Source organism: Microtus oregoni, unplaced genomic scaffold (genome assembly GCF_018167655.1).
Source record: "Microtus oregoni isolate MIOR12 unplaced genomic scaffold, Mior012 000050F_ref0000143, whole genome shotgun sequence".
Lineage (NCBI taxonomy): Eukaryota > Metazoa > Chordata > Mammalia > Rodentia > Cricetidae > Microtus > Microtus oregoni.
In genome coordinates this window covers 1,395,032-1,467,120 of record NW_024543256.1, presented here as the reverse complement: position 1 = coordinate 1,467,120, position 72,089 = coordinate 1,395,032, and the positions used below count along the sequence as shown (strand labels likewise).

Genomic DNA, 72,089 nt, shown 5'->3' with positions numbered 1-72,089 from the left:
GTGATAGAAGTCCAACTCAAAAGCACTGAAAATACATTTAACAAAATCATAGAAGAAAACTTTCCCAACCTAAAAAAAAGATATGCATTGAAGATACAAGAAGCGTACAGAACACCAAATAGACTGGATCAAAAAAAAAGTCCTCTCACCACATAATAATCAAAACACTGAGCATACAGAATAAAGAAAGAATATTAAGAGTTGCAAAGGAAAAAAAAGGCCAAGTAACAAATAAAGGTAGACCTATCATAATTACACCTGATTTCTCAATCGAAACAATGAAAGCCAGAAGTCAAGTGTTATGTAGACATTAAGAGACCATGGATGTCAGCCCAGACTATTAAACCCAGCAAAACTTTCAATCACAATAGACGGACAAAACAAGATATTCCACAACAGAACCAGATTTAACCAATACCTAGCCACAAACCCAACCCTACACAAAGTACTAGAAGGAAAACTCCAACCCAAGGAAGTTAGCTACATCCACAAAAACACAAATTATTTGATAGATGATCTCACAGCAGCAAATCCCAAAGAAGGGAAAAAAAACACACAATAACATCAATAATGAAAACTAAAATCACAGGAGATAACAATCACTGATCATTAATAGCCTTTAATATAAATGGACTCAACTCAACTATAAAAAGACACAGGCTAACAGACTGAACACAAAAACAGAATCCATCCTTCTTCTGCATACAAGAAACAAACCTCAACCTCAAAGACAGACATCGCCTCATAGTAAAGAGTTGGGAAAGAAAATTTCCAATCAACTGGACCTAAGAAACATGTGGGTGTGGCTATCCTAATATCTAACAAAATAGACTTCAAGCTAAAATCAATAAAAAAAGGGCATTTCATATTAATCACAGGAAAAATTCATCAAGAGGAAATCTCAATACTGAACATGTATGCCCCAAATATAAAGGCACCCTCATATGTAAAAGAAACACTTCTAAAGCTTAAATCATACATTAAACTCCATACTAATAGTGGGAGACTTCAACACTCCATTCTCACCACTGGACAGGTCTGCCAGACAGAAACCTAACAAAAGAAATAAAGGAACTAACAGATGTTATGACTCAAATGGACTTAACAAACACCTATAGAACACTCCATCCAATCATAAACGAACATACCTTCTTCTCAGCACCTCATGGAACCTTTTTAAAAATTGACCACATACTAGGTAACAAAGCAAACCTCAAAAGATACAAAAAAATAACCTGGAATAACCCCATGTATCTTATCAGATCACCATGGCTTAAAATTAGAATTCAACAGTAAAAATAATTTCAGAAAACCCAAAAACACATGGAAATTAAAACATGCTCACTTGAATCATCAATGGGTCAAGGAATAAATAAAGGAAGAAAATAAAGACTTCCTAAATTTCAATGAAAATCACAACATAAAATACCCAAATTTATGGGACACAATAAAAGCAGTGTTAAGAGGAAAGTTCATTGCACCAAATGCCTACATAAAGAAGCTGGAAAAATTTCACATTAGTGAGTTAACAGAACACCTGAAAACTCTAAAAACAAAAAGAAGCAAACTCACCAAGGAGGAGTAGATGGTTAGGAAATAATCAAATTGAGAGCTGAAATCAACAAAACAGAAACAAAGAAAATACAAAGAATCAATGAGACAAAGAGTTGGTTCTTTGAGAAAAATCAACAAAATAGACAAACCTTTATCCAAACTAACCAAAAGGCAGAGAGAGAATATACAAATTAACAAAATCAGAATGAAAAGGGGGACATAACAACAGACACAGAGAAAACCCAGAGAATCATCAGGTCATACTTTGAAAACCTGTACTCCACAAAATTGAAAACCTTAAAGGAAATGGACAATTTTCTGGATAAATACCACTTAAGAAAATTAAATAAAGACCAGATAAGCAAATTATATAGACCTATATAAAGAAATAGAAACAGTCTAAAGACTGGCTAAAGAAATAGAAACAGTCATCAAAAGTCTCCCAACCAAAAAAAAGCTCAGGACCAGATGGTTCCAGTGAAGAATTCTAAAAGATTTTCAAATAAAAACTAATACCAATACTCCTCAAATTGTTCCACACAATAGAAACAGAAGGAACATTGCCAAACTCTTTTTATGAGGCTACAATTACCCTGATACCCAAACCACATAAAGACATTACTAAGAAAAAGAATTACAGACCAATCTCACTCATGAACATTGATGCAAAAATACTAAATAAAATACTGCCAAATCGAATCCAAGAACACATCAGAACCATCATCCACCAAGATTAAGTAAGTTTCATCCTAGAGATGCAGGGATAGCCATCAAGGTAATCCACCATAGAAACAAACTGAAAAAAAATGATCATTTCATTAGATGTTGAAAAAGCCTTAGACAAAATATAATATCCCTTCATGATAAAGGTCTTGGAAAAAGCAGGGATACAAGGAACATACCTAAACATAATAAAGGCAATATACAGCAAGCCAACAGCCAACATCAAACTAAATGGAGAGAAACTCAAAGTGATCCCACTGAAATCAGGAACAAGACAAGGTTGTCCACTCTCTCCATATCTATTCAATATAGTACTTGAGATTCTAGCTAGTGCAATAAGACAACAAAAGGAAATCAAGGGGATACAAATCAGAAAAGCAGAAGTCAAACTCTCAATATCGGATGATGATATGATAGTTTACATAAGTGACCCCAAAAATTCTACCAAAGAACTTCTACAACTCATAAACACTTCCAGTAATGTAGCAGGATACAATATTAACTCAAAAAAAAAATCAGTAGCCCTCCTGTACTCAGATGATAAATGGGCTGAGAAAGAAATCAGAGAAACATCACCCTTCAATAGCCACAAATAATATAAAATACCTTGGAGTAACTCTAACCAAACAAGTAGAAGACCTGTATGGCAATAACTTTAGATCTTTGAAGAAAGAAATTGAAGAAGACACCAGAAAATGGAAAATTCTCTCATGCACTTGGGTAGGTATAAATAACATAGTAAAAATGGCAATCTTACCAAAAGCAATCTACAGATTCAATGCAATGGCCATCAAAATCCCAGCAAAATTCTTAAAATTCTTCACAGACCTCAAGAGAACAATACTCAACTTCATATGAAACAGCAAAAGACCCAGGATAGCCAAAACAATCCTGTACAATAAAGAAACTTCTGGAGGCATCACAATGCCTGACTTCAAAATCTACTTCAGGGCTATAATACTGAAAACAGCCTGGTACTGGCATAAAAACAGACAGGAGGACCAATAGGACCAAATCCAATAACTGAATATCAATCCACACACCTATGAACACCTGATTTTTAACAAAGAAGCAAAAAATATAAAATGGAAAAAAGAAAGCACATTCAACAAATGGTGCTGGCATAACTAGATATCAACATGTAGAAGAATGAAAATAGACCCATATCTATCACCATGCACAAAACTCAAGTCCAAATGGATCAAAAAACTCAACATAAAACCAAGCACACTGAACCTCATAGAAGAGAAAGTGGGAAGAACCCTTCAATGCATGGGCACAGGAGACCACTTCCTAAATATGACCTCAGCAGCACAAACACTGAAAGAAACAATAAATGGGACCTCCTAAAACTGAGAAGTCTCTGTAAAGCAAAGGACATGGTCAACAAGAAAAAACAACAGCCTACAGAATAGGAAAAGATCTTTACCAACCCAACATCAGACAGAGGTCCGGTCTTCAAAATATACAAAGAACTCAAGAAATTGGTCATCAAAAGAACATGTAATCCAATAAAAAAAAAAAACTTGGAGTAAAGACCTAAACAGAGAACTCTCAACAGAGGAATCTAAAATGGCTGAAAGACACTTAAGTGGTCAACATCCTTAGCCATCAGAGAAATGCAAATCAAAACAACTCTGAGATTCCATCTTACACCTGTAAGAATAGCCGAGGTCAAAAATACTGATGACAACTCACACTGGAGAGGATGTGGGGTAATGGGAACACTCTTCCATTGCTCATGGGAGTGCAAACTGGTACAGCCACTTTGGAAATCAGTATGGTGATTTCTCAAAAAATTAGGAAACAACCTACCTCAAGACCCAGCAATACCACTTTTGGGTATATAACCAAAGGATGCTCAACCGTGCCACAAAGACATGTGCTCAACTATGTTCATAGCAGCATTGTTTATCATAGCCAGAACCTGGAAACAACCTAAATGATCCTCAACTGAAGAATGGATAAAGAAAATGTGGTACATTTACACAATGGAGTACTACACAGCAAAAATAATAATAATAACAACAACATCTTGAAATTTGCAGGCAAATGGATGGATCTATAAAACATATTGAGTGAGGTAACCCAGACCCAGAAAGACAAATATAATATGTACTCACCCATAAGTGGCTTTTAGACATAAAGCAAAGAAAAACCAGCCTACAATTCACAGCCCCAGAGAACCTAGACAACAAAAAGAGGATCCTAAGAGAAACACTATCCTGAGTGAGGTAAGCCAGACACAAAAAGAGGAGCATGGGATGTACTCACTCATATTTGGTTTCTAGCCATAAACAAAGGACATTGAGCCTATAGTTAGTGATCCTAGAGAAGCTAAATAAGGAGAACCCAAAGAAAAACATATAGGCATCCTCCTGAATATTAACCTTTATCAGGCGATGAAAGGAGACAGAGACAGAGACCCACATTGGAGCACCGGACTGAAATCTCAAGGTCCAAATCAGGAGCAGAAGGAGAGAGAGCAAGGAACTCAGGACCGCAAGGGGTGCACCCACACACTGAGACAATGGGGATGTTCTACTGGGAACTCACCAAGGCCACCTGGCCTGGGTCTGAAAAAGCCTGGGATAAAACCAGACTCGTTGAACATAGCGGACAATGAGGACTACTGAGAACTCAAGAACAATGGCAATGGGTTTTTGATCCTACTGCACGTACTGGCTTTGTAGGAGCCTAGGCAGTTTGGATGCTCACCTTACTAGAACTGGATGGAGGTGGGGGTTCCTTGGACTTTCCACAGGGCAGGGAACCCTGATTGCTCTTCGGGCTGAGGAGGGAGGGGGACTTGATTGGGGGAGGGGGAGGGAAATGGAAGGTGGTGGCGGGGAAGAGACAGAAATCTTTAATAAATAAATAAATTTAAAAAAAATTTAAAAAAAAGAGAAACATACATGGATCTAATCTACAAGGAAAGTAGAAAAAGACAAGATCTCCTGAGTAAATTAGGAACATAGGGATCATGTGGAAGGGTAGAAGGGGAGTGGGAGGAAGGGAAAGGAGGAAAGAAAAATATATAGCTCAATAAAAACAATTTTAAAAAGATTTATGTTGGGGCTGGAGAGATGGCTCAGAGGTTAAGAGCACTGACTGCTCTACCGGAGGTCCTGAGTTCAATTCCCAGCAACCACATGGTGGCTCTCAACCATCTGTAATGAGGTCTGGTGCCCTCTTCTGGCCTGCAGGCATGGAGGCTGAACACTGTGTACATAATAAATATTTAAAAAAAAGATTTATGTTGCATTTATTAATGGAGGAGGTGGGAGGGTATACATGGAAATCAGAGTCCTCCTTCTTCCATGTGTCCTGAGGGTTAAACTCGGGTAGTCAGGTTTGGCAGCAAGCACCTTTACTCACTGAGCCATCTAACTGGACCTCTTTTCTTTGGCCATAAGTCTGCATTATAGAAACTTCTGTTTGTGAGCATCTCATCACATTGTGAGGTTAGTTTTATGGGATTAGCTGCTGCTGCTGTTTAATTTCGGCTTTCTCCGTGCAGTGACTGCTTTGCAGTGCTTGCTAGGGTAGACACACAGCCCTTCACTCCAGCTGCCAACAACCCCTGAATATGGGGTAAGTCATTATTTCTAGGTCTGATAGATATGTGTCTACCATGGCTCTGCCAGACTAACAAATCAAATTTCATCCTCAGTCCAGATCCTGGGACACCTGACACCAATGGAATCTTAAAAAAGCTGTCATGCTTAGAGGTCTCTGCTTCCTCACTGCCAAGTATCTACCAAACTTGCCCACCTAATTCTGTTCGTCTGATGAAGCAGCAGTGTCCACCTGTTGGTCAGCCCACCAGTCCATGCTGGTTAGAGGCAGCTGCTAGTCTTCAGTTAGTTCCAACCCTAGGACTATGAAGAAAGGACATGGTGTGATCATTCTATTTCATGAGACAAATCAATCATACATTCCCCACCTCCAGTTCTGCCTTTATAGTTAGTGGAACACCACCAAGAATCCATCAATATGTCACTTGTCAAACAGCTTCAAATGCAAATATTCAACTCTTTCTGTATCTTCATCTGCATTGTCACAAAAGTTTCTGGGATACTGCACAGAACTTAGATAACATTTTAAATGTCAGTTTTATTGTGGTCTAATCCATATACAACATGTAACTCATCTGAAGTGTACAATTTTAATGGTTTGCAGTATATTCAGAGGTGCATGAGAATCACAGTGACCAATTTCAGAACATCCCCACCCCACCCCACCCCCAAAGAACTATGCACCTACAAACTATCACTCTCTCTATACCCCACTCATCTCCAGGAATTCACCAATTGACTTTTTGTTTGTGTTGAGAGAATCTTGCTATGTAGCCTAGCCTAGCCTGGAACTCATTAGCATCCTGCTTCAACTTCAAGTGCATGCTCTACCAGACAGGTCTAACTGACTTTCTTACCAGCACTCAAAACCTAATGGAAAATCTAGACTTGGGTCTAAACTAAAATTGATTTGTAGTTTTACAGATAAGAAAGCAAAGGCTCAGGGATTTCATTAATGTTCAGACTGGGATTTGTCCATATGACCTCAGAATCGGTTTCCTTTATACATTATGCACATGGTCCACCCTCCCAAATTCTGTTTTTCTTATCTGAAACCAAGTCTCGCTTTGTAGCCCAAGCTGGCCTCAAACTCCTGGTACTCTCCCTGTCACTTCCTCTCAAGTGCCAGAATTGTGTGTACCACTACGTCCAGATACCCATTCAAATTCTGAACAAAATGAAAAATGCTAGTCAGGCATAGTGGAACATATTTGTAATCCTAGCACTGGAGAGGCTGAGGCAAAAGAATGGCTGCAAGTTCAAGACCAATCTGAATTACATAATAAATCCCAAGTTAGGCAGGGCTACAGAATGGGACTATCAGAGAGAAGAGTAGGGAGATACAGAGAAAAGCTGGTAAACTGAGACTGTAGCTCAGTGGTGGTGTGCATGCTTAGCATGTGCAAGAGGCCAAGTTCCATCCTCAGCACCAAAATAAAAAGCTATAGCTACAGTTACTATAGTTATAAAATAAGATTTCTGTACTATCATTCCTAGTACATTAATGTAATAACTTCTATAAATCACCAATTGTGGTGATAGGTGATGTCTCTGAAAATATTAGCAGGGGAATCCTGATGTCATGTCAGATAAGTTCAGCTATCAGTAAACACAGAGTATCCCTGTGATGAGCTCCTGTATAGTGTTACTAAATTGAATTGACAAGGCTTCTGTCTCCCTCTAGTGGGAGGGAAGAAACAACAGAATACAAAAGGTCAGTTTTGTTGATGTGAGCAATGTGATTAAGTTGAAGGTAATGTGATTTAGGATGAAGACTTCAGATGAAAGAACTTTTGTTTACACTTACATCTGAATAACAAAAAAAATCAACTGTACAGATTAGAGGACAGAGCCTTCTCAGCAAAGGAGACAACAGAGGCAAAAACCTTAAAACACAGAAGTACTAGTGGGTTTGAGGAAAAGAAAAAAGGTCAGTGTGGAAGGGCTGGGCCTTTAGGGAAGATGATATGAAGTTAGAGCAACACAAGGCTGAGGATGGAGTTTAGATCTGAAGAAACAGAAAATCAGTGAAGGACATTAAGCAAAATGGAAACAGATTTACCAGATCACGCTGGTTGCCAATAAGCAATAGATAAATGAAAAGCCTGCAGTTTCAACGTGAAACCACCCTAACAAATCAAGGCAAGATGAAGGGACCCAGGACATCTCACACTGAGCCTGGCTGGATCAGAACTGAACACTGAACTGTTTCTCTCTCACAACTCTGGCATCCCTTTCCTTAGTCTTCCCAGTGGTAGACAGATGGCCCAGGTACCCAGGTGTGAAAAACCAAAGCCCAGTAGTCATTAGATGCCTCTTCCTCTGTCCTCCATATCCATGATGTTGACCACAGCTCCAAACCTAAAACACTCATGATGTTCTGACCATCTCTGCAGATTGGCTCTTTCTATCACTGTCACTTATAATATTTTGTCTGTGCTCTAACAAAGTTTGCCTGGAGATCAAAGGATGGTGCTAGCCACCTAGTTAACCACAGAGGCCAGGCAGTGGTGGCACACACCTTTGATCCCAGCACTTGGGAGGTCTAAGCAAGAAGATCAGGAGTTCAAGGCCACACTGGGCTACGTGAGATTGAACCAGTACAAAAGAAACAGAGCTCACACCTTTGATCCCAGCACTTGAAATCTCATGTCTTTAATTACAGCACTAGGGAGTTGGAGACAGGAAGTGATATCGCTGTCCCAGAGAGGAATATAAGCTGGGAGGAAACAGGAGTCTGTGGATTTCATAGAGGTGAGAACTAGTGGCTGGCTATTCTGTTTCTCTGATCTTTCAGCTTTCACCCCCTAATATCTTACTCCAGGTTTTTATTATTAAGACCAATTAGAATTCATAGTACAATCACTAAATACTGAACAAAATGTTTTCATGTTACCAAATATTCACCTTTGTTTGATATTGATATGCTTATAAAAAAGGAAATACATAAAGTGACCATGTGACAAAAGTGGCAGAGCCAGAGTTGCAGGTCCAACCAGAGAGCACTAAGAATTGCTGGGACCTGCTACACAGTGGGAGAGAGGCCTGGAATGGGTTATCTCTTATGAGGAACCCACTCTACCCACACTTATCTCAGACCCCTACCCTCAGAATAGGCGGGACAGGAAATCTCTGTTGCCTAAGCCCCCAACATGTGGTACTTTGTTGCTGCACTCACAGGAAATCCAGGCCCCATGTTAGTTGATTTTTGCCCCTTGCACCACCCTGTTGTGCCAACAATGAGCTTTTCTCAGTCAGGCAGAGGAAACCTCAAACGCATGTGTAACAGCTACTTCCTATATAATGCATGAGAATTAAAGGCATAGAAATAGCACAAAAGAAAAACTTTGTTTCTGGCAATTCTCCCCCTACATCCACCAACTGAGGACAGTATGCATGCTTGCAGGTCTTCTTTATTTCACACTATTTTTTAATCCTCTGTGTTCCATGTAACAAAATGTTCACAATGCTGGCTATGCAGGCCTGTGTCATAAGATATATAGCCTATTTCATCACAGCCTTTGGTGGTGACAAACATGGTACTATGAGAGCCACTCCAATTAAGTAGTCACTGTGAGGACCAAGCTGTCAGATAGAGGGCTGAGGATGTTTCCAAAGTGCTTGCTCCATCTCACCAAACACCCACCCCTTCAAAGGGGAAATGCTGCAAGGTCTCACCATGCCTGACGGCATCACACACAGGACTACAATTGTTCCTATTTTGACATCATCTCTACTTACAATCTGCACCTTATCATTTGTTACTACAGTGGGTAAAGTACTCTGCACTGTCTCTTACTGACTCTCTGGATTTCTCTTGGTCATAGGCCAACAGGAAGAGAGCATAAGTAACAGTAACGGGACTTCTGGGAAGGACATGTTTCTAGCTGTCTGAATCTAGAAGCTGTCTGCCAGGGGCACAGCTCTTAAAAGCAAGTAGGCTAATTCCCTTGAAAGAAAAAAAAACAACAACCAGTTTTTCTAGGTCTAGTTAAGTAATTCCAGAAAAGAAAGAAGCATGTCCCATGTCAGGGAAGATGGTATAATCTCAAATCCTTGATATCTCATGTGTAGTTAATCATACACCATACTTCAGTGCAAGGAAGTGTCAAGGGCTCCAACCTTCTGAGAAGGGTATTTAGTCCCAGCCACCACCTGGGCCACCCTCATATTTTGGCATGACCAGACCATAAAGCCCAAACCAGAATGTTTCAAGCTCCCGGGTGATCCTGCTGTGAAACCTGGGTCACACCTGCTTTCTGAGTCCCTTTGAGGATAAAGTGCCGGTCAGAAATGTACCTATGTATCTCTATTTATCCAAGAAGCATGAACCCCATACAGCCACTGGAGACAGTCCAACTGCTCTCTCCCGCTGTAGCCTACCTGTCTTTTTCAGTCACACCTTCTGACCCTGCTGGGAGTGTAGCATCTATAAAGGCCTGACCTTCTCCAAATTCTGAAGCCTAGTGGTCACCATCACCCTAGAGACCAAGTCTCTCCAGCAGAATTGCAAGGCTTAAAGGCACATGTCTTTGGCTGCATTTACTCAGGTTCTTATGATATCCCTACCCTGGGTTGTGTAAGTCCAAACCCCCAGAATTTGAGAACACGACTTTATTTGGGAAAAGGGTCTTGGTAGGTGTAGTAAGGTAAGTGTCATGAGCTGGAGATCCTCCTTAATTACCAGACAGACTCCACATCTACAATACAGAAGTAGAGGAGGAAACCATGAGGCACAAGAACCAGAGATTGGAGTGATAGGTCTATAAGCCAAGCAACACCAAGGACTGCCAGAAACCAAAAGCAAGGAGAAAACCTGGAATTGATTCTCAGAAGAAACTTAACATCTGACTTCCAGGCATGAAAGACTGATTTTTTTTTTGTTGCCACTTCAAGTCTCTGAGAATTTTTAGAACAGCTATAGGAATGCCATATACCACCACAAAACTGAACTGAATCAAACCAAACCAATAGCAATTCTGAAGGAAAATTAGAATGGGTATTTAAATGAAGACCTCATGAGCAAAGAACATGTCTGTTCCTTTAACATTTTCCCAAAGATCTGTCTAATAAATACCTAGGAACTAGAAAATGGAAAACTTGCTCCCCACCCCCTGAGAATTCTGAGGAAGAACCCAGCTCAGGCTTACTTTTTAAATCCCTTTTTAAATCCTGATTCTACTCAGCCTTCTCACCCTTAATAGGCAAGAAGTCTTGTGAAAAAAAGCCGCAGACAGGGATGGATTTACAGATCCCACTCAGAACTATGAAAGCATTCAGGAGGGCAGGAAGGGTTTCAGATCTGAGGAGTCAGCAAGGCACATCTATTACTTTCTCAACTCCAACTTCCTTTTCTTTACTAGAATTGCAAGGCTAATACCAATGACTGTAAGGCTCCAGAAAATGTCTACAGCCTTGCCAAACAAGTGAAGAGTTTCCTTGTTCACAATCTGCCAGTCACTACTAAATGGTTCCCAAGACAGAACATTTGGGCTGGTGCAGAACATGCCATCACAAACTCCTGGAGTGTGATGAACTATGGAAATCACCATTCACATAAGACAAGAATGTGCTTCACAAAGACAAGAGCACACTGGTGCTGGAATAAGAATAACATGTATGTGAAATAGTCTTCTGTCAGACCACAAAGCAGCCATAACTCCAAAGCCAAAATATGGAGGAAAACATGGGTGTGAGTACATAAACAGCTTCTAGGCCCCAAAACAGTAACACAACCAAAATGGAACAAGGTGTGCAATTTCTGTGATAGACAAGAGCTAACCTGACTGATGATCAAAAAGCTTCCCAAAGCCCAAGAACAAATGGCAATGATACAACAGGAAAATGGGTAGAAAATATGAAAATCCAAGTTACATGAGTGGAATTTAAAAAGGCCCATATACCCCAGAAAAAGACACTTTGGCATACTCTTTAGTAAAAAAAACAGCATGTCTAGCAGATGGCAGAAACACAAAGGTCCACCAACCTCCTCCAAGGCAAGGCTCAATGCTACGTCTAAGCATATGTCTTAAAGGTACACACAGATCAGTGCACAAGTACTTTCACTGCACCGTTACTTACAGTAGCAAAAGACAGAATACTTCCCAAATGTCCATCAGAGGCAACACATGTTATGGCCTTACGTGCCATATGCCCTGGGAGAACAGCCTGCAGCTCAGGGCAAGAAAGGTACCAGCTGGAGGAAGAGCTGCACCCAGTCCTGCTTAGAGAAAGGGTGCTCCCTGAGAGCCTCTGGCCTCCATTCTAGACCCCCTAGGAGAATGGGAAAAGAGGGAGGAAGAAGCTAGCAGAGGCAAGTGGCTCAGGCACATAGAAAAAAACGGAAAAAAAATTCCTGACTAGGGCTGTCTACCCTAGTGAGGAACTAGCAGACCAAAGAGCTAAGGCAAGGGTCCTGCTAGGTCCTAGGGCCAGCTCTTTGAGATCAAGCCCTTAATTGTGGACTATGCAGGTGAAACAGGAAAGCATAAGTTGCATAGTACAGGACATGGTATTACAAGTGGCCTTACATCTGCTGCTTCTACTCTATGCACTCCATGACATGTATCTGTAGAGTGTCCATATCAGGAGCCTGATACTGGCAATTGGGACAACGCATGTCAGGTGGTTCCTCAGGAGGGCTTCTCCGCTGGTTGGGTAAGGTCAGATGAAAGGAATGGTGAGCTGAGAAAAAAAAAGAACAGAGGCCAGCTCGGTAGGCTTCATGCACAGACTGGGTAGACCTCAAAAGGAAGGAGAGGCTAACAAGGTATTGAAACTTACTGATCCCACCATATTTGACTATATGTGTGGCTGGTAACCATCTCTACCAGGACATTCCTCCTTTTGCCTCAAGGTGGTGCAGGCTACTGATGGGGGTAGCCAACAGGAGCTCCCCCAAATGAAAGCAGCAGGGAGGTTAATGCATGCTTTCCCTCAGCACAATATTCTGCCCTTCCTGTCCATCTCCTCCACCATCTACAACCTGCTCACTCACCTGATGCAGGGAGTAAAGGGGGCTGAGAAGTCTCTACATGCCGCTTCCTCATGTCCTCAATCCTTTGAAAACAAAAACCATTCAATCGATGCCTGCAGGGTTTTTTAATGAATAAACACCTTCATTGAGATATAATTCATACACCATATAATTCACCAATTTAATCTGTATTGTTCACTTATTTTTACTATATTTAGCATGTCCATATATCATCTGTATAACTTTAGAATCTTTTCATCTCCCAAAGGAAACTTTGTACTTATTAACAATTACTCTTGGGTTCCCCCCATCAGTTTCCTCAGAACCTCACTACAAACTACCACATACCTAGTGGCTTAAAATAACAAAAATGTACTCGATGCAAGCAGGTGCCCTAAATCAACATGTCAGAGAACTGGACAGAAGTACCATGCTCTCCTCTACTGGTGGTAGTTAAATGACTCCTTGGCATTTCTTGGCTAGTAGCGGAATCCCAGTGTTGGCCCTGGCCTTCTTGGGGATGCCTTCTGTATCTTAATGTGATGTTTCTATAAGGACCACAGCCAATTAATTAACCTGATGTGACCTTATGTTAACTAATTACATATGCAAAGATACTATTTCCAAATGAGGTCAGATTCTGAGGTTTTAGGTAGAGAGAAATTTGAGGGAATTCTATTTGTACTGGTTAGGTTCTTTAATTTATTGTTTTATTTTTATCAATTTGACTCAAACTGAAGTATCTGATAAAAGAAAACCTCAACTGAGTAAATGTCCCCATTAGATTGACCTGGAGGCAAGCCTGAAGGGCATTTTCTCCATTGATAATTGATGTGGGAGGGCCTAGTTTACTTGGGATGGTGCCACCCATTGGGTAAGCACCTGGGCTGTATAAGAAAGCAAGATGAGCAAGCCATGAAGAACAAGCCAAAAAGCAGTTCCTCCATGATTTCTGCTTCAAGTTCCTGCCCTGACTTCCCCATGATTAACTACAAGCTGAAATAAACTCTTTCCTCTCCAAGTTGTTTTTAATCTTGGTGTTTATCACAGCAACAGTAACCAAACTAAGACAGACATTAGTACCAGGCTCTTGGGGAACTGCTAAGACAGACCTGGCCATGTTGTTTTCTGGAAGATTGTGGAAGGACTTTGGAACTTTGGGCTGGAAATGCCATTAAGTAGTTAGAACTTTATGGACTGTTCTTTGGGAGCCAGGAAGATAAGAATACTAAGAGCAATGCAGATGATAAAGGCCTAGCTTGTGAAGTTTCAGAGGGAAGCAAAGATTCTATCATGGCCATATATGTGGTATTTTGAATTAAGAATCTGTAGTTCTGGTCAGCTGGTGCTGAAGAATCAGGTGGGATGAACAAGAAACCAGAAGCACTGAAGTAAAAACCTTTCCTGGGATACTTGATGCTGGTTAACTGAAGCTGATAAAGCAGCTATGATCAAGAAAAGACTAGCATGATTGAGGCGAACTCTTCTAGACTCTAAAATCTAGAGAGTATCTCCTCAGGGTTAGGACAATGAAGCTCTGGTCCAGATATGGCCAAGGCTGTATCTCATGCTATCAGTCAAACAGGGTAATATGAAGGGGTCATGAAAAGTAGCTGAGGCTTGGCACTACTTGAAAGGTCAGGAGAAGCTATTGGTGAAGGTGCATCCTCAGAGCAGTGGAGACCCCAGCATATTGGAGATTCCAGTACCATGAGACAAGAACAGCAAAAGCTGTGGAGCAAAGCCAACCTGAGCTTATGAGACAAGCTATGTGTACTATAAATGGCAAAGCCAGAGAGGTATAGCTGCCCAAGCCCTTTGGAGCTCAGAGGATCATGAGTGTGGGTCCTAGACATCAAGCATTGAATTTACACTGTTGAATTTTGGCGTTGCTTTTTTATTTGATTGTGACTGTGCCATGGCTCTTCATTCTTAGAGTAAGAAAATATGTAACTTATTATTTTATAGGAGCCCATTTAGACGTTTACAGAGACATTTATTTTTTTAATGAGTGGTGGAATGTTTTAAAGACATTTATGGGGGTTTTTTGGTTGTTTTTTGGTTATTGAGACATAGTTTCTTTGTGTAACAGTCCTGGCTGTCCTGAAACTCACTCTGTAGACCACGATGGCCTCAAACTCAGTTTCATCTGCCTCCCAAGTGTTATAATTAAAGGCATATATCACCAAGCCTATTCTAAATTTATGTTTTATATTGTGATTTTTAACATGAATTGGAGGACAAACAAGTAAGGAAAGGTTATGGTTTAATAGTGGTGTGTTTGTATGTCAAGTTGACAAGGGGTTAATCGTGCTGATTGGCTTTTGACAACACAAACTGGAAAAAGAGAATCTCAATTAAGGAACTGTCTCAAATAAATTGTAGGTAAGTTTGTGGGGGCTTTTTCTTGATTAAAAATGAATGTAGGATGCCCAGCCTACTGTGGGTGGTGCAACCCCTAGACTTCTGGGCCTGGGTTATATAAGAAAGCAAGCTGAGCAAGCCAGTAAATAGCATTCCCCTGTGACCTATGCTTCAGTTTCTGCCTCCAGATTCTAGCCCTGACTTCTTTCCATAATGGATTATAAACTGTAAGCTAAAATAAACCCTTTCCTCCCCAAGTTGTTTTTGGTCATGGTGTTTATTACCAATAGAAACCAAACTAAGACACTATGAAACCTAATATATCCCCACAAAAACTCCAGCCTTAGATACCTCTCAATACATGCATTTCAGTGAAGTTTCTAACTGGATAAGTGTGAAAGGTCACTGTTGAAAGGACAAGACACAGGGAGAGCAGAAAGAGGTACAGGGAACTTAACACAAACACCAAGAGCCATCAACCTCCTGTAGCTACTTCTGGTTAATGCTAGTATATGCCTGTTTTGTGTGTGGCTGTGCTCCTGTCTGTACTCTTAGAGGCCCACCTGGCTGACTCATGGCAGCCAGCCTTCAGTTTGCTGAACTCGCGCTGCAGCTGCTCCAGCTGCTCCTGCAAAAGCTCCTTCTTCTCCACCAGCTTTTCCCGGGCATGCCTCTCAGCTTGGAAGTCAGCCTTGTAGATATCCGCCTGGCAAATAGAAGAAAAGTATGTCAATCATCCATCAGCTGCCTATCAAGCATTCTATGCCATGCCCCCAGAGGAACAGAGTCTTGTCCCGTCCCCAAAGATCACATGATAGTACACCAGGAACAGATATGAAAGCCCGTGATCCCAAGGGCACCAAGAGGTCAAAGACTCAAAGGAGGTGCGAAGGACTCACGAAGACTAAAAGAGACCACCAAAAATGATGCCAAAGGGGTACACCAGACCCCACTGCCTGGAACAGTAGGCCACTCATGTGACAGGCAGGCAGGAGCAGAGCTCTCACCTGGGCCTTCAGGACTGGCACAGTCTCCATCATAATCTTGTGCTGCTCAGCCTCTTCTTTCAGCTTATCAATCAATTCCTGTTTGGCTACCAGGGCCTCCTCAGCTTGCTGGAGCTGTTGCCTCAGATCTTCTAGCTGCATGCCCTAGAGAGGACAAAAGGCAGAGTCTCTTGGCCCACAGTGGGGCCAAACTACTTCCCTGGCTGGCCACTGTTCTGAGAACTAAGAAGGAAAAGCTGGAGCAAAGCCAGTCCTTTGGACTTCGGGGCAAATGTCAAAATCTCAATGTGTGCAGGGAGAAGGCTGCATCCTGCTGTGGCCCTTTAATACAGAAGAAATGCCGAGGTCTTTCTTAGGATGCACAAAGATCTTAGGACTGATAAGAACTTTGAGGATATATAAAGCACTGCCTCCTACTCTGCGTCATCCCCTTCAGAGAATTTCCAGCTAGGCAGCCTTCCTCTTAACTCTTCAAGGACAGGAGCCATCCTCTCTTCTAAGGCTTCCCACTCCAAAGTGAGTAAGTACTATGCAGTAACGCTGTACATACTGCAGGCCCACCATACACCAGACAAGGCTGCAAAAGGCTGCAACCCACTGCTTCTTCCACTCTGCCACTTGGTCAAAGGTCTGCTTCTCTCTCTCTCTCTCTCTCTCTCTCTCTCTCTCTCTCTCTCTTTCTCTCTCTCTTTCACACACACACACACACACACAGCACACACACACACAAAATACATATGCACCCATGCTCTCAAACAATAATTCCCTCCAGAGATTAAGCAGCTATTTGTAAAAGATTTTCTCAGCCACAGTGGATGATCTTTTTGATGTGTTCTTGGATTTGGCTTGCCAGTATTGAGTATTTTTGCATCAATATTCGTGAGTGAAATAGGTCTGCAATTCTCTTTCTTTCTTGAATTTTAGTGTGGTTTGAATATCAGGGTGACTGTGGCCTCATAGAAAGAATTTGGCAATGTTCCTTCTGTTTGTATTTTGTGTAATAACCCAGACGGAGAAAGACAACATATTATGTACTCACTCCTAGTTGGTTATTAGCTATAGAATAAAGGATAACTATGTTGCAATCCACAGACCCAGAGAGACTAGCTAACAAGGAGAGTTCATGGGGGACACCCAGTGCAGTGATAAGTTATTTATGTTTTAACAAATAGAGCTTGCCTGGAGATCAGAGTGCAAAGCTAAGCCACTAGAGGCCAGGGAGTGGTGGCACACACCTTTAATCCCAGAAGTTAGCAGAGGGGTCTGTTAGTTCAAGGCCACCCTAAACAACAACAAGACTGATTCTGTCTAAAAGACAAACAGAACTCACACAAAGGAAATCCTAGCTCTTGGGATCCCACACCTTTAATTCCAGCATTAGGGAAGTGGAGACAGGACTGATATGGCTGGGCGGAGAGAGGAATACAAGGCGGGAGGAGACAGGAGCTCAAAGCAGTCTCAGGTTTGGTGGAAACGGGCAGTCTGAAGAGACAATTTGAGGACAGGATTGCCCCTTCGGTCTGAGCATTGGTAAAAGGAAAAGGTGTCTCTAGTGGCTGGCCACACTGCTTCCCTGATCTCTCAGCTAATATTAATTGCATATATTTATTATTATTATTATTAATTATAAAATAATTATTATAATAATTCCCTAAAATCTGACTCTGGGTTTATTTATTAAGACCAATTAGAATTCATGCTACAACCCAAATCTCCCTGGCAAGAGATTTCATGAGTGAACTGAGGATGGGTGGGGATGGGAACATGAGTGATCAGGTTGGAAGGGGCACGGAGGAAGAGAGTACTGAGAGGGACTGCTGGGGGAACATTTGGGAGTCAGGTGGAAGCCTGGAGCAGGGGGATCTCCCAGGAGTCTACAGGGAGGACCACAGCTTAGACTCCTAGCAATAGTGGATAAGTAGCCTGAACTGGCCATCTGCTGTGACCAGATTGGTGTCTGGCCCAATAGTCATCGGAGAGGTATCATCCAGCAACTGACCCACAGCCAAACATTAGGTGGAGTTCAAGAATCCTGCAGAAGGGGAGGAAAGAGTATAGGAGCCAGAGGGGTTAAGGACATCACAGGAAGGCTCACACAATCAACTAAACTGGATTCATAGGTGCTTACAGAGACTAAACTGACAAACAGGGAGCCTGCAAGGGACTGACCGAGGTAGCTTGGTCCTCTTATGAGATTCCTAACAGTAGGAATAGGGACTGTCTCTGACTCTCTTACTAGCTTTTGGAACCCTACTCCTCATACTGCATTGTCTTGCCCAGCTTTAATACATGGGGAGGTACTTAGTCTTTCTGCAACTTGATATGCCATGTTTTATTGATACTCATGGGAGACCTGTCCTTTCCTGGACGGAGACAGAAGAGGAGGGGATTGGGGATGGGAGGGAGGGATAGGAGAGGGCCTGGGTGGGGAGGATAAAAGGGAGTCTGTAGCCACAATGTAAAATAGATGGAAATAGATGAAAAATAATTTTAAAAAACGATTCTTAATTTACATATGTGTGTATGTGTGCCACATGTGTGCAGGTACCCACAGAAGTCAGAGATAGTATCAGATCCCCCACAGCTGGAGTCACAGGTGACTATTAGCCACCTGATGTGGGTGCTAGGAACTGAACTTGGGTCCTCTAAAAAAAACAAGTGCTCTTAACCATTAAACCATCTTACTAATCCCTTAAGCAGCTATTTACAGTTCTTCATCATGTGACCTAGTTTTATGCTTAATATTTATATATCTCTGGGTACATTATGGATGACAATGTCCTTCTTAAAATGTGACCATTAACTTGAGTAACTATGCACAATTTTGTGTTAGCTTTCAAGTTTTTTCTCATTTGACTTCTATTATTAAAGTAATTATTTAAATTTTAGGCAAATAAGAAAACGTAAGTTTTTATTTTTAAATTAATATCTGAGTTAACTCATTTCATAATAAATTTTTCATGAAGAGAGGTCTTCATGCTTTTATTATTTGAGCCCTCCCTTAATGTATTTGCTAGGAATAATAGTATTCAAATATTTTTAATCTACTTGTGTAATACTATAGTGTCTTTCAAAAGTTGTTCATACACTTTCTGAATTAAGGCCATATTTAAGGGCTAGAAGAGCTCACCTTTTCACAGAAGGTAAAAAAATTCATAGTTGTAACTGCAGATGAAAAAATGTTTTCATGGAGATGTAGTAATCATTATGGCAGTGGAAACACCCAGTTCATAGTCTAAAATTTTAAATGCATGTTTAGGGAGGGGTTAGATTTTAATGACTGTTTTAACCACAACTGGTTATGTTATAATAAAATATATATAAAAATACAAAAATTTAACTAAACTCTGCAACTATAAGAATTATTTTTATACAGTTGTAATACACACACACACACACACACACACATCATGGGGTTTGATTTTGTCCAACTGCCTTTCCATCTAGTTCTCATTTTATTCATGGGAAAACAGATATACTCCATTTTTGTGAATCCCTTCATCTTGCATAGCTGCACTGAACTAGAACTGCACAGATCTTTATGGTAAACAATTCTAAGAAATTTACTGAGAGTCAGAAATGCTTTCAGAAAGCAGTTTCTCTAATCTGTTAATACCATTTGGCTTCCCACTGCTCTCTGGAGTTGTTAATTCAACTGGGGGGTTGTTTGGGGAGGGGAGTTGTTTTGTTTTGAGACAGGACCTCTTTCTATAGCCCTGACTATCCTGGAACTTACTATGTAGAGCAGGCTAGCCTCGAATGCACAGAGATCTGTCTGCCTCAGCCTCCTGAGTGCTGGGATTAAAGGTGTGTGCCATCACAGCCAGCATCAATATGTGAGCTTTTGATAACCTTGTTAAAATGTCTTATATGAGCACTAGGATGTAAAGAATTACCAACATTATCCATTCTATTTAGGAGAAAAAGAACAGCTAATAAACTTTATTATGGGGGAAAATGTGACCACTAGAAAACTAGTCATCATGGCACACACTTGTTATCTAGGCACATGGAAGATGGAGGCAAGAGAATCAGGAGTTCAAGGCCAGTCTCAACCACTTAAGAGTTCAAGTCCAGCCTGGGTTATATAGGACCCTGTCATTAAAAAAACACAAAAGAATAGGCTATGAAGATAGTTCAGTCAGTTCAGAATTCAAGCCCCAGAACCAATGTAAGAAAAAGAGCTGAACATGTATAGCTCCTAAGGAATAACACCAATGTCATCCTCTGAATTCTACATACATTAATACATATGCATACGTACAAAGTGAACACTAGAAACTGTGCCCAGCTTAGGGTTGATGAAGATAAACTACCAAAGAGCTCCAAATCATCCTAGAAATGTTTCTGGGGGATGAAAGAAGAGGCTGGAAAGACGGCTCAGCAGTCAAAAACACTTGGTGCTGCTGGAGAGGACCCAGGTTCAGTTCCCAGAACCCACAAGGTGTTCACAACCATCTGTAACTCCAGTTCCAAGGAATCCATCATTCTTTCCTGTCTTCCAAAGGTACCAAGCACACACTTAGTGCACATACATATACGCAAGCAAACATTTCTATACATAAAATAAATAAGTATAAAAAATGTTTTAAGAACAGGGCAGGGAACCCTGACTGCTCTTCAGACTGGAGAGGGAGGGGGAGAGGAGTGGGAGGAGGGGGGGAAATGGGAGGCTGGGAGGAGGCAGAAATTTTTTTTTCTTCAATAAAAAAATAATAAAAAAATGTTTTAAGAGAAAAAGAAATGTTTCTGAGACTTCCCTCCTGGCTCTGAGCATGAAGGAATGACCATGCAGAAAAGCATCCTTACTCTATAAACTGAGTATTTGAAGGTCCTATGGATGCATCCCATCTTCTTGTGGCCATCTCTAAACTGTCAGAGCTGCAGCCCTAATGAAGGTGTCAGGCAATTTGAGAGTCCCTTCCAAAAGTTAGATGAGCTACATCTCAAAGGTCCCATTGCTCCCCTTCAAGTACATGGGAGAAGAAGGGAAAAATCTTTCCCTGGACAGCCCAGGGCAGCCATACTTACTAGCTTGTGCTCTCCACTCACCTTGCTGCTCTTGATGTGACTGTCATAATCTTGGAAGAGCTGGTGATAGGCTGCCTGCAACTGAGCCAGTTTCCTCCTGTACAAAAGGAGCTGTCACTGAAGAAACAGCTTGCCTGGTACAGCTTCCCCCTCTTTCTTCTTGTCCCACAAAAGACCTGAAATGTGGGCTTCCTGGATTACATGTGGACTCCTGAGGCCGTCAACTCTAAGGTTGGCTTTGCTTACTACAAGAATACAGTGTAACTGATTTGGATGCTACATAGTTCATGTTTCCTTAAAGCCAACATCTTGGGGTGTTTCTAACAAGGGCTAGGGTACAACTCAGGAGTAGAACCTTTGGCTAGTGTGCTTGAGGTCCAACGCTCCATTTCTAGCACCAAAAAGAAAATAAATGGGTGAAATGTTTATAATAAAACAGCACTTGACTGCACTCTGTAGAAAACAAAGAGGCAGGGAAATTGTTCTAAATTAAAGAAAACTCAAATGGAAGCTGAACCAGATGCCAATAGCATGTTTAGAGCCTGTGCACAGATTGTGGGCCCAGATGAGTCTTTAGGGCCAGCTTGAGGCACCATGATTCCTTGCTTTCCTTACACCAAGAGCATACTTCAACTGTGATGAAAAAAAAAACCTGTGTAGAGGGGGAGGGAAATGGGAAGCGGTTGCGGGGACGAGGCAGAAATCCTTAATAAATAAATAAATTTAAAAAATAAAAAAAGCCTGTGTAGGACATATAGTAAACTATGAATATGAATGGAAAATATTTCTGTTTACATAATAATAGTTGACTCTTTCATTAGCAAGGCAAAGGGAGAAAGTCAGCTCTTCTAAACACAGCCAATCCCTACCAGGACTCCCCAAAAGACAGAAAGCACCATGGGTGCTCTGAAATCTCTTGGTTCCGACCCTCCCAGCCACTCACTTCTCCTCTAAAGCAGCCTGACGCTCCATTCGCAGGGCAGCATCCACACTCTGGTTCTGCATGCGCAGCTGGTCCACCTGCACGCTGTGCTGCTGCTGCAGCACCTCCCGTTCACTCTCCAGCTGTCTAACCTGCTCACTAACAGCTCGCATCCTGACATACAACAAAAAAGAACACAGAGGTGGCTGGAACAAGGCAGCCTGGGGAAGGGGTCAAGTCCTGAATAGCCAGTGTCCGAGAACTAATTCTGGTGGCAAAGTAAAAGAACCATGGCACCCAGAAAAAAGAAGCATCTCCTGGAAATGGCCCTGAAGTCATTAAGAGTGTGAAAGCTATCCCTGCCCCTCACCAGTTACAACGCTTAAGAGAGCAGGCCCTATACCTCAACTGGGTAACACAATAGAGCCAACCTGGTTGGCAGAGGTGTGGGTGAGACGGCCCCAAAGTTGTAAGCATGGGAGAGCTATCCCCACTACTTGCCTGTCGTGTGACGATGTGGGAGGGTGAAAGATGCCCCCCCTTTACCTCTTGCCCCTTACCACCTCCAACAGACAAGAGAGCTGACCCTCCCCCTTACCAGCTGTAGCACTTAGTTAACAGTCCCTGCCCCTTGCCTAGGCAGCACAGAAGAGATGCCCAGTGGCTGAAGGTGAGGGTGACCCAACCCTGATGTTATGAGCAAGGGAGAGCTGCCCTCATTCCTCATTTGGCATGTGGTAGCCCCACCTCCGGCCCATTAACACTTGAGAAGTGTGGAGGAGCTGACCCTGGGGTCATAAGAGAGAAAAGCTGTTCCCACTCCTCATCAGCAGCAGTACTTAGGAGAGAGGCCCCTGGCAACACAAGAGCTGGCCCTAACAGTGTCAGTGTGAGAGAGCTGATCCTGAGGGCATGAAAACAGGAAAACTGGCCCCACCCTTGCTCATTGCTGAAAGAGGTGAATTAGCCAGGGCAGTGCTGGTGGTGAGGACAGGGGAGAACTAGCTGGCAGATCAACCCTACAACTGCCCAGGCCCAGATCCAGGGTTATGAGTTGGCCCACCCCAACATCCACCCATCTTTGATCTGCTGGAGCACGTGAAGGGACCTGACCCAGACACCCAATGCTGAAGGATCTCCACGGCACAGGGTGACAATAGGATATCCAAGAGGAGTCCTAGTGAGGGCCCAGCATTGATAATGTAGTGGAAACCAAAAGCCTCAAACCAGACCAGTGACTCTTTGCAATGAACACTTGCAAATAACGATATATGAACAAAGGGATTTATGTTGTGATTCACTGTGTCACACTGCAGCTTCCATGATGAAATTTTTAATTCTTTCCCTTTTTAATTTTTTTTCCTTTTTTCTCTTAAATGTTGTTTTATTTGGGGGTGCAGGGGAGAAAGGAGGATCAAAAGGAACAGGGAAATAAATGGGATCAAGATACATGATGTAGGGGCTGGAGAGAAGGCTCAGAGGTTAAGAGCACTGACTGCTCTTCCAAAGGTCCTGAGTTCAATTCCCAGCAACCACATGGTGGCTCACAACCATCTGTAATGAGATCTGGTGCCCTCTTCTGGCATGCGAGCATACATGGAAAGAATGTTGGACACATAATAAAGATACATGATATAAAAGACACATATAATAAATAAAAAGAAACATCTCCTGACATCTGTTTGCTTCTTATGCCCAACAGACAATCACATGCAGTTGGCAAGGAGATAAACTAGGAAGGGGATTTAGGTACCTGCACCCCAAGCTGCTGCTGGGACCAGGTGGGAGGAGTCACTGGGAAGATGCCAAAACAGTCTGGGTAAAGTGATGTCAAGAGACTGTTCAGAGTCCCAGGCACCCTCATTGGAGGCTCAAGTTCCATACCTGGGGTATACAGCCTCATGGAACAGAAGATGGCATCAAAGTCTCAAGAGAATTCATCTCTCCCTCTATACTCTCTCACTGTAAAAGCTTTAAGTTGTCTCACCTATATCACCCATAGTCCCTACATCTTCTGATCCTGGTCCACAGTACCCCACAGTTTCCCTTAAACCCCAGACCCCAAGCACTAGCCTCATCACCCTGGTACCTCCCTATGTATCCATTACAAAGGCAATAATGGGCATATCCATGGGCCTCTGAAGTAGCCTCTGACCGCATGTCACCTCAACTTTGCCAAGGCAAATCTAGACTACTGGGCCTGCTCCCCTTTGGCTTTTGCTCACATTGTTCGTCCCCTAGCCACCACAACTAGTGGTCTCTGAGCCCAAGTCGAACTGTCCTCCCTTCCACAGGACAGAAGCCCCAACCCACTGCTTCACAAACATAATGACTACCTACTGTACTGAAAAGGCCAAGACTACCCTTCACCAACTATCTGGAGGACAGCAACAAGGCAATGAGATAGGCACAAAAATGCCCATGTCTGTGACATGGTCTCACGTGGCAACCCTTGGCAAGACCTAATCAAACACTCTTTTCTGCCAATGTGATCAACTCCCAACAGAAACATGGGGTTCACAGTCTCTAGTTAGAAATAGCTCATGGGTGCTCCGTGCTGTTCATAGGAGTAAAATGTATTCAGTCTTCTTCATCTAGGACATTCTGCCTTGGTAGAATCCCATTGCATGCCTTTCCCATGATAAACTTTAGTCTGATTAGTGAGATCTTGCGTGTAGTTTTAGGGGGCCCTGCAATGGTTCCTAAAGAATAAACTGATCCTGAATGTAATGGTTTGAATGAAAATAGCCCTCATAGGCTCATATGGAGCAGCATTATTTGAAAAGATTAGGACATGTGGCCACGTTGGAGTAGGTGTGGCCTTGTTGGAGAAAGTATGTTACTGGAGTGGGCTTTGAGGTGTTAGAAGCTCAAGTCAGACCCAGTGACTCATTATCTCTTCCTGCTGCCTGCCAATCCAGATGCAGAAGTCTTAATTCCTTCTCCAGCACTATGTCTGCCTGCATGCTGCCACACTTCCTGACATGATGATAATCAACTAAACCTCTGAATGTAAGCAAGCTCCAATTAAATGTTTTCCTTATAAGAGTTTCCATGATCATGGTGTCTCTTCACAGCAATAGAAACCCTAACTAAGAACACAATAAAGGGTCGGATAGTGGAAACAAAAGTGGAACTAGATTCATAGATGTTGGACCAGGGCCACCCTGAGGGCCCCAGGAAATCAGAGGAACTCCTAGGGGCTCCTACATTTGCCTCATTCAAAACCCTGGAAAGGGCCTCCTGGGCTAGATTCCCCTCCCCACTCACCTTCCCTCTAAAGTTTGCCGTTCTTTGGTGGCAACCTCCAAGCGACTCTGGCTTTCCTGGAGTTCCCCCAGTAATGATGTCACCTGGGCTTTCACAGAGGCCTTGTCCTCAGCCATCTGCTGCAAGAAAAAAGGTCATTTCCTATCAGTACTACTTTCTCCCACGATGCCCACTTTTAGCATCCACAAGACCCGAGGCAGTCTGCAAGCAGCTGATGTACTAAGGGATTCTCCTGCCCCTTAGTACCTATTTGGTACAGGAGAATTGTCTGTATTCTGTCAATCATGTTATAAATAAACGCTGATTGGCCAGGCAGGAAATACAGGTGGGAAAACCAGACAGGAAGTAGAAATGATGTAATGAGAACAGGAGAATTCTGGAAAGGAGGAAGTTGATTCCTCCCACTCCTGCCCAGACCACCAAAGCAGCAGGATGGGATATGCCCCACTGAAAAAAGGTACTGAACCACATGGCTAACATAGATCAGAAAAATGGGTTAATCAAGATGTGAGAGTTAGCCAGTGAGAGGCTAGAGCTAATGGGCCAATCAGCTTATAATTTATGGAGACCTATGTGTGATTTTCTTTGGGGATAAACAGCTGGGGAACTGGGCAGGACAAAAACCACAACAACAAACAAGCAGGCCTGGCCCCTCCATGTTACACCTATAAACCTAGGTATATTGGAGCCTCATTAGCCCAATAGCTATCTGTCCTCCCCAAGTCACCAACCTAGACTGTCAGCTGATAGTGAACCTTTCTCAGTCTCTTTGAAACTCTGTAAAAGGAGACCAGACTCAAAGACATCCACAAAAATTAACAACCTAGTCTATATACACAACAGGTAAGAAGTCTCATTTTAAAAAATGGAAGAAAATACTGAATTTTTTTAAATACTAAGAGCTGAACCAGCAAGAAGACTCATCGGGTAAAGGTACTTGCCACCAAGGCCCATGACCTGATTTTGATCTTTAACTCAACTCCCACAATCTGTCCTGAGTGCTGAGATTAAACTATACTCAGCTCAGCCAAACTTTAAGGTTGACCAAACCTTAATATATCTTCAAACAGCTTAAGATCACATTCCTAGAATGTCTCAGGCCCCTTCCTAGTTCCTACTTGCAAATACTGAGAGCTGTTAAAGGAACTATTTTAGCCAACACTACATAGGCTGGAAGGCTAATAAGTACTACCAGTCATGACTCCTTCCTCTATCCCTCTCAAAGTCCACGTATTTCCTAAGGTCCTAACCCTGTCTCAAAAACCTGAATGCCACTCCTTTGAAATGAAATCATCAGAAAGGATAGGACTCAGACTCCCAGTCTCATGGTATAGTAAAATCCTACATTTGATTGTACAAGACTGTAAATACACTGAACTCATTACATTGACACTAATTCCCTTTGTCATTCACTTGAGCTCCTTCTCCTGCCCAAATCCTTCATTTTCTTTCTACCTCTATTTCTGTCTTTGTCTTATTTTTTGAAGTACTGGAAACTGAATTCCAGGCCTTACACATGCAAGTACATGTACTGAACCACACTCTGGTCCCTATTCTTATTTTAAAATTCCCGGTCATTAGGTAAAGAGATGACTTAGTGGTTAAGAAGAGTACTTGCTGCTTTTTAGAAGATCAGAATTTAGTTCCTAGCACCATGACCATCTAGTAGCTTACAGCTACCTGGAATTCCAATTCAAGGGGATTTGACACTCCCTTCTGACCTCCAAGGGGCATCTGCACACATTACATACACAGACAGACACAAACATCCAAACACATCAATAAAAATAAATCTTAAGATAAAATACCCAGTCACCTTTGCAGATCACCCACCAGAGCTCAGCTAGCCCTTTCCCTCTCACTGATATCAGTTTCTGAAAAAAAAAACCTGTTTCCATGACTTTAACAACTGTCCACCTTTATGTTTCACATTGGTATCCTTATTAAAAAAGAGGAGGATTTTGAGACAGCTCAGCACGTCTCAGCAGGTAAAGATGCCCGTCATGAAGCCTGACAACCTGCATTCAATCCCTGGGACATATATGGTAGAAAGAAAACTGATTCCTGCAAGTTGTCCTCTGACCTACATGTACACAACATGACATATACATGCCCACATGTGTGAGTGCTTGCACAGACACACACACTACACAAAATAAAATGTAATAAAAATTTTAAGAGAAGAAGAAAAGACCATGTGACAAGAGAGCTGGGGCGCACCAAGGACTGCCAACACTGATAATACACTTGGAGAAGTACCTGGAATAGCCCTTGTGAGGAACCTACCCATACCTCCATCCTAGACCTCTAACCTCCAAAACTGGGGACAATCTGTTACCAAAGCCCCAAGTATGTGGTACCTTGCTGCTGTCTCCCTAGATAGAAACCAAATGCTTTGACCAGGCACTCCCAGCAGCACTGTGAACTTAGCCCTATATTATAAAAACCTGACTCTGGCAGGTCTTCCCTAACCTTTCTTCCAGGATTACCCGTGCCAGATCCATAATCCCTGCTCAACTACTATCACTGGGGTCCTGAAATCTGCTGATCCAAATGGCCCCAAAATACCCTGTCATCCCACACTAAGCACACCATCCTTTGGGGACAATGCAATACAAGGGCCAACTTAAAGGCCTGGAACCATATACTTCTCCAAAGGCTCCTGAGGATCATCTCTGAGTCCCCTGGGAAATCCTGCCTGATGAGAGTGCCTTGGTTTAACAAGGGTCTAGGCTGTCTGGGCTGATGGCAGGGTATAAGTGAGGGCCTTAGAAACATGGTATGGTGCCAGCTGGACTTCAGGGTGGCTAGGACCTAAGCAAGCTGGGTCAGGTACCCAAGCACTCCATGCCTTCATAAGTGAGCCCAATATAAACCCAAGACATAGGCATGCTTCCTGCGTGACATTGCTCCATGTACACTGTCCCCACCGCCCACAGCAAAAGCACTGCTCCCTGAGAGGCTCACATCTGTCCTCTCCTGGCTCCTGCCCTACTTGCCTTGTACCTTGGATAATTTAAATGTGGACCCTTTCAATGTAATAAACTAACAATGAGTGTGATGGCTTCTCTTGATTCTCAAAGTGCCCCTACCAATCAAGCCAGAAGAGGTCCTGGGGGGACTCCCAACAACATGCCTCCTATGAGAATATGCATGTTATTACAGTCTTCAAACACAAGTGAGGCAGAAGGGCCTGCCCACCCACCAATTACCTGCTGGCATTTCTTCAGGTGCTCCAAATCCTTTAAGGCCTGTTCCCTCTGTCTGTGCAGGTCAAGCTTCTCCATGCTTAGTCTCTCTACCAGCTTCCTGGCTTCCTGGAATTTGCACATGAGGAACTCCTTCTCCTCCCGCTGGCTGACCTGGAAATGCAGCAGCTCCTCACAGCATTCTCTTAGCATCTGATTGCTCTGCCGGATGGCATCTGGGGACAGGGAAGACAGCAAAGGAGATATGGGTCCTGACAGCCAGGCACTCCCGTAATACCAGGTGGCCTTTCTCAAAGAAGTCAAATCAATTCCACTGATGATATGCTCCCAAGTGTCTGCAATGCATTACTAAACACATCATCTTCACTTGAAGGGATACATCAAATGCAGCTTTCTTTTTAAGTACTTCATTTATATTCCGGTCAGTTGGAGGTAACCCTACCCTGGAGCACTCAGTTCCAGTCTCCCAGGCCTGCATCTCTGTCTTCAAGATCAGGGGATGCTAAACATGCCTACAGACTTGGGGAGGTAGGGAGACAGTCCCCAAGACAAATCTCACTGTGTAGCTTCTGGCTACAGCCTGGGAGTCCAGAAGGTGCAGACAGAACAAGTTAGTAATATCTGAGTTTCATCATCTTCAGCTGCATATTCAATAACAGTTAACAACCACCTTGCAAAAATGAGGGTGGCATGAGAAAGGACAGGCTGCCTGTGCGGGAGACACACTCAAAGACCTCTTATCACCAGAGCTGACCATGCCCTTCCAAGAGCAGGCCACACCACATCTTAGGACAAAACCCTCTCTCTCCCAAGGAAAACCATATTCTCTCCCACCTTAAAGCTTGCTGTGTCCTGAGAAAGATGAAACCTACTCCCATTGATCCATATAGCCCACTTTTCCCCCCTACCCACCATGGCTTCTCAGCTTGTCCTCTTTCCCCTTTCCCGTCTCCTTCCCCCTTCCTGGTGCTGGCCCTGAACCACATTATTTCCTATATGTGAATCTTCACAGAGAACCCCACCTGAAACCAAGCAGGAAGATGGCTAAGATGGCTGGTTCTTAAGCAAATCATGGCCTCATAGCCTACCAATAATGAGGTGCAGGTGAAAATAAGTTTTGTCCTTAGTGTGCCAGGCCACTCCTGACTATTTTACTCCATGCCTCCCTCACACTGCAACCTTCACCTCGGAGCTCTTGGTTCTCTTCCAGGCAGCGCTGGAGGGTCTCGGGAGTACCCTGCTCTGAAGGCAGATGTAACATTGCCGGCTTTCCCAGAGATTCTTCACCCAGCATGTCCTGGTCCCCTGCTGGGCCACCACTGGGCTGCACCATCTCACTCAACTGATTCTTCCAGAGGTGCCTGCTCATCCAACAAAACAGTATCTAGAAAAAGACAGTAGGAGTGCATGACACAGAGCAGAATTCTGTCAACCTATACAGAAGCCCTAGACTTTAATTCACAGCAAAAGGCTGGACATTTTACCTGGTGGAACCAGGTACAATATAAAAGTGGAGTCTGGGTCTAAGATGTAGCAAATATTCCCATTCCAAAGGAGAGTTATTTGTGGAAGGAAAGGACAGTGTACTGGGAATCCTATCTCCTCCATATACCTTCAAGTAGAAGCAGAGAGTCCTGGCCCCTCACTTAATGTAGTAGAATGGTTCATATATCCATGACCTAATCCCTGCAACTCAAACATGTCCTCTCTCTGGAGCTGACCACACCCTTTCAAAAGAGACCACACTCAATCTTGGGGGGAAAAAAAACTTCTCTCCCAAAGGAAAACTATATCCCCTACCACCAAATGCTTGCTGTATCCCAAGAAAGATCAAACCTACTCCTACTGATCCCTACAGCTCACTTTTCCCCCTACCCACCATGACTTAATAGCTTGTCCTCTTTCCCTACAAATGTGACTTTACTTGGAAAAAAAAGGATCTTTACAGATGTGGTTAAATTAAGGATCAAGTCAAGAATGGTAGTGCATACCTTAAATTCCAGCACTTAGGAGACAGAGTCAAGCAAATCTCTCTAAGTTCAAGGCCAGCCTGATCTACATAGTAGTAAGAACCAGTCTCACAAAAATTAAGGCCCTCAAATTGAGATCATCATAAGTTACATGGGTGGGCCATCACCCCAATAACAAGAACCCTTCTCAAAGACAGATGAGACAGGACTGGAAATGTAGTTCAGTGGTAGAGCACTTACCTAGCATACACAAGGCCCTGGGTTCAATTCCCAGCTCCTCACATACACACAAGAGACAGAAGAGAGAAGGAAAACATACAGGAAGACAGGCATGGGAAGACAGAAGCTGAGAATAGACTGATATAACCACAAACTAAGGAACAACTGAGCCACCAGCAGCATCAACAGCTAAAAGACACAGGAAGGATGCTCTTGTACAATTTGCAGATGGAGTGTGGCTTTGTTGACCCTCTGGTTTTATTTCCCTGGCCTCCAGAACTGTGAGATATCAAATTTCTGTTGTTTTATGCTACCAGGCCTGTGGACATTTCTTATAGGACTCACAGGAAACTCAAATACTTGGTAAGAGAGACTTCAGGAGATGATACTGTACGTGAGGACAGAAGAGAACCCTGGTGTCTTCTGTATGCTAAGAATTTTGAAAGTGGGACTTGGGTTGTCAGTGTGAGACACATGACCCCTGATCTGTTTAGGTTGGCTTGTAAGTCAAATGGAGGACATGCAGGGCAGAGTTTACCTAGAGACTTTCTAAATCCTGCCTGATTGACTATCAGGAAGAGTATAATTTCAATGCAAGCTTCCAGAAGTGGGCCTTCAGTAAGGATGGACACCTGTAACACTTGAAGAATCTTGGCTATTTACACTAAAAGTGTTGATACCCATAGATCCATTTGCCTGAGCTCACCCAGCTGATCCTTCCCTCTTCTTCACCTTTCTTCCTTCAGCTTCCAGAAAAGCCTCTTCTGGTGTCTCTCACTCCCTCAAAGGATGATCCTGCTGAGGCCCTTTCACTGAGTTCCCATTCCTTCATGTTGAGGTGCCTGGGGGCCTATTTCCTAACTACATTCACCCCTGCAGCAATTCTAGCCAGTCTCATGGTTTTAACCCAAATTTTAATGTTGATAATATTGCAAACAGTTCTCACTTCTGAATTCCAGACTCACATATCAAAATACTTGGATGTTTAGAAGTCTACTCAAGGGGCTAGAGAGATAGTTCAGCTGTTAGGAGTGCTCAATGCTCTTCCAGAGGAGCCAAGTTTACTTCCCAGTACCCATGTTGGGTAGCTCATAACCATCGATAACTCAAGCACCAGGGATCTAATGTACTCTTCTTCTGGTCTCCTAGGCGTGTGCACATGCGTAAACACACACACACAAAGAGGTAGTCTCAAAATTCATTTCTCAGGGCTAGAGGTATAGCTCAGCAATAAAGCACTTGCCAAACATTCACCAGATCCTGGATCCCAGCACTACCCAAAAAAGTGAGTCTCCCAAATCCACTTCTACCCACAACTTCCCTTACTATCAGCTGAAAACAAATCCATCCCCCAATTATCAGAACAAAAAGCTTGAGTATTTCTGTGGTTTTGTTTGCTTGTTTGTTCAAATAGTTTCTCTGTTCCTTTTCTTCTCCCTCCCTCATCATAACAAATTCATGAAGAACCTCTATAAACATTAAGTATTTTAAGTGCGATAATAGTATTGTAGTTATGTTTATTTAGAGTCCTTTCTGAAAGAGACGCATAATGAAATACTCACATGTCTGAAATTCACTGCATAATAAAAGGGAGATGCCTAAGGATATATCCAAAAGAAATGAAAACACAAGTCCATATATAAATGATCACAGCAGCAGCATTACTCAAAGCAGCCAGAGGGGAAACAATCCAAATGTCCATCAACTGATAAATAAGCAAAATCTAGCCGGGCGGTGGTGGCACATGCCTTTAATCCCAGCACTTGGGAGGCAGAGGCAGGCAGATCTCTGTGAGTTCGAGGCCAGCCTGGTCTACAAGAGCTAGTTCCAGGACAGGAACCAAAATGCTACAGAGAAACCCTGTCTCGAAAAGCCAAAAAAAAAAAAAAACTAGTACAGCCACATGCCAAAACAATAACACATGTTCTAAACTGCTAAGAGAAATGTTACCAAACGCTAAATACTGTATGTACTTCCACTCATAATAAATATCCAAAAACATGTAAATCCAGACAGAAAGTAGTTTAGTGGTTACTTAGATTAGGTGGATTGGAGTTTCTTAGGATTTCTTTTGGGGGTGATGATGATGTTCTGCAATTAGTGATGCACACTCCCATGAATCCACTAAAAAACACTGAATTAAAGACCTTAAATGTGTGAATTGTAGCCAGGTGTGGTGGTATACTTCCCAGAACTTGGGAAGTAAAAGCAGGAGGGTTAGAACTCAAAAGAATGGGATCCTCATGAGACTCTATCTCCAAAAATTTTGAATTATGGGCAAGTGAGATATCTCAGTGGATAAATGCCCTTGTTATGCAAGCCTAGAGATCTGAGAACACATATAAAGGTGGAAAGGAGAGAGTTGGCTCAACAACATTGTCCTCTGACCTCTACACATTCAGGCCACAGCACCTATGCTATCTCCTCCACCCTCACCCCCCTACCCACACAATAACAGTAAATGAATATTTTTTAAACGTAAATGGTGCAGCATGCAAATTATGTCTCAAGAAAGCTGTTACTGAAAATCATAATAGGTGGGGCAAGAGAGATGATGACTCAGTGGTTAAGAGCACTTGCTGTTGCTGTGGAGGACAGTTCCCAGCACCCACATGGTGGCTCATAAACATCTGTAACTCCAATCTAAGGGGACCTGACATCTTCTTCTGACCTCCTTTAGCACAAGACAATCATGTAGTACCCATACATACTCAGCAAGCATGAAGTACACATACATACTCACAGCCAACACACCCATACACATAAAATAACATCTTTTCTAAAGAAGAAAATAATCATGGTAAAGGGTGTGAATTAAAGTTAGCTATGAGTTGATAGAGAAAGCGAAAGAAATGTGTACATGAAACTTACTTTTATACATTTTTTTTGATTTTTCGAGACAGGGTTTCTCCGTAGCTTTTGGTTCCTGTCCTGGAACTAGCTCTTGTAGACCAGGCTGGTCTCGAACTCACAGAGATCCGCCTGCCTCTGCCTCCCGAGTGCTGGGATTAAAGGCGTGCTCCACCACCGCCCGGCTACATTTTTAAAGTTTTCAATAATAAAAGGCTGACAGCACTATCATCTTCCCCATGGATGACTGCAAAAATCTCTTTACAAATCACAATGCTTTGCTTCTTCCCTTGCCCTTTACAATCAACCGACCCCACTGGGACCAGTTACCTCAAAGATAACTCAGACTACTTCTCCCTTCTACTAAGAACCCTATCAGAGTTCCCATTTCTCCCAGTGCAAAAAACAAAGTCTGTACAACAGCCTACAAGGCCCAATACTACCTATTTCCCCTTCTTTCCTTCCTCTCCACCAACTATTCCTCCCTCACTGCTTCTGCTACCGGTCCTTCATTTTTTCTAAGAAATACTAAGACAACACATTCATTCTCAGATCAGATCAATGGTATGAGAACAGACCAATCAATTACTAATCATTTGCAAAGTGAGCAGAGGTGCATAAGATATTTAGCTGTCAAGATACACTTGAAAACTTTTTAAAGACTTCAAATGCACTCAAGTTTGATAAACAGCTTGGCCTAGTGGCGCACACCTATTACTCCGGCACTCGAAAAGGCTGAGGGAGGAGAATCTTGAGTTCGAGGTCTGCCTGGCCCACATCGCGAGACATTGTTTCAGAAAACTAAGTTTGATCAACAGAAAAATGTCTCCGAAGCCTTTAGGCGACAGATGCAGCAGAGGGAAGCTGGGTCGCGAATCAGCACTCCTGAACCAACGCTCTAAAAGCATGCGAAAGCTTGCGACAGAACAAACTGGGCCCAAGGGGGGTAGGGTGGGGACTCAGGAGCCTCGGAAGCTGCGGAACGGCCACGGATGGAGCCCTGTCTTTGGAGAAGAGGACCGCACCTGTCAGCAAAGTCAGCCAGAAGTGAAGAGGGCGGGAACAGCGGGATCCGACCTCTCAGACTGAATCGGAGCTCCCAGAAAGTCGTAGTTTAAGCGGTCACCCTTCCTTTGTCGGCTGTGGAAACTCCCGCTTCCGGCTTCCGGTGTCGTAAGTGTGGGATCCGGAAGTAAAACACAGACTCGAAACCGTGGAGGTTAACTGTAGATGCGAAGCTAAAATAGTGCTGCATCTTGCTCAGAAGAGAAGCCTCAGAGCTCCAGCCTGCGTTGGCCATCCGAACAGCGAAACGCTCCTCACTGATAAACATCACCTCCACGCAAACTCTTTTTTTGAGACATGGTCTCTCTCCTAGCTGTCCAGGCTGGCCTCTGAATTCACAGCGATCTACCTGCCTCTGCTTCCCGAGTGCTTGGGATTAAAGGCGTGCGCCACCACACCCACACTCGCCCCCACTCCCACTCCATTTTCAAGGCGTCGCATCCACACTGAAACATCTTAGTTTAAGTCTGGTCACTGGGCTCTCTATCACTGAGTCCCTACGGTGAAAAAAGCTTAGAAGAAGCTGCGAAACGAAGCCAAACCGATCACGGGGGGGGGGGGGGGGCGTGGCTATGCTGCTAGCGGAAATGGGGTCATACTGGAGGGCGCAGGGACACGAGGGTCCACCGAAAAAACAGACCATACAGTGTGCCTGGGGTGGCGATGGGGACCCAGAAAAACTGTGCGGAGCTGCACCTATGCCAGCAAGGCATCGCTATCGCGGAGCAGGAGAAGCAAGGACTGCCAACAGGATAAGGCTTGCAAGGGCTGCGTGCGCATTTTACTTCTACTCCTCTCCCCTCCCTCACCGATGAAGTAGTCGGAAGCTCCTCCCCTTCTGCCTCTCTTGAGGCGGGTCAGCTCAGCCAAAGCACCCGCCCTCCTGCGTTAAATGGGCCAGTGAAGGGCAGCCCCCCGGAAACGAGCTGTGCACTCCAGAACTGTGAACCTGTTTGGCAGCATCAACTAAACGCAGGTAAAGGGGTGGTCTGATGGCACACCGGTGGAGGGATGTGCGCCGCGTGTCACTTTGATTCGCTCTATTTGTCATGCTTGGATATGGAAGAAAATCTACGAGGTCTTAACCTATCCCTTTGTACCCCACACTTCCCCGCATTGGGCCCATAAGAACTAGACTTTTAGAAGAGAAGGAACTTTTCGGGATCACCTAGCTTGGCTAGAAGAGAGCTGGAGCTGAACTCCATCATCTGCACAAACAAGCTCAGTTCATTGTGGTGTTTCTGACAGAGTGCGATGGCCCCAGACACAGTGCGATGCCCTGGCCGGATTTTATCTCGCTTCCCAGAGTGGATGCACTAACTGAATTACATTAATGCTTATAGTGATTTCGTAATGTACAGCCCCCCCGAGAAGACAACATACGGGGGTATGGCTGAAGCCCAGAGGCGGCAGTTTCTGACTCTGCATGTGCGAGCACACACAGCATTCCCAGTCAGTAGCTTCAGTCAGTAATCAGTCATTAGCCTGGTGAGAGCCCATAGGACCCTTGGATAAGGTTAAGTTGTCAATGCTCTTCTGTTCTCCTGCATTATCAATGAGCCTTTCTTCCACCAGAAACATCATGGCAGAGCAGATGGCCCTGAGCCGGACCCAGGTGTGTGGGATCCTGAGGGAAGAGTTGTACCAGGGTGATGCTTTCCACCAAGCTGATACACACATATTTATCATCATGGGTGCATCGGTGAGTCTCCCCTTAGGCCCGAAGTCTGAAAAAAAAAATTCAAATGTGTACCTCAACTTTCCCAGCTGACTGCTAAGGGGCCACACAGGTTCTACTAGTTTGAACTTTATGGCGTATGTTCCCACCTGTGTGTCTTGATCATCACAGCAGTACCTGCTGTACATCATGTACTTGTGTTGAATTTCTCACTTGCAAGGCATTTCAGAAATCTATGCTCAGCAATTGAATGTGGACCAGACATCCATGTTATAAAGCATCCATCTAGCTGAACTTCTTCCTCCTGGATGGAAAAAAACTGAGGTGCAATTAGAGAATGCTCTTCAGTATATTTTTTTTCCAAATCTGTAATTTGACAAATGTTACAGTCAATTTCAGTGAAAGGATCTGAGGTCCTGCCTCTGCCTCTTTTCTCTCTACTGAATGAAGCTCCCTAGAGACAAACACCTCCTCTTTGCCACATCTTCCAAAACCTACTTCAGATTTCTGTTAATTCCACCTGGTTTCCAGTTGTCCAACTGGAACAACTACCATTGTGCTCTGTTAGGATAACCTGAAGAACAGAAGCCCAGTCAGAGGGGTGGTATTGATGGTACCCAGTGAGACTGGGACAGGTGGGGGCACCCTCTTATGTGCTATGTGGCGGGAGGGCATGTTCAGTGACCAGAGTTTGATGGCAAAGGTAAACTCAGTTGCTTGCTTTTTAACCCTGGAATCAGCTCACCCTCGTATGACCATCTTCACTATTAACTTATTGTGTAATCTTGAGCAAGAACTTCATCAGAACTGGTGTGTTCTTGAGAAGGTAGCCACTGGCTCAGCACCTTCCATGCTCTGGGCCCCTGAATGCTGGAGGAACTCTATGGTTCTTTGTTTATACATAGCATTACCACCCACTAAGGGCTAGGGCTGTAGCTCAGTGGTAAAGTACTGACCTCTTATGCATGAGGCCCTAAGTTCAATTCCAGTACTACCAAAAAAAGGAAATCAGAACATGCCACCCCCTTTGCCAAACCTGTTCTTTGACAACCTGGTATTTCTGAGAAAAACTGGGAGTGGGAAAACTTAGAAAAGGAATGCAGAAGCAGAGGAAAGGGGTTCTGCTCCTGAAAGGGCAAGGGAGAGACACCCCAAGACACTGTGTCCTGACTCCCTGTAACTCTTAAGACCCAAGAGAGGTACCCGGTCAGAACACACAGTACAGCAGTTCTACCCTCAGTCCTGGCTGCAACCTAGTCCCCTTAAAAGAGCAATGTGTGCATGTATCAACCACAAACCTTAGTATATATGACTCTGTTAGGCCCTTCGATCTAAAGGGCCATCTGGAAGAGAAAGTAACTGAGGATGACTTCCCCTGCCCCACCCATGCTTTCATAAGCTTGCAGCAACAATAACCCAAACAGCAAAGATGGTTTCCAACTGCAGGACCTGAACTCTTAGACACCTCATTGATAGCTTGTTGTGTGACATGGAACAAATGTCTACATTTCTCTGAGCCTTAGTAGTTTTCATCTAACAAACAGGGCCAGCTTTATCCAAGGCTGATTATGTGAGTTTTAGCCTGAAGTTGAGCAACTTCATTTCACTGCAATCAGTATGGTTCCCCTTTTACTCTCCTCTGCTCTGGGAGTGAGAACTAAGGCTTCCAGAGTAGAAATGGGAAGTGCTAGCTCCAGCAGAAAGAAGGGAGTGGGGAAGAAAGAGAGGTTTGCTGAAGAGCACCATTGTTTCTCTCTGTTCCTCTCAGAGGGCCTGAGACCGACAGACCCTGTGCTGTGACAGCCCCCAGAGTATTTCCTGCCTGATTCTGAATGCACGAGGCAGGCAAGGTGCTAGCTGATCTAGGAGACCTGCAAGTTCTCCATTCATTCAATGTAGCAATCAAGTGTCTCTTGCAATCCACAACAGCCTCAGTCCCTATCCTCCTTGTGGGGACACTGTATTTTAGGAACAAACCAACCAACAGGGTTTTAGGGAGCTGTATGGGGCAGAAGTCACAAATGGGCTCTTATGTACTAAGGCTTCTGCAATACACAGGTCCCAACTTGAGGATAAGAGGGCAATTGTCCTCTAGGTTGGGAATAAGCTCAGTGTGATTTTGAGACTAAAAGGAATCCAGTGACTGGCAGGCCCAACCCTAGGACACTGGGACACACCAGGGCAAGTTGAGCCCAAGTAGCCGTCCTCTGCCCCTTCTTTCTCCCCTTCCTTACCCAATCTTTACCCAAGTACCTAGCTTCCTACCTAGGAGCATTCTTATGCTGCCTCATTGTAGTTACTCCTCTTTTCAAGACCCCACCCAAACAAGGAAGGAAATAGAAATCCTTACCATCCTACTCCAGTAAACCCTGTCCTTATGGATCAGTAGGGGGAAGAAACTGTGGACCTAAAAGGGCATCTCCCCCAGCCAATAGGACCTTGGTGAGACTGGAAAGGAGTTCTTTCCCCTTATGCAGAGAAAAGGAGTAGGCCTCGGGAGTCCATAGGGACAGATGGGCTTACTACAGGGTTCATCTTTATACATCAGTTTCCCCGCCTAGACCGTGTGACAGCCATAGACTGTGGGTAGTCAGGGTCCATCCTGCTGACAGGCCTGTGTGAGGTGTGACCTGGCATTCCAAGCCCATCCCTCTTCTTGAGTCATTTCAGATCTGACTTCTCCCTTGGGCTGGTAATATTCTTGCTGTGTCATGATGACCTTGGCACTCTCTCAAAAGCCTGGTGACTCATGGGGCCCCAGAGTAGAGGAAGAAGGCCTTTTGTTAGATTTTTTTTTCAACCAAAACCTACCTCATATTTCCCCCTGTTTCATTCCAACGGCTGGAAGCCAGCTGATCCCCTTGGAGATTCAGCCCAGAACTCCACCTTGGGAAGCTGGGGAGGGGGGGGGGGTCCCTCATTCCCAACAACCCTTGCCTGTGATTTGGGTTTATAAAACAAGAGGTCAAACCTCAGCTGATCACAGGTCAGTTGGTACTCAGGTCTCTTTGCCCTTATCTGGCTGGAGATCTTAATCATGCCCTAATTATCCTAAGTCACCACACGTCTAGGTGTCTCCTTCCCCTGCCATGATCCTTGGGCAATGTGAGGGGGTGGCAAAGATGAGAGACTTCCAGCTACCTCTCTAATTGCCCCCACTCCCACACATGGTAAGTTTAGATTTTAGTTCTTCTCATATCCCTTATTTAAGATGAGTTCAGTAAGAATCATGAAGCCAGCAGGACAGGCAAGGTCACCCCCATCCCTGAGAAGAATGGCTGTTCCCCCCACCCCCTGCCGGCCCCACTGTCCTTAGTCCTACCTCACCTCCCTTGAGTGACTTGAAGCCAGGCAGGTTGCCGGTTGCAGAATCCGAGATAAAACAAGGAGAGCAGGTTCTATGTCTGGTTAATCCCAAGAGGAACAAGAACAAACAGCTCTGGGTGTGAGGCAACTGTGACTCAGCAAACCTGTCCCTTACCACCAATACATTGGCTGGAGTCTGTCCCGATTCCTCCCAGTCTGTTGGGATTTGATCATGAGCAAACACTGCCTGCTAGGAGAGGTTTGCAGGCCAGGGTTCTCATTGTTTCTTTCAGTGCCTAGTTTCCAGCAAGTCAGCTCTTTCTGGAGTGTGTGAGGCCAAGACAAAGTCCTCTGAACATGAGCAGTAACCTACATCCCACTGATGGGAGATGCCAGAGGCAGGCATTGAGGGTACCCTAAGGAACCAAGAACCATCCTCAGGGGAGATCCTGGCCCAGAATGAGGCTTGTCTAAGCTGACCTTTGTGGGACCTGTAAGAGCAGCCATCTGGCACAACAGGGTAAAAGCTTTGTCCAGCAAAGTGACTTAGGGGACAGTAAGTAGGACAATCAGGTGGCCAGGCTAGGTATCACATGAGGGAATGACAGATGAGGAGGCTCTAGCGCAATAGGAGCCCAGCTGGCAACAAGTCTTAGACATTTTCCTAAAGAAAGTCATCGTAGAGCATAGGGCTAGAAGGTGGCCATTGGGCTCAGACTCCCAGAAGTTTATAGGAAAGATAGCAGGTATCATATGAACCCACTCCACAGTGCTCAGGACTTTAATCCTGAGAAGTTGGGAGATGTGGGCACTGAGTGGAGGGAATTGCTCCCTCAAGCCAACACAGGTTGCCAAAGTTTGGTAACCACCCCCTGTGGAAGTTTTGGGAACCCAGTAGAACCTGGAAATGACCTGCACACATTTGCTTCCATAGATCTGTCACTCAGCAAACCTCTAAAGACAAACATTTAAGCCACTGGAAATCCCTGAGTGCCCATAACCATTCTTATCCAGAATTGCAATTTCCTATAGAAATTAATTCATTGATGCAGCCCACATAGCTCAATCTCTTGTTTGTTAATACGTTACTGGGGAAATACCTCAGCCTCCCCCACAAGCCTCTGCCCCCATTTTTTAAAACAGGCTCACTGAGTTTCCCTGGCTGGACTTGAACTTGTTATTCTCCTGTCTCAGTTATTCTCCTCCCAAATACTGGGATTACAGGTATATACTACTATATCTGGCTCAGTCATTTTTGAAGTTTGTATCTAAAGTTGTATTACCTCTTTAATGTTTTGATTTTGTGTTATTTATTTTATGTATATGGGTATCTTGCCTGCATATATGTCTGCACAACTTGCATGCCTGGTGCAGTCAGGTCAAAAGAGGGCATGAGATCCCCTGAAACTGGAGTGACAGATGGTTGTGAGCCACCATATGGGTCCTGGAAATCAAACCAGGATCCTCTGAAAGAATAGCCAGTGCTTTTAACTACCAAGCCACCTCTCCAGCCCTACCTCTTCATTTTAAAAAGCTAGTCAACATGGGCTTATGCGGTATACTAGTTCACTTGTGTTGGCAGGAACTTTCCTATTGGTTATTGTACTAAAGGGGTCAGCAATTCACTTCACTTTCTGAAGGTCCCTGGTCCATGGAGCCCCACATCTTTCCAGGTAACAGTGGGCCCAGGTAAGGAGTATTGTTCTGGCTGTATTCTGCGATAGCTTGTTTAAACTTAGACCAACTCCATCTGAAAACTCATACCAAACATCTGGGAAATTAGTGCCAAGATACCTTGTTAGATAGAGTGGTGTTTTGAAATTTTAATTGGATATCCCTTTTATTACAATAAAAGTTTCAACAAATTACTTTTGCATAAATATTCAGGTCCTTAACACTCAGAGTTGCTTTTTCTGTAGAGTGAGTTGGGATACAGATGGGACCAGTGCATCACACCTGGTGCCACTTACTCACCTCTCCAAATGTAGTAGCAGTACCCTGTGCAGTATGGGTTTGCACCCATCCCATGTTCCTAATTATAGGGTTTGAGATGAAAGGGCAGATGCCCTACTCTATTCTTCAAGAGCTTGGTAGCCATTTCAGCCCCTCCTTTTTATAACTTGTTTGGCAGGGTGCAAAATGAAAGCATGTTGGGCTGTTTATGATAGGAGATTGAACTGGGTGTGCATATTGACTTAGAGAGGAACATGGGGTCTTAAATAGGTCATCTTTTAATACAATTGGATCATTTTCTCTGTAAACCCACACATGTATTCTATTGAACTTATTTCTAGGTTCTTTATAATATTAACTTCTGTAATGGTATTGTTTTAAATTGCTTATTGTGGCAACTGCTTAATGTTAGTAAATAAAAGAAGTTAACTTGTATCTATTAAAATTTATAGTGGTTTTTTTGTGGGGTGCTGTTTAGTTTGTTAGTTTTGCAGTGCTAGGGATCAAACCCACTACCTCATGCCTGCTAAATACTTTACCACTGAACTCTATTTTTACCCCAAGATGATTGTAATCTTTATTAAAAAATATACATCAAAAAGAACACAGACCTTAAGTGTGCAGCTGGGCAACATTTCACAAACTTGGCACACCCTTGTAAATTTCTCCCACATTAAGAAATAGGCTGGAAAGATAACTCATTGGTTAAGTGTACTTGCTACTTTTGCTCAAACCCAAGTTTGGTTCCTAGCACCCACAACAGGCAGTTAACAACTCCCTATAACTCCCAGTCCAGGGGATCCTGTGCCCTCTTCTGCCTTCTGTAAGTGCCTGTACTAATGTGCACATGCCACCACACATACACAGAGTTAAAAATAAAATAATTATTTAAGTTAAAAAAGAAACAATTATCATCTGAAGTCCTACCACTTAGGAGACTGAAGCAGGAGAATCACTTCAGAGAAGACTAGCCTGAGCAACATAGCAAAGCTCTTGCTTAAAACAATATAAAATATATGGTGGTACTCCTGTAATTCTTGAGAGGTGGGAGCAGGAGGACTAGGAGTTCAAGGCCAGCCTTGGCTACATAATTAGTTTCAGGCTAGCCTAGGATACATGAAACCCATTCTCAACAACAATCAATTTTAAGTAAATAAAGCCAGGTGTACTGGTACTTACCTATAATCACAGCTCTTAGAAGACTGAAACAAAAGGGTTGTTTTGTGTTTAAGGCCAGTCTGGGCCACTTTGCAAGACCCAAATTAAGATTACATAGCCAGATCCTGTTTCAAAACCTTCAGTAAAAATCTGTACCCAAGAAGTCTCCCAAATTCCCCACTTTGTAGTCATTGCTTCCCAGGAGTAATATCAAACCTCCTCTCTACCTTTTGCTCAATTTTTACCCTCTTTTCTGAGTACACATTATAATGCATAAATGGTAGCTGTGCTGGTAATGGCCTAATCTAGAACATTTCTGTCTCCCCACACAATTCTTGGGTACCCTTGCTAGCTAGTTTTTTTTTTGTCTAGATTCTGTGGTCTAGCATAAAGTATTTGAGATTTGCCAACACTGGAATGGTAGCTCATTCCTGAGTAGCTGAATACAGATATACAGTTTTTCTATCTGTGTGCTGGTTGATTTGAGCATCTCTGGACTCCGTTGTTGTTGTTGTTGTTGTTGTTGTTGTTGTTGTTGTTGTTGTTTGAGATAGGGTTTCTCTGTGTAACACTGGCTATACTGGAACTCAATCTGTAGACCGGGCTGGCCTCAAACTCACAGAAATTCACCTGCCTCTGTCTCACGAGTACTGGGATTAAAGGTGTGTGCCACCACCACCTGGGTCCAGGCTATTTTAAATTAAAGTTGCCATGACCATTCTTGCACAGATCTTTGGGTGGCTGGCTGCCTGCTTTTTTCTCTAGGGTAACATTTAGTAGAGTAATGGTGGGTCATAAGATAGGTGTAGGTCATAAGATAGGCTGCCAGAATGTTTTAGATTGAACTATTGCACATTTCTACCCACAGTCTGTGAGTTCCATACCAACAGTTTGATTTTGCAGGGGAGGGAGTTCTGTTTGACACGGGGGTCCCATGTAGCTCAGGTTTGCCTGGAACTATGTTGCCCAGGCTAGCCTTTTACTCATGAAGTTCCTCCTGGCTCTTGTAAGTATGTACCAACGTATCCAACTATTATCAACTACAACCATTCTAATGAGTATGAAGTGGTGTCTTATTCAATTTGTATTTTCTGTCACCTGATGATCTTGAACACTTTCCATGTATTATTTAATGGCCATTCATTTTCTTTCTGGTGAAATATCTGGCCAAACCCTTTACCCATTTTAGCTAGATTGTTTTATAGTGTGTCATAGGAGCTATTTAGATATTCTGAATACAGATAAGTTTATTAAATACTATCTCTAAGGCTGCATCTTATCTTTTTGGTGGTAGGAATTATACTCAGGGCCCTGCACATGCTAAACACATGCCCTACCACTGAGGCTGTAATGCCAGGCTTGCCTACCTATTTCTCTTTCTTCCTTCTTTTCTTTGTTTTATAATACTGGAGACTGAACCTAGAGTTTCACACATGCCTTTCATATTTTCATCACTCTCCTCTCATCTCTCCCTTCTCTCTGTGCAAACCTTGAATGCAAGTATCTAAGGATAACTCTGAAGTCCTTATCTTCCTCCTACCTCCACTTCTAGAGTACTATGATTACAGGCTGCAGTACAGTGCTGGCTTATGATTATTACTTTATATCCTAAGAAATAACTACCTACTCCTATCACTTTTTTTAATCTAGCAACTTGGCCAAACCCTCATTAGCTCTAATAAGTACAGTGTAGGTTGATTTAAGGTATTTTTAAATAAATAGCTATCATTAATAATGACAGGTTTTTGTCTTTTTACCAAACCTTATGCCATTTTCATTTTCTTGTCTTATGATATTAGCAAGGGCTTCTAATTAGAGACTAACTAAGGAAGCAATATCAGGCATTTAGACTCTCCTTTTAGACACCCAGATAATCATATTTACAGAAAGATTTAACTGAGGAAGGGAGACCTACCATGAATGTTCATGGTGCACCCTATTGGTTGGTATCCCTGACTGAACAAAAGGAAAACAAGGGAAAGTGAGCTGAGTATCCAGATTCATCTCTTTGCTTCTTGACTATTGACACAAAGTACTTCACACCCCTATCACCATGTCTTCCCTGACATGACGGACTGGACCAAACTGTGAGCCTGAATGAACTCTTCATCCCTCTAGTTACTTTCTGTCAGGTATTTTGTCACAGCAACAAGAAAAGTAACCAATGCTCCATCGTGTATGGTGTTCTTAGGGTGTTTGATAGATGTCCAAAATCAGATTAAAGCGATCCCCTTCCCTCTTTGATAAAAATATTTTTAAATAGAATTTTTTCTAGACCCCTTTATTTGCATTTGTTGAACTTAACAGAGTTGCTATAGTTAAATCATTACACAGAAATAGGTGAAGATTTCTCCAAAGGCCTAATTGTGCAGACCTCAAATCCCAGCTACTCAGAACTCTGGGACAGCATTCAAATCCAACATGGACTACAGAGTAACTTCCAGGCCAACCTGAGTAAGTTATTGGGACCTTGTCTCAAGAAATATTTTAGGCAGGCATGGTGGTACATGCCTTTACTCCCTGGAGGTAGAGGCAAGTAAATTTCTGTGAAATTGAGGCCAGCCTGTTCTACATAGCAAGGTCAACCAGGGCTAAGCAGTAGAAGCCTATCTCAAAAAAAATAAAGATCTGGGACTATCCTAGTTAGAGTTACTATTGCTGTGATAAACCACCATGAACAAAAGAAAACTGGGAAGGAATGGGTTTATTTACACGTCCATGTCACTGTCCATCACTGAAGGAAGTCAGGACAGGAACTCAAACAGGATAGAAACCTGGAGGCAGGAACTGATGCAGAGGCTATGGAGGGGTGCTGCTTACAGGCTTGCTCCTCATGGCTTGCTCCACCTAATCTCTTATAGGATCCAGAACCACTAGCCCAGAGGTGGCCTACCCACAATGGGCCGGGCCCTTTAAATCAATCACAAAGAAAATGTCCCATGGGCTTACCTATAGACTGATCTTATGGAAACATGTTCTCAATTAAGGCTCCCTGCTCCCTCTTTTCTAATGACTCTAGCTTGTGTCAAGTTGACATAAAAACTAGCCAAGATAGAGATTATAGCTCAGTAGTTGAGTACTTGTCTAGCATGATTGAGTCCCTGAGTTTAATCACCAGCACTACAAACACACACATGAACACACAATGACTTTTTGCAATTTTTCATTTAATTTCTCCTGGGGGGGGGCTTTTTGTTTGCTTTGGTTTGGGGGTGAGGTTGTTTGTTTGTTTGTTTGTGTGAAACAGTTTCTCTGTATAATAGCTCTGGCTATCCTGGAACTCACTCTGTAGATCAGGCTGGCCTCAAACTCAAATATCTGCTTGGCTAGCTGGCATTAAGCTTCAAGAATCTGCTGTCCCCACCCCTCAGCTCTAGGGTCACAGATGTGCACTTCCCTGCCCAGCTTTTCACATAGGTTCTGGGGATCCAGACTTACTTGGGTCCTGGTCTACATAGTGAGTTCCAGGACAACCAGGGCTATGTAGAGAGACCTTGTCTCCAAAAAAAAATCAATAAGTAGAAAGGCTTTTGCATCTGCCTTTGTCATCAAGTTGTAGAACTAAGGTTGTCAACTTAGCTTTAGGAATACTCCCCTTTTCTTTTGTCCTCAGGGGAAATTTGCTTCAGACTCAAATTCTCACTTCCTTGATTTTGATAGAAGCCACTGGCAATGCTATCCAGGTCAGGGGTTGTCTTTGTAGTCATTGCCTTTGCTCCATTATATGGTAGGTTGAACTTTTTCCAGACATTTCTCCCTCTTGCTGAGCATGGTGGCACATGTTTGTAATCCCAGTACAAAGAAGGCTAAAACAAGAGGACTGTCTGGAGTTTGAGGCTAGCCAGGACTACATACTAAATTTAAGACCAATAGGACAGGGCAAGTGACACCTATCTTTAATCCCAGCACTGGGAGATTTCTGAATCCAAGGCCAGCCTGGTCTACAAAATTCGCCCCAGGACAGCCAGGGCTACACAAAGAAATCCTGATTTGGGGGAAGAACAACCTGGGTTACATGGCAAAACCCTGTCTCAAAAAATAATAATAAGCTGGGCAGTGGTGACACACATCTTAATCCCAGCACTTAGGGGACAGAGGCAGGTGGATCCCTGTGAGTTTAAGGTCAGCCTGGTCTACACAGTGAGTTCCAGGACAGACTAGGTTGTTACACAGAGAAACCCTGCCTTGAAAAAAAAACAAAATTAATAATAATAATAACAATAACAATAATTCTCTATCATTCTAAATTGTAAGGTTTTGGTTGGTTTTGTTGTCGTGGTTTGGTTTGGATTTTTGTTCGTTGTGTTGTTTTGGTTTTTGTTTTTTGAGACAGGGATAGGGTCTTACGGTATATACCTCAGGCTAGCTTTGAAGGCCTGATCCTCCTGCTCCAACTACTCAAGTACCAGGATTACAGACCTATGCCACCAAGCCCAGTTTTTCTTTTTTGTTTGTTTGTTTTGTGTTTGTTGATGTTTGATTTGGTGCTTAGGGAAGTTGGTTTTACTTTGGTTTGGTTTTTTAATAGCTCTTAATTTATTCTTTGAGAATTTCATACATGTATATAAAATATTTAAAGTATATCCACCCTCCATTCTCCCTCTAACTCCTTCTGGACCCCCTTCCCCCTCACCCTCCCAACTTTTCTTTTTTCATAACCCACTAAATGCAATTAGTGCTCCATCATCCACTCTTTAAGCAATCAGAAGCCACACCCATGAAGAAAAATTAAACTCCCCAGCAACCATCAGCTGCCAGTAGATCCTAACCTAGGGGTAGGAGCTTATGAACCCTCCCCGCCACACACACACTCACACACTCCATATTGGCATGTGACTGGCTTGATCTTGTACAAATATTGTACAAGCAACCACAGCTGCTGTGACTTCTTCATGTGTGCCACAGCCATGTCATATTCCCAGCTCTCCTCCCCATCCTCTAGCACTCTTTTATTAGTTTTCTATTCTATTTCAGTTTGTTTCTTTGTTTTTTAGTTCAGAGATAGAAATGAGAATCTGCACCTTCTTCAAAATCATTGAGCTTCATCCCTGGTCCAATTTTTTTATTGTATTTTTTTCATTTCTTCCTCATAAATGTTTTATTGTCTTAAAATTCTGATTTGGAGGAGAACTTTTGGAACAATTTCTCCCTATATGTTGGAAAGTTGTATGCCATCAAATCTGGCCTTTATATTGAGAAAACCTCACTGCATCATCAAGCCCGGCTTGCTGTCATTTTTCTAACTTCATTAATTGAATGCCCATCTAATTACTTTGTAGCCTCTTTTATGCTAATGTGACATCTGTCATATCTCACAGGTTTTATTTTTGTTGAATGTGCTGCCTTTATCATCCTTAAGTTCTAATGAACTCAATGTCTGGGTTTTCATTTTGAACCCGGCAGACTCATCTATCTATTCACCTGTATTGCTACAAGGCTGGGGCAGGCTTGACTCTCTGAGTTCCCCTGATGATATATGGGGGCATAGTAGATCTATTTGTAGCTGAGTGGTAACCCTAAATGAGGACCCAGATCACCAGTGGTAGGGAATGACCAAGGTCATGTCAGCTCTTTCTGACCACGTTTCCTCTGCTGCAGGGTGACCTGGCCAAGAAGAAGATCTATCCCACCATCTGGTAGGTATATATCTACACTACACCCTAAAAACACCTCTACTAGGGACAGGCTTTGGCCTTCCCTACCCAGCCTGAAAACAGTCTTATTGTACATACCCTCAGGTGGCTGTTCCGGGATGGCCTTCTACCCGAAGACACCTTCATTGTGGGCTATGCCCGCTCCCGTCTCACAGTGGATGACATCCGCAAGCGGAGTGAGCCCTTCTTTAAAGTGAGTGACATTGGAGTATACCAGAGCCTAACCCACAGCAAGACTAGCTCAAGGCAGCCCATGAGGAGACATGTCCCATTCCCATCATAAGCAAAACTTCCTTTCCCACTTCTCACTTGACTGACTGAGAAACAGGGCCACCCAGAACACTCAAGATCTGTTTCCCAGCTCCACTATGACCCAGCCTCTCTGGTTCTATCCTGCTGTCCTCTGGTGCCACATTGGGTCAGGCCAGCAGCTGGTAAATGAGCCATGTTGGCATTTTCTCAGCACCTATGGTTTGCTGTTGATAATTTTGAAGAGACATCCTTCCAACATTCTTTTCTCTCAGGTCATAGTTTCCTGAAATCAGATTTCAGTACTAGGCATGAGGAAGGACCCTGAGGATATGTAAACTATACCAGTGATTTGCACCACCAGCATACAGTAGTAGTCCTGCTGTATGCCTCAACTTCTTCCCCATGGGTATACAAAGTTAGCAAGATGGATGAAGGAAACTCTTGTACTTGTGGAGTCAGGACAGTTGACTCAAGGGAAACCCAACTTAGCTGTGGAGTAAGACATTGTAGAAGAATGAGATGCTTCACTCCTTTAGGGCAGAACAAGTGTAGACTCTGAGAGAAGCAGAGCTGACATTTGTCTGTCTATCTCTCCCAGGCCACCCCAGAGGAAAAACCCAAGCTGGAGGAGTTCTTTTCCCGTAACTCCTATGTGGCTGGCCAGTATGATGATCCAGCCTCCTACAAGCACCTCAATAGCCATATGAATGCCCTACCCCAGGGGATGCAGGCCAACCGCCTATTCTACCTGGCCTTGCCCCCCACAGTCTATGAAGCTGTCACCAAGAACATTCAAGAGACCTGCATGAGTCAGACGTAAGGCCTATCTTTCTCTCCTTGTTTCTGTCTGTTTGCTTTTGCTTCTGCTACTCAGGTCAAGCCAGTCTAAGCAAGCTGAAAAGCTGAATGCCTCCTGTTTGTTGTCTAGATGGATTAGCATTCCAAAAAAAGGAACAAGCTATAAGTACTGGATTTTTCTAACAGCCTTTTATTACCACATATACTTCACTGGGCAGCTTCTAGCAACAGTTCCCACCATGACCACTAGATGACAGTGTTGCTCCACAGAACAGCTACTATGCGGTATTTCTCCCCACCACTTGTGTGCATGTGTGCGTGCGTGCGTGCGTGCGTGTGTGTGTGTGTGTGTGTTTCAGAATCCCCAGCAGACTACTGCAGACTAAATACCATCTTTCTCTTGCTCCTGATTTTGAATTTAGAAAACTTTAGTACTCTGTTATGAGCTGCAAAGAAAAGAACCTGTTCTTTTAAAATCAATGAAAATCTGGGCAAGGTGACTCACACATTATAATCCCAGCACTGTGGAGACTTAGGCAAGAGGAGTACTTGTAGTTCAAGACTAATCTGAAATTCAGAGTGAAACTGTCTCAAAGAACAACACAAAAATTTAAGGAAGGTATACTACTGGTACACACTTGTAATCCCAGTATTCAGGATACAGGAGGATCACTATGTAGTCAAGGCTAGCATGAACTACATAGTGAACTTAAAGTTAGCCTAGTCTTTATAGTAAGAGCCTGTCTCAAAAAGAAAAAAAAGTTACTTTAAAAACCAAATAAAACCAATAGAAGTCAGTTGCACTGATCCATGACTATAGTCCCAGGCACTCAAGGGATGATGCAGGACTACCCAAGAGTTTCAAGCCAACCTGAGTAACATTGCATGACTTCATCTCAAGAATATAAAACCAGTGTCTAGAAAGAGACTCAGTGGTTAAGAGCACTGATTGCTCTTTCAGAGATCTTGAGTTCAATTCCCAGCAGCCACGTGGTGGCTCACATCTGTTATATAAGATCTGATGCCCTCTTCTGGCGTGCAGATGTACATGAAGACAGAGTACTTGTATACAGTAAATAAATAAGTAAATAAATAAATAAGACCGGGGGCTGAAGAGATGGCTCGGCGGTTAAGAGCATTGCCTGCTCTTCCAAAGGTCCTGAGTTCAATTCCCAGCAACCACGTGGTGGCTCACAACCATCTGTAATGAGGTCTGGTTCCCTCTTCTGGCCTGTAGGCATACACACAGACAGAACATTGTATACATAATAAATAAATATTTAATAAATAAATAAATAAGACCAATGAGGGCAGCCAGACATAATGGCACATGCCTGTGATCCCAGCTCTTAGGAAATGGAGGCAGGAGAATCAGGAGTCTAAGGTCATCCTTGACTTCATAGCAAGTTCTAGGCTAGCCTTAGATACATGAGATCCTATCCCAAACTAATTAAAGTAAAACTAGTAAGGAAGCTGTGTCCTTGATGTCCTATCTACCTACTTTTCTGTTGGCTGCTGGGCTACTTCTGACCCCCTGAGGATCTAACAAAGGGAAAGAGTGGAAACAAAGCCACCCAAAAATGTGCCAGTCATGCTCCACTAGCACCAAGGTGGGCAAAACCCAGAAACTGATCCAGTCCTCATCATGTTGGCAGGAGGGCTTCTAAGACACTGTCAGTGCAGGGTAAGAATCAGTAGCAGTCAGCAGAGCTTCCCTGGGTCACCTGAGAATACAATGTGGATGAAAGCCCTACTCCCTGGGGTAAGGGTCAGAGTGACATGGCCCTGGGCTTATTCCTGGAGAAAGGTTTGGGAAATAACATGACTGGGGGCTCCCGGCAGAGGCTGGAACCGCATCATAGTGGAGAAGCCCTTCGGGAGAGACCTGCAGAGCTCCAACCAGCTATCGAACCACATCTCCTCTCTGTTCCGTGAGGACCAGATCTACCGCATTGACCACTACCTGGGCAAGGAGATGGTCCAGAACCTCATGGTGCTGAGGTGCAAAGGGGACAGGGTGGAAAAGGACCAGGGCAAGGGTGGCAATGTGAGGAACCCCTCCTGCCCCGCTGCCCCAAAAACAGATTCTTCAAAGATGCCGGCCGGGGTACTAGACTCTAGCTTGGCTCAGATGCAACTACTATACTGTAGAATCCCAAGGGTAGATGAGCTCTTCCATAATGTCTCCCATGCTAGCCTCTCTCCTGTACCTCCTACAGATTTGCCAACAGGATCTTTGGTCCTATCTGGAACCGAGACAACATTGCCTGTGTGATACTCACATTTAAAGAGCCCTTTGGTACTGAGGGTCGTGGAGGCTACTTTGATGAATTTGGGATCATCAGGTAAGAACCCACATCCCACCCTAACTCAGTTAAACCTCATACCCTAAGGGCTAGTATTCAACCCATTCAGCTAAACCTCAAGGTCAGTGTCTACTTCCTTGCCTTAGACCTGTAAGACACTACAGATAAAGAAGCAAGGTTTTCCATCTTGTCACTAGAAAGCCTTGTTTAGTAACCCTAGTGCCCCTAGAATTTGGTCATCCGTTTGTTCCCATGCTGGAAGTGGCACTTGACCAGAGTATCTGCTTCTTCTGATACTAGGGATGTTATGCAGAACCACCTCCTGCAGATGTTGTGTCTGGTGGCCATGGAAAAGCCTGCCTCCACAGATTCAGATGATGTCCGTGATGAGAAGGTAGGTAGAGAGGCATGTCCACCAGGTCCCCAGCAGTTATATCCCATGGCAGGCAACTCTATGACAAGGCACTGGGCTCATGTCCATTTCCCTACAACTGAGGGGCCCATTCTGCATTGGTTTGTCTCCCAGGTCAAAGTGTTGAAATGTATCTCAGAGGTGGAGACCAACAATGTTGTACTTGGCCAGTATGTGGGAAACCCCAATGGAGAAGGAGAAGCGACCAATGGGTACTTAGATGATCCCACAGTGCCCCGTGGGTCCACCACTGCCACCTTTGCAGCAGCTGTCCTCTATGTGGAGAACGAGCGGTGGGATGGTAGGTGACACCTCTAGGACCCAGAAAAGTGGGGCTTGATGTACCCTCAAAGATACACTTACTAGCATGGTCAGATACATGGTGCTAAGTGGTAAGGGATGCTGGAGAGGAGGGCTGGCACAAGTGGAACACCACCCTAGCCATACTTATCCCTCATATACACATTCACACATGTGCACAGGCACAGTGATCTGCCCCTCTTCCTCTCCCCCTCTCTCCCCCTCTCTTCCTCTCTCCCTCCCCTCTCTCTCACACACACATACACACACACAGCACAAGACTGTAGGAAAGCCAGTCCCTGAGGACAGCCCTGCCCTGTAGGGGTACCGTTCATCCTGCGCTGTGGCAAAGCTCTGAATGAGCGTAAGGCTGAGGTGAGACTGCAGTTCCGCGATGTGGCAGGCGACATCTTCCACCAGCAGTGCAAGCGTAACGAGCTGGTGATCCGTGTGCAGCCCAATGAGGCTGTATACACCAAGATGATGACCAAGAAGCCTGGCATGTTCTTCAACCCTGAGGAATCAGAGCTGGACTTGACCTATGGCAACAGATACAAGGTTCCCACAGGGAGGACCATCTGGGCAAGGCCCTAAGGGAGGCCATGGGTGGCCAAATACAGTGGCATCAGCAACATTCCCCCTTCCCCAACCCTGCAGAATGTGAAGCTCCCTGATGCCTATGAACGCCTCATCCTGGATGTCTTCTGTGGGAGTCAGATGCACTTTGTCCGCAGGTGAGGAAACCCCTCCCCAAAGTCTAATACACTCAGGCAAGAGAGGTGGCCTTCTCCCTCCCTCCCTATGTGTCTCTGCTCCATCATACACTGTATCCCTTCAGTGATGAACTCAGGGAAGCCTGGCGTATCTTCACACCACTGCTGCACAAGATTGATCGAGAGAAGCCCCAGCCCATTCCCTATGTTTATGGCAGGTAAGGGAAGGATGGGAGCTAAGGGAGCCAAGCCAAATGAAGCAGGACAGTGGGAATTAGCAAGGAAAAGGGTCACTAATGTTTCCCTTTGCCTCCCAGCCGTGGCCCCACAGAGGCAGATGAGCTGATGAAGAGAGTGGGCTTCCAGTATGAGGGCACCTACAAGTGGGTGAACCCTCACAAGCTCTGAGCCTTGGGAACGTACACCATCGGCACTCTGCCCCTTTTGACCACCCCTCTGTGTCTGTCCTTCCTATCACCTAGCCCTGTATTGGAAGGACTTTGGGACCACAGACCTTAGCCAAACATTCCAGTCCCTGGGCTCAGGCCACCACTCTCTATCCTATGCTGCTGCCGCCCCTGCCACCGCCATCACTGCTGCTGCTGCCAGTGCCACCACCACCGAGCCCAGCTACATTCCTCAACTACCAAGTGTTCAAAGCTCACTGTAACGCTTTCAGAGCCACCATTGGCCCTATCTGAGCCACCCGTCTCTCCACAAGACCTGAATCACCTCCTCCCCTTACTCCAGCCCCTGCAAAAGGAAGAATAGTCTATCAGTCTGTCCCTAGACTCTTCAAGATAGGAGTTAGAAACAATGGGGGAAGAGCCTTGAGCCTCAGAGGGATAATGACCATACCACACTCCCTAGTGTCTATGGGCAAACTCCTCAAAACTCGAAGGAAGTGGTCAAGAATACCTGTGTGAGAGGATCTGCCCATGGTCACTTAACATTCCTCCTTACCAGCTGGAAGAGACCTCATACTGCCTAGCAATATTTCGGGGCCCTAGATATCCCCTAACCAACTCCATACCCCATGGTCGTCCTCATCCCACCCATGGACAGCCTTCTCACCAAAGGAAGGCAGAAGTAGCAGCTAGGATTTCCCTACCCCAACCTTGCCATTAAATCTTCAAACAGTTTTACCTGTCCCCTTTGTCATTTCTGCTCCACCATCCAGGACCATTAGTGTTCTATAAAGGAACAGAATCAATTAAAATATATGTATTTGAGTTGCTCACAAGTTGCAGTTCAAGTAGTCCAACAATGCTATTTTCTGATAGAAAGGCCAAGGATCCCATAGCTGTTCAGACTGTGAGACTGGATATCTCAACAGCCCCAATCTCATGCTGGAGTCCCAGTTTTCAGTCTAGGTTGGAATCCTAAAGAAGTGGGTTCTAACACCAGCAAAGAAATAAATGGCTTGTAAATAAGAAAGATTAACTTGCCAGCAAGAGTGAGAGCAGGCAGGCAAAAAGCAAGTTTCCTTTGTCCATGTCCTTCTATGTGGGGTGCCACCAGGAGATATGACCAGATTTAGGGTGGGTTTTCTGACCACAAATGATCTGGATTTTGAGTGGGTCTTCCACCTCAAATAATCTAACCAAGAAAAATCTCTCAGTAATATACCCAGCTCCTTGGATTTAGTTAATAACAGATGTAGTCGAGTTGATGACCAAGATTAGGCCATCACACCATGTTACCCTCTGAATTTCTACCCCACCTGCTCCATGCTTCCCCTCCTTTCCTGCCTCTCATCATCGTTACTTCTGAGGTGTCCCACAGTAGTTCAGGCAGGAGCCTGGGTCTGACCTTCAGTCTTTCTAACTTCTCCCTTATATCTGTTTCCTTCTGTCACTTGGTCCCACTCCATGGATGTTTCTCATTGAGACTAGCCTGAAGTACAAGGGCAAATCACCCTTGTTTTTACCTTCTACATAAATATCTCTCCCACTTTATCATTCATGTATATTAGCAAAGTAGCTAGCTTTACCCACACCCTGTCCCTGCCACACCCAATATTTAGGAAAGAGAGTTGATGAATTTATAAGTTTTATGAGTGACATTAAAAGAAAGGAAAAGGGAATAGAAGTGTTACTTTACCAGGCTTCTAGCCTAAGCAGCAGCTAAAGAGCCAGAAATCTGAGCTTGTTTGATCTACCAGTTACCTTCCTCCAATAACCATAAGGTGCTTCCAAAAGTGGAAGTTCAGTGTCATCCTGCTGGATGCCAGAAACCCAAAATCAATGTATAAGGCAGTGCTCCCTTGGGAGGCTCTAGAGAAGACCCTTCTATTTATCAGTTTCAAAGGATTCCAGAAATTCCTGGTTTGTGACTGTCTAGCTTTTGCCTCTTAGGGTACCTGTCACATTAGGATGTATGCCCATCTTACTCTGGTATGATATCAGCTAACTACACCTACAGGTACCCTTTTGTCTGGTAAGCAGCAATTTGGTTCAACACATCACCTATGCTCCCAACAAAGACAATGGCCCTGAGTGTGGCAACCTGTTGAGCCCTGCTCTAAGTTGAGTCTTGGGGATATAGTAGGAAGCACCGCCACCATTACCCTTATATTCAAGGCCTTAGTTCTAATAAGGGTGACAGGACCAATGATCAAAGAAAGGGCAGAGGATCTATACAGTAAGCAAACCAGTGGCCCAGAAAATAGGCAGTTGAGGCACAAGTTATCCTGGCAGCGAGCTAAAATCATGTATCTAAGCCATGCAGGACCTACTGTTTCAGGACTAGGAGGCCCTCAAGCACTCAGGAGTCTAATTACAAAAAAAAAAAAAACAACTTGCGCTTGGGCTTCCCAGTTGGGAAGGCAACTTTGTTTTCAGATAGAGTTCTTGCTATATTAAGCAGTCTGAGCTCAAGCTATCCTGCCTCTGCTTTCCATGTAGCTGAGACTACAGGCATGTGTCTATCACCAGCTGTCCAGAGCTGCTTGTTTGAACCTTTAAGACCTCTCACTAGCCTGCTATTGAGTACTAGATGCCCTGCTTTCCTATACAGGATGACAATACAGTGTGGTTAGGGTGAGGATGGCAGGCAGGGCCTCAGACCAAAAGGATAAGCTGAGGCCCCTTCCCAGAAGCCTGCAAGAAAAAAATAGATAAAGGCAAAAGAAACTTGAACATTGGCAAGTTTGTTGTTGCCTATTCACTAGGGTGACACTGTTGAGAAGAGTAATCTTAGTGCCGCACAATCTCAACAAATAATTTCTTTTTGAAAAAAGAGTGTGCAGAGGCAGGCGGATCTCTGTGAGTTCGAGACCAGCCTGGTCTACAAGAGCTAGTTCCAGGACAGGCTCCAAAACCACAGAGAAACCCTGTCTCGAAAAACCAAAAAAAAAAAAAAGAGTGTGACAGAACCCAAGTTGGACTAGACAACACACATGTCCTGTCTTTTAACCCTGATATAGGCAGTGATCACATCTCATCCCATTGCTGGGAGTTCAACATCACAATCTGACATGATAGGCTAATTCACACAAAGGCAAAGGAGATGTGGGCCCTTCTAAGTTTGTCAGAGCAGCACCTCTACCTACCACCATACTGGAGTGTTAACTGCATTCCCTGCTTTAAGTAGAAGTGGTACCTCCAGATTGTGAGAGGAGAGGCTTCACCTGGATACCAAATAGTGGGGAAAGACACTTGATAAGACAGACAAATCAGACTTCTTTTTCCTTTGGTTTTTTTCAGACAGGGTTCCTCTGTGTAGCCCTGGCTGTCCTGGAACTCACTTTGTAGACCAGGTTAGCCTCAAACTCACAGAGATCCTCCTGCCTCTGCCCTCCTGAGTACTGGGATTAAAGGCATGTGCCACCATCATCCGGTAACAAATCACAAACTCTTAAAAGTCCTTCTTGTTATTTACCTTAGAGTCAGAGCCTGTGCCCCTGGCAGCCCTAATGAGACAGGCTCAGGCATCCATCTCAGTAAGTCAATTAAAAGAGCCAAGTTAATAATGAAAAAGGTTTATTCAATGTGGCCACATTGAAAAGAGGGACAAACAGATCTAGTGACCTCCTTGCAAAGTCCATATTTAGGGTCCTGACATGAGGTTAATGTTTAAATTGAAGGCACACATAAGCAGTCTTGGCCAAGGTGTAATTCCACTCATCACTGACGCATCATCATTGTCTGGGTCTCAGTCCCATCCTGCAAGGTTGTCTGCCGAGCTTTCTCTGGAGACAAGATCTCCCGCTGGCTGACACTGGAATTTACCCTTTTTTTTCCCAGCATGAGATTCCTGGGTAAAATTCCTATTCCCTGGGTGCCTTGTTTCAGTCTAGTAGCCAAAAGAGGGGACACAAATGTCTCTTTAGAATATTCTCTCTCTCTCTCTCTCTCTCTCTCTCTCTCTCTCTTTCTCTCTCTCTTTCACACACACACACACACACACACACACACACACACGACGGTGGGAGGTCTCACTGTGTAGCCGTCGCTATCCTGAAACTTGCTATGTAGACCAGTCTCGTCTCAAACTCACAGAGATCCACCTGCCTCTGCCTCAAAGTGCTGGGATTAAGGGTGTGCACATGGTTAGCCTATAGAATATTTTCATTCTTTGCAGGTATGACAGTTACACTTCTAGCCAAGATCCTCCAGAGCAGGCAGCAGGACTCCATGGACAGGGCTAGAGGCCAGACTTTAGCACAGGGAGGGCTTCCATCCTACATCCTTCTAGTGCCTATGGTCTTCTGGAGCAGAAATCACAGCAAAGGCTGAGAAGGGTGAGCTGATGGTGCCATTGAGGTTGGGTCTGAGAGCAACAATACATACAGTGCAAATGTGTCTACCAGCAAGTCAAAACTGCCCCCATTGTCCTTAGAGGCTCAAAGCTGTGAGATAAGCTGAGCTGTAAGAGGTTTTCCAGACTAGCCTCACCACTTTTACTACACAGCCCATGAGAAAGCAAGTAGATATAGCAAGAACACCTTCTTGGGGACAGGGCACAAAGTACAAGTGAAACCTCAATACCACCTCCAGTCATTTCTATGACTCTCATGATTATCATTCTGACCACCATGCTTAGACAAAGAACCACAGTTTCTCTTTAACCCCATGAGAAAGAGAAGCTTTCTCTTGACTCCTGGTACAGCAGCCATGTGACTACAATGAGTGGACAAGGATTTACAAAAGGCTAGTGATGATGTAAATAAAGTCTGTCAACCCCAAAATGGCAGAATCTTGCCCAGATTTCCCTAAAGACTCCCCTACACCTTCCTCCACATAACACCAAGGGGCACCAGCCCCATGCCTGCTCCTGGGAAAGAGCGCTTTAAATCCTCAACCACTTTGATGGGTAGTGCTGGGTTTTGCCTAATGTTTGCCTGAGGATGGTATTAAAGCTTGGGGAAAGGGAAAGCAGGCAATGACACAAGAAGATGATCCTGACCATGCAGAGGCCCTTTGTGCTTAGAAGTACTGTTGCAAACCCTTTTATAGACTGCAAAGATGTAGCAGAGCAGACTGCAAGACATGTAGGGAATCTGCTGGTATAGCATTTCTGAAGCAGAGGTTCCTATACAGGGGCAGCACAGGCAGTCTAAAGTACAGAAGGGACATGAAAGTGACTGTGAGTGAGCAGGAGGAAGGACTGAGTAGGCCAATCAGATCACACACACATGCACTGGAACAGAAGCCAAGGCTCTAGTGAGGACACTCTGCTGTTACCTTACCTCTTGGTATTATATGAGGGACAGAGATGAGAGTCCTGATGAGAACATTCAGCTGTAAGCTCCATGAACCTACAATGGGTAAGAGGCATGTGATCCTCAGTAAGCATATTCACAGGTCACTTCAGCTCTGAATGCCTACACAGAAGCGCAATCATGAGGGACCAAGTGAGCACAGTCAATTGATGGGAGGTTTGAGATTCCCTTGAATTAAGGGTCAGCTCAGCTATTGGAGCCCACATGGGAAAAATGACAGATATGCTGAAGAGAGTCATCCATCACCTTAGTTATTTTTAAATATATATATATTTTTTATTTATGTGTATGTATCTGTACATGCACATGGAGGTCAGAAGAGGGTGTCAAATGCCCTGGAGCTGTGAGCTGCCCGATATGGTTGCTGAGAACCAAACGCAGGTCCTTTGCAAGATCAGCAAGCACACCTAAACACTAAGCAATTTCTCCAGTACATTACCTTAGTTCTGGTGCTGAGATTCATGGCCTAATCTGGGGAGTTCAACTAACATAGAATCTCTGTATGCCTACACTGATTGAAATCAGGAACTTCTAGGTGGGACAGTCAACTGTCACCTTAGGTGTTTGCAGCTGCACTAGAATAGGAGGCTACAACACTGTCTGTCTCTGGATGAGCAGACTACAGTAGTGCATGAAGGCCCAGATGTAGTTAGTTGCCTTTCACCTAGGCTCCTGGGTCCTAACACAGAGAAGCACAAGAGAGAGAGATGAGGACATTCAGCTAATCATGCAGATGTGACTCTCTACTGAGGAACAAACACACAATAGGCCAACAGCACTCCAGAAATGAGAGGTACAATGAGAGTGTTGCAGGAATCTTTCTGGAATAAGCACACTGTTACCAATGAGAGTAGAAGAGAGATTATCAATAGAGTAAAGCCAGCATAGCTCCTGAAAGGCTTCAATGCTGGGTCTAATTTATATTCTCGTTTTATACTCTAAAACCACAAGGTGGGATAGGCAAGCAAGCAGAATTTACAGAAGCCTTTGTGGCAGTCAGCAGTTTGTTAAGGGCAATGACCCATTGGTTTCAGCTATTTCTCCAGGTCATTCTGTTCCAGGTAGCAAGTGAAGTCATGTTTGGCAAATAGGCATTACAAGCAGTGCTTTAAGTAAATCACTAAATAAATCAATAAATCAATGTCTAGTAATTTGTCTTTTCTAACTTGTTCTACTTTGGGGGCATGACAGTGAAGCTCAGCAGACAGCAAAGGCTGCCTCAGCTCCATGTAGACACACAAATCAGAAATTAAAGTCCAAATGATGACATTAAAGTGAAATTCAAGGTCCTGGTCCCTCTACAACTCTAGGACACAAAAACATAGATGGGGACTCTCAAATGTCACCTAGGATCTTGAATACTAGAGTAGAAGCAAGAGGTAAGGAGGTGGAGGCAGGAATATCAGAAGTTCAAGTCATCCTTGTCTATACAGCAAGGTGGACACCAGCCTGAGAAATATAAGTACCACATCTCAAAACTTAAAATGAAGAATGGAAATTTGACATAAAGGTAATTCACTTTACTAGGTCTGAGAATAGACTTTCATAAACACTAAAGAAAATTGGGGCCAGGGAGATGGCTCAGTGGTTACGAACACTGGCTGCTCTTCTAAAGGACCTGGGTTCAATTCCCAGCACCAAAATGGCAGCTCATAACTGCCTGTAACTCCTGTTTCAGGGGATCTGACAGCTTCACACAGACATACACACAGGCAAAACATGAATGCAATGAAATAAAAATAAATTAATTTAGCCTGATAGTGGTGGTTGCACACCTTTAATCCCAGCACTTGGGAAGCAGAGGTAGCAGGCAGATCTCAATGAATTCAAGTTCAGCCTGGTCTACAGAGCTAGTTCCCGGCCAGGCTCCAAAGGTACATGGAGAAACCATATCTTGAAAAAATTTCATTTTAAATAAATAAATAAAAGTAGCCAGACAGTGGTGCCACACACCTTTAATCTCAGCACTCAGGAAGCAGAGACAGGCAGATCTCTGTGAGTTTAAGGCCAGTCTGGTCTACAGAGTGAGTGCCAGGACACCCAAGACTAGGAAAAAAAAGTTTCTTGAAAAACATAGTAGAGGCTTTTATTTAATGATTGTTTGGTTTTTTAACTGCATACTCTCAGTGTAGTTTGTTTTGTTTTGTTGCAGTTATTTTTGAAACAGGATTTCATATAGCCAGGCTGGCCTCAAACTTGCATTGTAATGGAAGATGTCCTTTAACTTCTGATCCCCCTACCATGCTTGAGCTGTGGTTCTCGACCTGTGGGTCACAACAGTAACAAAATTATAGTTACGAAGTAGCAACAAAAATAACTTTATGGTTGGAGGTCACCACAACATGAGCAACTGTATTGAAGGGTCACATTAGAAAGGTTGAGAACTAATTGCTCTTGAATGTGGTACCATGCCCAGGTTTTTCTTGGTTTTTTTTGGAGGGTTTTGTTTGTTTGTTTGGTTGGTTGGTTGGTTGTTTTGGTTGGGAGGACTTGGGCTTCATGAGACCCAGTCTCAAAACAATAAACAAAAAGTACAAGGGCTTGTAAGTAGCGTGTTTCCTTCATTCTGTGTAAATGTGGATATGTGGTACTGAGACCATAAGTAGGGGGCCAAGGAGCCTGCACTGGAGGAGTCTGTTATTCATGGCCTTCAATCCTATCAGAATGTCCCCCAAGAACTTCTAAAATAAGCTAAGCAACAGTTCCTAGCCAGGATGTAAATGTTTAGAATTTCATACAAAGTAAAATTGGCTGGCTCATCAGGTAAAGTCACTTGAATCAAATGCTAGCCTGAGAGCACAGCACAAGCACAGTGACCCAAGTTCAATATTAAAACATGCAAACACCTACATATACACATATCATACATGCACACAATAAAAAATTGTAAGTGCCCAGCTGAAGAATCAGCCCTGGTGACTCAGACCTGTAATCTCATCACCCAGAAGACTGATTTCTGAGGATTACCAAAATTCTAGTCCAGCCTAGATTACATAGTAAATTCTCAGTTAACCTAGGCTACAGTACAGAAACAACCTGTATGAAAACAAAAAGAAAGGAACAAAATAACCATCTGAGTGCAGTGTTTTAAACCAGTAATCTTGGCACTATGGAAGCAGAGACAAGATCAATAGGACAAGGTAAGCCTGAACTACATTCAAGACCTTGTCTCAAAAAACTGAGGACAGAGCCAGTGAGATGGCTCAGTGGCTATAGGTACCTCTTGCCAAGACCGATAACCCAAATTTGATCTCTGAAACCCAGACGGAAGGGAAAGAACCAACTCCCTCAACTTGCCCTCTAATCTCTGCATGCACTTTGTGGCATCTGCAGGCCTGTACACACCCCACACAACACGTCAATTCATAAAATAAAATTCCAAAAAAATTTAAAAAACTAAGAGTGCCTTAGAACTTAACTAAAATTTACCTAGCATGCCCATGACTCTGGGTTAGATCCCTGGCACTGAAAAAAATAAAAGGCTAGCCCTCTGGTTAAAAAATCAGAGAGGGTGGTGGTGGCTTATACCTTTAATCCCAGCACTTGGGAGGCAGAGACAGGCAGATCTCTGTGAATGTGAGGTCAACCTGGTCTACATAGTGAGTTCCAGAACAGCCAAGGTTACACAGAGAAACCCTGTCTCAAAAAACAAACAAAATTAGCGAGACCTGGATTTGGTCTTTAATGCCTTTATTCCCAACACTCAAGAACCAAAGTCACACAGATCTCTGTCAGTTCAAGGACAGCCTGGTCTACATAGCAAATTCCAGGCCAACCTTGTCTCAAAAAAAATTTTTAAATAGAGGGAAAATGTCATTAAACATAGAAAAAATAATGGTTTTGGTGTCTGTTGTTTGTTGTACTATCTATTGAACCAAGGATAACATGCTTAGCCCTTTTTATTTTGTGTTTTGCTATATAGCTCCAACTGTCCTGAAATTCACAGAAATTCACCTGGCCTCTGCCTCTCAAGTACTGGGATTAAAGAATTGTGCCACCATGCCCAGCCCCCTCCTTACTTTTTTCTTCTTACACATGATCTCATTAAATTGCCCGGGCTGGCACTAAACTTGTTATCCTCCCATCTTAGCCACCTAAGTAGCTCTTATTATAGGCCTGGCTAGAAAAGATTGTTTCTAAGACTAAGAAGAGTACCAGGTGGGACTGGAGAGATGGTTCAGCAGTTAAGAGCACTGTTGTCCTTCCAAGATGACCAGGTTCAGTTCCCAATATCCATATGACAGCTCACAACTGTCTGTAGCTCCACTTCCAGGGGGTCTGATAACCTCACACAGACACACATGCAGTCAAAACACCAATGTACATAAAATAAATCACTAAAACCAATGCACATAAATTAAAAATAAGTATTTTTTTTTTTGGTTTTTCGAGACAGGGTTTCTCTGTGGCTTTGGAACCTGTCCTGGAACTAGCTCTGTAGACCAGGCTGGTCTCGAACTCACAGAGTATTTTTTTAAAGCACCAGGCACACCTGTAATCCCATCACTTGGGGGGTCAAAGCAGGAGAATTAATGCAAGTTTGAAACTAGCCTGGTCTACACAGAGAGTTCTAGGCCAGCCAGGGTTATAGGGAGAACCTGTTACAAAAACAAGAACAGAGCCAGTGAAAGGGCTCAGCAGATAAAGATGTGCCTACTGCCAAGTTTGAGGACCTGAATTCAATTCATGAGCCCCACATGTTAGAAAGAACTAACTCCTACATGTTGCCCTCAGACCTCCACATGAGTGTGGTGGCACTCAAGTGCATGCACACACACACACACACACACACACACACACACACACACATCACAAGATAGATAGATGATAGGTAGATGGATAGATAGATAAAATATAATAAAATATGTTTTTAAGGAGGTGCGTGCCATGAGCCATGCTGGGTATGTGGTTCTGCTGCAGTTGGGAAGCATCTTGATACTCATGGCCCATGTTACCACCAAAGGCCATGCAGATATCTGTAGCCCATGCTGCCACCTAAAGTCATGTTGGTATCTGTCAGTCATGTTCTGCCAGAGACCATATTGATGTGAGTGGCCTTAGCTGATACCCAAGACCTGTTGATGTCTGTGGTATATGCTGCCACAGAGGGCTGTTGTTGTTGTTCTTTACTCTTTATTCTTTTGTTTTTTGGAGGGCCATCACCCAGTTCCCAAATAAATACACACAGAGTCTTATTCTTTCTTAGGAATGTCAGACCTTAGCTTGGCTTATTTATGGAGGGCCGAAATTATGAGACTATTTCCACACTGACCAAAGGTCAGAGAGTGGGAACATACAAGGTTATTGTGCTTCTACCTCAAACAAAGGCCCCACCAAGCTGTTGACCTGAGAGTTCTGCTCTCAAGGTTATTGCCAACACCTGTGGCTAATAGCCAGCCCTTATGCTCCAAGAATAAAGAAGTAGATCTGTTCCTACCTCAAATAAAAGTCTAAGAATCCAACTAAGTTCCAGTTCCCTTTATGGAAATAACTTGGGATTCCAACCAGGGAGTGGCTTGCCTACAGAATGTTTTGGTCTAGGGCACGAGCACGACTTGGTGACTTGTTTTGTTCTAGCAACAGAATGTGTAACTATGACTGTGGCCCATGACTTTCAATTGGCCTGTTCATTTCCTTGTATCATGTTAATGCAGTCTTTTGTTTTACTCTTACCTTTTGGGGTCAGGGGTATTTTAAGCAGTTGGAAATTAAACACGGGAGAATTTTTAGTACTCACTGAAAAATTCCCTCCCAATACTATCCTATATATTTCTCCATTTTATTATTTTCATTCGCATCTTCATATGCTTTACTATATTTCTAAATCCTCATGCCCTTAACCTGGCAAGAGGTATTTTTGTCAAGGTTGGTCCCCGACACTTGTTCCTAGCCAGCTTTCCTTAACTTAAATTCTACCTTTCACCTCTAGGCTTTTTCACTTTCTCACTTCTGTTTGTCTTTCACTCTTACCCTATGACTGGCTGTGTGGTAGGGGGATGACTACTAGCATCCTCCTCTCCTTGTTCTCTTGCTCCTTCTCTCATGCCTCGATTCCTATTCTCTCTTTCTCCTGTTTATTCTCTCTGCCTGCCAGCCCCACCTATCCTTTCTCCTGCCTTGCTCTTAGCCTGTCAGCTCTTTATTAGACCAATCAGATGTTTTAGACAGGCAGAGTAACACAGCTTTACAGAGTTAAACAAATGCAACATAAAAGATGCAACATATCTTTACATCATTAAACAAATGCTCCACAGAATAAACAAATGTAACATACCTTAAAATAATATTTTACAACAGGGGATCACAAGGATGATGGAAGACCTGGAAGAACTGGGAAATGAATTTGATAGGGGTGTGTGATCCTTAACTACATAGCAAGTTCTAAAGCTAGACTGGCTTACACAAGGCACTGTCTCAAATCATGAGAGAGAGAGACATTATCTTTTGTGCACAATCTCTCTCTTCACTTGGAATGGTATTATTATTATTATTATTATTATTATTATGTTAATGTTTTTTTGAGATGGCTTCTCTGTGTAGCCCTGGTTGTCCTGGAACTCTGTAGATCAAACCATTCTCAAATTCACAGAGATCTATCTGCCTCTGCCTTCTGAGTGCTGGGATTAAAGGCGTGCGCCACCACACTCAACTAATTATTATTTGTTTATTTAATGTCACAGATACAGAAAGCAAATCAAGGGGTTGCCAGAACTATATTTTGATAGAGACAGAGAGATAATAAGCATGTAACTTCTGTTTCAGATGATGAAAATACTCTGGAATTAGATCTAGATGGTGGTTTCACAACACATAAATGTCCCAAATACCACAAATTCTACACTTTAAAAGGGAAAAGTTCATGACATATTAATTAAATATTTAATAAAGCTTTTATTTACAAAGGAAAAGGCTAGATTTCTGCCCTCCTCAAAAATGAAAATTTGGGGCTAGAGAAATGACTTAATTGATTAAGAACATTGATTGATCTTCTAAAGGGTTGGGTTTCAATTCTCAGCACCGTCAAGGTGGCTCACAACTGTCTATTAACTTCAGTTCCAGGGGATCTAACACCCTCTTTTGGCCACCGTGGGTATTGCACCCACATGATACACAGACATAAACACAAGCAAAACAACATACACATAAAATTTTAAAAGGGTGCCAGGCCTGGTGGCACATATCTTTTATCCTAGTATTAGGGAGACAGAAGTAGGCAATCTTTATGTGATTGAGGCCTCTGGGGGGGCATCAATGCCAACTTATTCTGCTGTAGAAGTAACTTGCCCACCGACCCAGATATACCCTAGTCAGCTGCTCTATCCACCTCCCTGACCACTGTCAACCAGTTCAGAGATGTAGAAAGACTTCAAGACTCCTTTTCTCTTTAGCTCCTGCTTTTTATGTCTAAGGAGACTCATTAACAGCTTATCTCTTATGGCTTTACCCAACATGGGATGGGCAGAGGCTGAATAGACCCTTTCTGTGTCCCCTGCCACAGGCATAGTGCTCAAAGTTTTTAGCCTTCTACTCCATACCTGAAAATTACTAAGCTGGATAAGAACATCATACCTGGCCTCACCCTTCAGACTTAACCCTAGGCACGTACAGTTCAGCTCCCTGCATTCACATCTGCACATATAACTGACAACCTGTCACACCTCCAGGAGAGCCATCCCTCCTGTTCTGATAGAGCCTCCAGGATTCTCCCTCTGAAAGCCATGTATGGCACATGCCTGTGAGTTCAGCACTTCATAAGTCCTGACAATATGAATAATGAGTTGAAGGGCAGCATCAACTACATAGCACATTTAAGGCTAATAGGGAAACAGGAGACAACCTGTCTCAAAACAAACAAAAGCAAAAATAATTCACTATGGTGTTGATGTAAAAATGCAATGTTAGAACTCAGACCAGTGCCTGTGGTAGCCCTTCCGCTCCTCACAGATGCTGGCAGGCCACTTAATGAAGACATTTTCTATTAATCTCTAACATATTTCCAGGTGTACCACACATCCTGTTCCCCACCTCCTTCGTTGACTTCTGCCTGGAAACCAGAGAGCCTAGCTGCAGGTTAGTGCTATAAACTACCTCTGTTTCTTCGAGACCTATAAGAAATGACCTTGACTCTACCTAAAGGGCCCTGACTCCTCTCTTCAGAACCCCTGTATATTAGTTAGGGTTTTATTGCTGTGAAGAAACACCATGACCACAGCAACTCTTATAAAGGAAAACATTTAATTAATGCCAGCTTACAGTTTTAGAGGTTTAATCCATTATCATTATGGTGGGAACATGATGGCATGCAGGCAGACATGGTGCTAGAGAAGGAGATATAAGTTCTACATCTTGATCTACAGACAGCAGGGAACTAAGCCACACTAGGCAAAATTTGAGTATATATGAAACCTCAAAGACTGCCCCTGGTGTAGGAGAATGGTCTGTATTCTGTCAATTATATTTTAAATAAATGCTTATTGGCCAATAGCCAGGCAGGAAGTATAGGCAGGACAACCAGACAGGAAGTATAGGCGGGTCAATGAGAACAGGAGCATTCTGGGAAGGAGGAAGCCCATTCCTCTACAGTTTTGAGCCCACCACAGAAGAAGCAAGATGTGACTGCCTTTCTAAAAAATGGTACTGATCCATGTGGCTAACATAAACTAGAATAATAGGCTAATGTGAGTAATAAAAGTTAATAAGAAGGCTGAGCTAATGGGCCAATCAGTTTATAACTAAAGTACACCTCTGTGTGATTTCTTTGGGATGACTGCAGGAACCGAGCAGGACAGAAACCCCAACAACATTTCCTCACGATAACATACTTCCTCCAATAAGGCCACACCTACTCCAACAAGGCCACACCTCCTGATAGTGCTATCCCATCTCCCACCCCCCACTATGGGCCAAGCATTCAAACACATGAGTCCATCAGCCTCACATCTTCATCACTGGCAAAAGATTTGGTTAAAAAAAAGGAATTATTAAAGGGAGAATTAGTTAAAAGAGAGAGTTTTTTCCGATATTAAAAAATGGGAAACACAATTACAATAGAGTAAGTTAGGTCTCTGTATGATCATGTAATACATGATTTAAAAATGAAGTGATAATCAACTTAACCAAAAATTGACATACTGTTAAGTATCTTTTTGATAATCCTTGTCATTTTGATAATTTTTGGTTTATCATTTTAAAAGGTATTTGGTATGAGTGCCAAGTTATAGCCTTAGAAAAACTTATTAAAACAGATCATAGACATATTCAAAACCAGACAGAGGAAGTTAAAGGAGAACCAATTTCAGTGTTGCATTATAAGAATAAAGAGAAACAGCCTAAGGTTTTCCAAAAAACTAACCTTAATATATCCAGTAAGCTTATAGGAATTGCCAAATGATAGATATCCCCAAGACTCTGTGAGACCTGAATGGAGTCCTGTGGAAATATTAGATTTAAGGAGATTCAAGTAAGTGATGGTCTCATATGGCATACATTCACCTTTTGTAAAGCAGGTGTTAAACTCATGGTCAACTTGTAATAGGATTACCCTTCAAGACTGTAGAGACTCGATTACAGCAGACTTGGAGCCTGGTCCACAATAACAGTGGAAGACCTGATGGGAAGAAACTAAGACTATTGAAAAACAGAGTAAAGATAGAGGTATGAAAATCTCCCAAGACCAACTTATGCAACTATAAAAATGCAATCCCTATATGATGGTCACATCTTGGCTTTATGCTGTGCAGCAGCTTTGAATGCTTGGGACAGAATTGAAGAAGTGGGAAAGAAGATTGACTCATTTACTAAAGTCATATAGGGCCCAAAAGAAACCTTCACTGATATCATACAAAGATTGACACTAGTAGTAAATGGAATGATACCAAATTCAGAAGCTAGAAAAGTAATAATTGCATCTCTGGCCTTTGAAAATGCTAATTCTCAATGCAAAAGAATAATTAGGCATCAATACTGAATCTCATTACTATTATGATGCTTGTATAGGAGAAAAGATTTTCAGAGCTTTGAGGAAAAATCAAAATGTCAAGTGTTAAAAGGGATTGTAGACAGGGTGTTCCTACAAACAATGTTTTTCTAAGAATGGTCCATTCAGAATGCCCCTCCCTTCAGGATTATGCAGAAGGGGTAGCAAAGGCAGGTATTAGACTAATGAATGTAGGTCAACAAGGGATATTCATAGTAATCCTTTGCCATTGGGTAACACCTTGAGGGGCCTCTCACAGCCCCTATGCCAAATCTGGTTCAGTTGATTTCTGTCATCATAGAGGAAACTCCTTCCCAGGGAAATTAAAGAACCTAGTGCCTATTGTAAGAAACCATACCACTCTGCATAACAGAATAGCTAGAGAAGAGAAAACAAAAAATTCAGGAAAAATCATAAAGTGAATATTTTGGCAAACTTCTATAAATGAACAAAGACCAAAATTAAAAATACAAATAAATGACATTGTCAATGAACGTCTTATAGACATGAGTGCAGATTTGACAATAATGACTTCAGAACAGCTGGTACAGGAGCAACTAGATGCTCAGCATATTGAAAAGTCAACCAGACCTTGGAATTCTCCTGTATTTGTTGTTAAAAGAAATCTGAAAATGGAGAATGGTAACAAATCTAAGAGCTGTTAATAAGGTGATTCAGCCAATGGGCTTTCTACAGTCTGGCATTCCTTTGTCTTCTCTATTGCCTAAAGGATGGCCTCTTATAGTTATTGATTTAAAGGATTGTTTCTTCACCATATCTTTACAAGGAAAAGACAGGGAAAATTTGCCTTCACAATGCCTACTTACACTAATTCTCATCCTTCTAAGAGATATCAATAGAATATCTCCCACAGGGAATGTTAAATAGCCCCACACTGTGCCAATATTTTATACATCAGTCATTAGAAATGAAATGTAAGCAATTTCCTGAATCTAGAGTTTACCATTACATGATGACATTTTACCATCTGTTTCAAATGTAGATACTTGAGAAAGAATGTTTGAAGAAGAAACTTTTGCCTTGTTGGAGATTACAAATTGCTCCTGAAAAAAAATACAAAGAGGAGATTCTATTAATTATTGAGGGAATAAAATAGGTTTACAAAACACTTAGACCCCCAAAAGGTACAAATTAGGGGAGCTAGAGTCTGCATTCTCAATGACCTTCAAAGATTGCTAGGAGACATTTCCTATCTATGGCCCCCTATTGGGATAAAACCTGATGAACTGAGAAATTTGTTCATAACCTTAGATAGTGACAAGGACTTACATAGCCCCAGGGAATTATCAGCTGAAGCTGAGAGAGAATTGGCTTTGATGGAAGAGAAATTACAGAAGGCACATGTGGATCATGTGGATCTGAATCTTAACTACATTCTGGTCATATTACCCTCTAAGCATTCTCCCACAGGAATTTTAACACAGAAGGAAAATATTATCTTAGAATGGATCTTTTTAACCATATAAACAGAGTAAAAAATAAAGATGTCTTTAATATGTATGTGGAAAATTTCTCTAAGTTAATTCTAAAAGGAAAGTTGAGACTTCATCAATTAGGAGGAATAGACCCAACAGAAATTATAGTACCTTTTAATAATGATGAAATTGACAAATTATAGGAGAAAGTAAACCTTGGCAAAGAGCTTGCAGTAATTTTTGGAGAGATTAACAACAAATATCCCAAAAGCAAGAGAATTCAACTTATAAAGAGAACTAACTGGATCCTTCCTAACATTGTGCGGGACACACCAATATCTAGCCCCTACATTCTATACTGATGCAAATAAATAAGGAAATGCAATTAAAAATCAGAAAATTTAAGTAAAGTGAATCTAAGTCCTTATGATTTTGTCCAAAAGTCATACTTATATGATATTATCATGGTACTAATAGATTTTAAGGAACCTCTCAACATAGTTACTGATTTGCAATATTCCAAGAGTTGTTTTGCATATTGAAAATGCTAAATTATACCAGATGATACAGAATTGACATTACTATTTATTCAGTCACAAGGAATAATCAGGACTAGGCTTTGTCCCATATACATAACACACATCTGACCCCATATGGTTCTGCCAGGTCCTCATGACAATAGCAAAGGTTTAAAAAAAGACTTTTCAGTTACATGGCAACAAACCAAGGAAATTATAAGGAAAACGTCCTACTTGTTCTTTATACAACCAAACACACTACCTACAGGAAGTAACCCAAAGGATACTCAAAAGAGTGAAATCTGGCAGATGGATGTGTTCCATTTTGGAGAATTTGGAAAACTAAAATATGTACACCACACCAATGATACTTATTTACCTTTACAATGTACACCTGTCTTGAGTTTGGGAAAAGACTGATTCAGTAATCACATGTTTGTTAGAAGTCATGGCCATTATGGAAATACCTGCACAAATTAAAATTGACAATGTTCCAGCATATGTCTCTAAGAAAATTAAACAGTTTTTTGCTTATTATAATATAAAGGATATTGTAAGTATACCACACAATCTTACAGGCCACACAGTTATAGAAAGATCAAATTGGACTCTAAAGGATATGTTAAATAAACAGAAAAGGATAATAAAGACTCCCAGAAATAGGTTGCATAATACTTTATTAACTTTGAATTTCTTTTTTTAAATTTATTTATTATGTATATAGTGTTCTGGGCACCAGATCTCATTACAGATGGTTGTGAGCCACCATGTGGTTGCTGGGAACTGAACTCAGGACCTTTGGAACAGCAGTCAGCTCTCTTAACCTCTGAGCCATCTCTCCAGCCCCAACTTTGAATTTTCTAAATGCTAATGAGAAAGGAATGACAGCTGCAGAGAGACATTGAATAATAGAAAAAAAAACTTCTGGATTAAACCAGCCAGTATACTTTAAAGATGCACTGACCTCAGAATGGAAACTAGGATATGTGTTATCTTGGAGAAGGAGTTTTGCTTTTGTTTCCACAGGAGAAGAAAAGCTATGGATACCATCAAAATTGATAAAAATTCCATTTGAACAAGAAACACCTCTTAATTAGAAGAGATGATAGTTCATCAAACAGCATGGACATTTAATCTAAACTAACCTAGAAAACTAACAAATGCTT

The 72,089-nt window shown here is 43.1% G+C and overlaps 2 protein-coding genes across 3 annotated transcripts; one reads left to right on the top strand and one right to left on the bottom strand.

The window, feature by feature from the left end:
- Nucleotides 1-12,396: 12,396 nt before the first annotated feature.
- On the bottom strand, nucleotides 12,397-34,833 carry LOC121437198 (NF-kappa-B essential modulator-like). Of its 2 annotated transcripts, none has more exons than XM_041637049.1 (10): nucleotides 34,699-34,833; nucleotides 29,820-30,018; nucleotides 28,638-28,849; nucleotides 25,426-25,544; nucleotides 22,177-22,329; nucleotides 21,255-21,330; nucleotides 16,203-16,346; nucleotides 15,759-15,901; nucleotides 12,853-12,914; nucleotides 12,397-12,539 (listed from the first exon to the last, which is right to left on the bottom strand). In XM_041637049.1, exons 2-10 carry the CDS (start codon nucleotides 30,001-30,003, stop codon nucleotides 12,397-12,399), a joined length of 1,236 nt encoding a protein of 411 aa, XP_041492983.1. In that variant the 5' UTR covers nucleotides 30,004-30,018; nucleotides 34,699-34,833. The 2 variants fall into 2 exon arrangements, with proteins under 2 accessions (XP_041492983.1, XP_041492984.1); XM_041637050.1 differs by having other exon boundaries at nucleotides 25,426-25,541.
- A 1,487-nt stretch (nucleotides 34,834-36,320) lies between these two features.
- LOC121437197 (glucose-6-phosphate 1-dehydrogenase-like) lies at nucleotides 36,321-54,359 on the top strand. The gene is made up of 12 exons (XM_041637048.1): nucleotides 36,321-36,440; nucleotides 48,432-48,469; nucleotides 48,572-48,680; nucleotides 49,338-49,555; nucleotides 51,380-51,538; nucleotides 51,757-51,882; nucleotides 52,144-52,237; nucleotides 52,370-52,556; nucleotides 52,878-53,113; nucleotides 53,213-53,289; nucleotides 53,394-53,486; nucleotides 53,586-54,359. The coding sequence occupies exons 1-12, from the start codon at nucleotides 36,321-36,323 to the stop codon at nucleotides 53,674-53,676; spliced, it is 1,548 nt and encodes a 515-aa protein (XP_041492982.1). The 3' UTR covers nucleotides 53,677-54,359.
- Nucleotides 54,360-72,089: the final 17,730 nt, after the last annotated feature.

What these genes read in the sequence shown, in the direction of transcription:
- LOC121437198 (XM_041637049.1), bottom strand. Translation starts at nt 30,003, where the DNA reads ATGAGCAGGCACCTCTGGAAGAATCAGTTGAGTGAGATGGTGCAGCCC. An exon ending in CGGCAAACTTTAGAGGGAAG is followed by an intron (nt 22,330 to 25,425) that starts GTGAGTGGGGAG and finishes GTTGTATGTCAG; the next exon opens with GATGCGAGCTGTTAGTGAGC. An exon ending in GTCACATCAAGAGCAGCAAG is followed by an intron (nt 16,347 to 21,254) that starts GTGAGTGGAGAG and finishes TGTCCTCTCTAG; the next exon opens with GGCATGCAGCTAGAAGATCT.
- LOC121437197 (XM_041637048.1), top strand. Translation starts at nt 36,321, where the DNA reads ATGGCAGAGCAGATGGCCCTGAGCCGGACCCAGGTGTGTGGGATCCTG. An exon ending in GGAGTGAGCCCTTCTTTAAA is followed by an intron (nt 48,681 to 49,337) that starts GTGAGTGACATT and finishes TATCTCTCCCAG; the next exon opens with GCCACCCCAGAGGAAAAACC. An exon ending in GAGACCTGCATGAGTCAGAC is followed by an intron (nt 49,556 to 51,379) that starts GTAAGGCCTATC and finishes GGCTCCCGGCAG; the next exon opens with AGGCTGGAACCGCATCATAG.